Source organism: Amia ocellicauda, chromosome 8 (genome assembly GCF_036373705.1).
Source record: "Amia ocellicauda isolate fAmiCal2 chromosome 8, fAmiCal2.hap1, whole genome shotgun sequence".
NCBI lineage: Eukaryota > Metazoa > Chordata > Actinopteri > Amiiformes > Amiidae > Amia > Amia ocellicauda.
In genome coordinates, this window is record NC_089857.1 from 37242262 (window position 1) to 37314350 (window position 72089).

The window sequence follows — 72089 nt, forward strand, 5'->3', positions numbered from 1 at the left end:
GGAATCCATAGACATCACCAGCTGGGTTTCTTCCCTGGTGATGCTCTGCCAGGCCTGTACTGCAGCTGTCTTCAGTTCCTGGTTGTTCTGGGGGTGTTTTGCGTTTTTGTGTAAAGCACATCTTGATTCTTTCCTTTCAAATCCATTGTGGTGGTGTACAGAGCCAAAGTGATGACAATTGTGTCACTGTCCATATATTTATGGACCTAACTGTATATATAGCACCATCAACCTAAATCGATCCACTGCTTGCTTCGATCTACTATAACTGTCAGCTATACTATAACAGCTTCTCTTTTCCATGTCACGCCTGCAAAGTGTAGGATTTCATCTTCCCATCTACATGTTGTCATCTTCTAGGTCTATTTCCATCTCTTGATATCCATTCAATAACTTCCTTTGTCCATCATTAATCTGTTCTTCTTGCCATGTGTCCAGCCCATTGCCATCTTAACATTTTCACTCTTTCAATGGCCACATATTTCGGTTTGTTCTCAGATCCATTAATTAATTAATATTATTTTCTATCTCTTATTATTATTCCAAGCACACACATATATATTGATTGTAATGTGTACTTGAAGACATAAGAAGAAGGGCCCTCTACCTGGACTGATCACAGCATAAGTGAAACAATGAAGTATCACAAGAATTAAGAGGTCTTTAGGTTTAATTTAAGGGCTTTGAGAGTAATAGTGACCATATCTATCCCAGACAATAAAATCCTGCACGAGTTCTGCAAAAAGCTATTGCAGTTGAAGTAAAATAAATGAAGCATGTTATTTCTGAGCCAATGAAAATGACTAAAATAAGGGTTTGCATCATCAGGGCCTAGGGCAATAGAGTGTTCAGGGTTTCATTGTATCTGAGCTCCTAATTAGGTGGTTGAACTTGCAATCACTTAACTGAGCCACTTTAACCCTTTTACACAGTGCTAAGTAGGTCATGATTTAAGGAGACTTATGAAACTTGCTGAAGGGTGACGCTTGGGTTTGTGATGGGTCTGAATCTGCAGTTGCTTCAAACACAAATTAAGCTTTCAGTTATTTTGTGAATTCAAAATGTTCAGGTTACTCTACTCCAATAAGTTCACATATCTTTTGTTTGACTTTCACTATCTTGATTTTGAATGGGTGTTCTTATTTGTTTGTTTCTGTGTGACCGTTTTTATGGTGTTTGTGTTTTAAATTTCAGGACCACTGCATTATTAACTTAAATCCAGTGCCTGCCTAGTTTGTCTTACTGCCTTCTTGTAACTATTATATACATTACAGCATACATGTTTCACAGTGCAGCATGTGCACTATTTATAAAGTTTACTGGCGATTACAAAAGTGTGCTTTATATGGTAATATAAGAATGTGAAGGAAATACAAGATTGTATTTCTTAAAATGGCAGACCCCTTCATCATTTAAATTCAGAATATTGTCCTCACATTGTGGGAAAATAGTTCCTTTAACAATTATCTTGTTTGCTTTTCTGTTGCAAATGGACAAACTCCTACATTTCAGAATGAATACTAAATGAGCTTATTGTGTGTCAGCCTAATCTGTCTTCTAGAACAAATTAGACCAGTTTCTAATACACTAAGGCCTTTCTTGTTCTTGAGTTGGAGCCAGATGCTCACACCATGGTACATGCACCATTCAACATTACAATCCACCAAGAATTGTTACTATACCAATGAATTTTCCATTCATTACAAAAACACAATAAATAATCGTGAATAACATGTCAAGCAGTTGTTTTAGCAGTAGGTTATTTATTAGATGGATAAATAGATACCAATGGATACCAAGAGATAAAAAAATATCTAGAAGATTGGAAGATTAAATAATAATGCAGTTGTGACATGGGAAAAAAAAGTTGAAGGCCTCCCCAAGTGGAAACATCTTGGGATCCAGCAGTGGATTGATACAGTCTGATGGTGATGATTATATATATTATATATACACACACACCTGAATATTAGATCATGGTACTTGGATTCATTTGGACCTTACATACATTGGAAAGATACATTTAACAGCTGCAAGTGTATGCATCTGGAGCTGAATGAGTGAGACAGGCCACACATTTAGAGCCAGGGTTGGTAAATGCACTGCTGTGTGATATAGATTGTATAATCCATTACCACCTGATCACAGCTCGGGTGATTTACAGCCTCCATTGGGTCCTGTTTCTGCAGTATCGTGTGAAGGCACCTTGTTGCACAACATTAGCAATCTAGCGAGTCAGCAACAACAAAGACTATTCCTGTCAGACAAGAAACTACACCACTTGCCTCTGGTATGGATCCTCATCCAAATTAAACAATTACTTTACCTAGTGACCTGTCAAATCATGCCTGAAGCTGATCAAACAAATAACAGGCCTTCTCTTTATCTTAAGGAGCTGTGAAAATCATTACATTGATTGTATTGTAATCATTATTCAAACCTCTGCAGCATTTTCTTTCTGAGAAAAAGACAGCTTACATGACAAGCAGTCTGTGTTAGAGCTCCCATATGTACTCTTCATTAAATAGTGCCCATTCTGGTTAAGAAAAATTAACAGTACTGGTGAAACCGTACTATATGAAATGCAACACAAACAAAACAGTTGGAATGAAGCAAGCAAACCAAGCTCTAAAAAAAAGAAAATAACTAAGTTCAGCGTGTGTTAATTGTATATTTCAACTTTATGGAGCCATGTCTTTTTGTCATACTATACTATTACTGCCCTGTATTGCCACAAAGATTTTTTCCACACAGAAAATATTTTTGCTTAACTTTTTCAGGTAGAAAATGGAGATGAAATTACACTAACTTCTCAACATAAAAGGTTTGTAGTCAAGTGGCATTGCAGTTGTTATTTTTGTTACAATTAACAGAAGCACATTTTGGCAGCAACATAATAGCAAAGTAATACAGTAAATCACAGGATTCAAAATAAATAGAATAGTTTTAAATCAGATCTTTGATTGTGTGTATACATTTTAAAATTATGGTTTGTACTTGACCTAATTATATATTTAGTGATTTCTGGCAGCATGTGTTGGTATTTGCCCCAAAACAACAATTAAGGTTTATGCCTGTAGTAAATTGGTTTCATCTCTACATGTGCATACATACTGAATCTCCCATTTATCATTAACCCAGGATAAACATATCACACTAATTTGAGGCATGCAGTAACACTGGCACTTTCATTTCAATACACTGCACGTTTTGTTCCGAAATCAGCAGGGTCAGCAGAGTAATTCAAGTTCAAAGTTGTGCAGTAGGTCAAGATCTTGTACCCAATTACCCATGCCTGTCCAAGTTCATATTACTAAATACAAGTGTTAAAATCTAACTTAAAAGTTCAACACCATCCCTCTTAGCAAATACAGAATAGTTTAGCAACAAGTAAGCTGGAAGAAAAATGTCTGTACATGATCAGTTTCAGAATCCAGGAGGTTTTAAAAAGACATCCTGAAACCCCAAAACAGCACTCCTTCAGCCTTTTGACCACTGCCAATTTAGATTTGTATTTTTAGCAAGCGTTAAATTTGATATGATAAAAATGTGCTAATATGATAGAATTGAGCAGGAGAAACAAAAACACATACTTATACCAACAATGGGACCTATAAACTATGTTTTAGAAACTGATGGGTGTATTCTGACAAATGAGCCACACTCAAAAAGGTACTACTTATAGTTTTATTTTTATATATAAAACCCAAACCATAAATTAAAGTGAAAAATAATTAAGAAATACATACAGTCAGATTTACAGAAATGAGGCTCATTCCATTAAAGCATTTACACATTTTTGCAGAAAGTCTCTCCTCGTACCTTTTTCCAGATTAGAGTTCATAGAACAGTAGTTACTAACACATTAGTCTTCAGCCATATTGCACAATAATACATACGTGCCTGCACAGCGCTTAGCGAAGTACATGCTATAAAGTGCTAGCATTGCCAAGAGTAAATAGAAAAAAATAAAAGTACCTGAAATGTTGTGGTGTCTATTACCTGTAAGTGACTTTAACTAGTCTAAGTATTGTAGTGATGAAAAGCTACAAAATGGTTGTGAAGGTTTGAGTCTAAAACAAAACTAGTCTCAATTAACTGACCTACAGGAATGCCATGCAAAAAGCCCACTAAAGTTTTTAAGGCTGTCTAGAAGTTTTGTTTTTCTTTCCTCAGTGATCTCCACTCCCATCCGTCACCTTGATCTAATGTAGTGTGAAAATAAATTAACAAGAAAACAATCATTTGGTATAAAAGCACCTGTAATGGTACTGAGGCAACTAGTTACCTTGAACCAATGTAGAAAAGGGCACAAAAAATAAGCCAGATTCTACTTTGCCCAGTGACCATATATAATAATACCCCCCCACCCCCCGAAGTGTTCACAGCAAACAACAAAAACAAACTCAACACTCAAAAACAATTTGAGTAGGACACTCCAAACAGTGAATGAGAAATGGGGAGAGGGGCAGACGGTGTGTTTCAGGGTACAACATGAATTGCAGACTCATCAAGAAGTGTAAAATATTACATTGCGTAGTTCAGGACTGTTCAAAGCAGTGATATAAGCACGTGTAAATTTTATTACATTTTTAAAGTCATGCTTTTTTCTTTTAACGAAGCGTATTAACCCAAGCATATTGCTATTCATAATTGGCATAGTCATTATACACAATTAAAATAACCCCCCCCCCACCCACCCCTCTCAGATTTAATTCCAGTAACAAGCACACAGGTCAAGCCCACACAAGCTTGTCAAGATTCGATGCTTGCTTGAGCTCTCACTTTTCTTTTAATTAAGCTGCGGAGTAAGGATACATTTCTTCTTGATTTTCACGAAACCGTATATCCTCCTGACGGTCTAATATTTCCATTAGAAAAAAAATCAGACGGTATTACAACAAATTCACGGAAAACAAATGGATTAAATTAACATTTTACAACCGGTTTTGTGTTTAGTAAGGTTTGCTTAGTTTATAAACACATACAAATGAGAACAAACATTTTCCATAAGATAGATAACAGTATAAGTCAGGAGGGGCTAGCAGGTTACAGCGAGAGGAGGTAGGCAGTGACTGGCCCCCTTGGCCAAGATCTGAGCACCACTACTATTCCCTCAGGAAGAAAAAGGTAACTACAAACAAACTTAAAAGTCTCCCTATAAATTCATGAATATTAAAATATAAAATACAAATAAATACACCTTTCTTAAAAGAAATGTCTTGCTTGGTCTGTGAAAGAGCAGCGTCTGGAACCATGTTCTGGGGGACAGTCCAATGTTTGGTCCCTTATGCTTGTCCTCTCCAATAAACAAACGGATCTCCCCCAGAGAACATAGCACAGCAACTCCTGCGCTACATCTAAACAGCAGCAATGTCCCTCTGATATCAAAATATTTGATCTCAGTACAGTGAAATCCAGCCTTAAGATTGGCCTATTTTGTGGGCCTATGCTTTCAAACAGGCACTTCTTCAACAAGCAGTAAGTTGGAAGTCCAAAAGGTATACACCATCTTTGAACAAACTACAGTTCAGACCACTAGGCCTAACACTGGTGCTACACAGCATGAAAACACTGGTTAGATCTTGCACTTTCCTATATCACATTGCAATAAATCAAATTACACAATTAAGCATTATCCTGTGTGCCTCATTCTCGAGGCCTTTCTCTGATGTATCATACAAGTATACATCTGTTTTTGTTCCTAATCATAAAGTACTTCCCTGCTTTTGGAAGCAAAACTAGTGCCAAACCACATCATGTGTCTTGGGCTTGTCTAGTCCATGATTTTCACTTGATTTCATATTCGTTCTGTGGAACAGCCAGACTGGTAAAGATTCTCCAGGATATCTTTATTACACCTTCTGAAAGGAAATGTTTTTTTCTGCAGCCAATTCACATCAGGAAACGTCATGACATGCTGCATAAGGACATTACAACAAAATATACACAACTACTAGCTATTTTGCAAAGGAAATGGACCACTTATAACCTGAAGGGTAGATGATACCGGTGCTTGCAAACTACCAGCATTTTAAAAGTTGCATGTCAATTGCTTAAGAGTATCTTTTTTCTTTTTTTAAATGGGTTTTAAACCTTAAAGCTTTCCCAATCTCTGGCTGGTTTTCATTGATCAAACTGATTTAAAATATTACATTTTGTTATATATAAATGCTTTCAAGTCTAAGATGTTTAGATAATTTGTCCAGGGTCCCTAAGCAGAAATCAACTGAACATTGTGCAAAGTATATTTCAGCTGATTGTTGTAAATGATATAGATCTTTGTCAGAAACATTAGCAGCTGGACCCTGTATGGCATTTCTATTTTGGGAGAGTATAATGACTCTCCAGAGATTGAGGTCCTGGTGACCTTGATGCTTAAAGGCTCTGCTATACTGACTAATACTGCTCCCACATTCAGTCCACAACGCAAAGTTCATTTTTCACATTGAAAAATACTATTTTTACATTCCAATGACGAATGGGCAATATGTAGCTCAAAACTAGGCTGGTCTAATGATTTGAAAAACACCGACCATTCTTTAAAACTAAGACTAATGAGGTGAGTGAGGGAACCAACAATCCCTTGAAACAAAAACAGTGTAGATTTCAGTAGTCAAAAGGAACAATTACATGATCAGTTGAAAGTTTGAATTGTTTCAAAAGGTTTATAAAATAAAAGGTGTGGACAATCCACCAATTTACATTCCTCAGTAGCACTGCATTCATTTATTTAATTAGCGTGATAAGCAAGACTATGTTCATTAGAAAAGCACAGTCCTAGATTAGTGCCAAGATTGACGACAATCACCATTGTAAAGAATGTGTTTTCAATATTGCCAAAATCTATTTCTTTTTTACTAGTCTGGCACGACTCAGACTATTGTTCTTATCAGCAGATTTCAGTCTTTAAACAAACTGAAGAGACCCAGGTTAAAAAAGGTATTGATGGTAATACTATATTCCTCAAAGTTTAAAACGTTGAATTAGTTTGTTCTGATCTTTGTTTGAAAATGTAAATTGGTTGGAAAAAAGAAAAAGGCTAATTATAGATTTTCCAAAGGCACACCAGTGTTTAGATGCGAGGTTATCAAGTTTTCACTTGGCATATTCATAACTTGCCTTGAAGTGTTATGCCACAGAAATGCAAGTCTAACAGATGTTCCAAAAATAACTGGTTTCACATCAGAAATTAATAAGAACAAAAAATTATATATAATCTTTCAAACATCATTTTCTCTGCACTACATCTTTCACAGTGACCAACACCATCAGACCCGAGGTGAATGTCACTAAAGCTCTGCATTTCTCAAAGCTGCTTAACAAAGGGTTACCGCCAGTGTCACAGCAGGTGAAACGAGAAGAACGACATCACTTCAGCAACATCATTAAATCTATTGAACTTCTTCGGTATATGCCAAACGTTTGGCTGTGATACACTCTTCAAGATGAACAGCGCCGCTACCCATAAGGCCAAAGGATGGGTACATGGTACCGGTACAGTCTACTTGTCGCTCATAAAGGCACTTCATGTCGTCTGCATCATAGAAGTACACCATGCCTTTGTCATAGTCCAAACAGATGCCGATGCGAGGAGGCATAGGCAGGACACGGCTGGTGTAGTCACCGGCCGCTGTCGTCGATCCCTTAGGGATGACTAACTTGCCCATTCCGATAGTGACCAGTGTGAACGGTTGAGAGAGGTCATAGCAGGTGTCTTCACTCCCGCTGTCATGGCCACTGTCATGGTCATACCTGAAAGAAAGAGCCCTTTAAAATCAATAATGCATTTTAAAATTATTATTGTCATTGTTAAGATTGGACACAAAACCTGCCTGCAGAAATGAAAGCAATAAGCAGCAACACGTATTGTATTGTTCTGATAAATACTGTGTGTAATATTCATCTGTATACAGCAGATTTAATTGTATATAATGAAGTTATTTGAGAAGTTAGATTTAAAAAAAAAGCGAAACGTACACTTATAAAATATGGAAATGTATTTGAGCTTTAGATTTAAGATAAACTTATTAAATTATGAACATTTTGTTTTAAATCATTGTAGATGATTTTAAAGTTGTATTTGCATATGAAAACTATTCGTAGTTTAAAAAGATTTCTAATAAAATGGCAAATCAATAAAATAGTATTTACTTCTAGTGTTATCAGCTTCTGAAGACGGGATCACTGGCACACAGCACAGCACACGTTTCTGATGACATACGTCCTCCACCTCAGTACATAGCTTATCATAAAATAAATCTGTTTCCCAGATTCTTGAATGCTAACATACTTGCTTACACTTCAGGTGGTTATGCCAAAAGGATGAAATTAAAATGGTTCTTTCCAATTTGAATAATCTAAACATCTGCCTAATTAGTCACATTCTGCCAGAGAGAATTCACATCTCTGAATTAAACAGCGTGATTCAGTGAAGCAGCGTTGCACGCCAGGTCTTGGGGATGGCACTTGCCATCTTTTTGAAAAAACGCTCGCCTGCTCATTCCCCAGTCAATGGGCATCTTCATCAAATAATGACAAACACCTTGGAAGTTAAAGCATAGGCTGCACATAAAACCGCTAGTGGTGACTAACGAAGAAGAGGAATTTCAAACTGGGGCTTTCAAGCAACACTTTCCTGTGTTGAAGGCACCCATCTCCAGTGTGGGCCATCTTACCTGGGGCTGCTGGTGTCTCGGGGGTTGTGGAACCACTCTTGCAGTTTTGTGTCCGAAGCGACACCAACCTTCACCATGTAAGAGTATGGCTCCACGCGGAAAGCCCAGAAGTGCTTCCCCCTTGAGATGCCCGTGTCCCCAATGATGTAGTCCAAGTACACGAAGCTGCCAGTTTGCACGCGCTCGGAACCCAAGAGCAGGCCCAGGCCAGCCACACTTTCCACGCTCTCCCTCTTCTTGCCCAGGATCAGGCGATCTGGGTTGAAGCCACACTTGTCATCGAACAGGAAGCTGAACACTGTAGAAACAGAAAAGAATCTCTTCAGTACTTCTCAATGAAGTGTCAAAGTGCATCTTAAATTGGCCAATATTAAAGGTCGCTTGCAACTCTTGTAATATGTTCTCCGCTATACATGTCAATGTTGGGTACATATTGCAATTCCTGAAACTGGCAATTCTGGATATGACAAAGAAAATACAAATCAATATAGTGTTCTTGTCATCACTACTGCACTGTCGGTGTGACTGCCAATGTGGAAGTTACGGTAACAGCCCTATTGGTGCCACTGCGCAATGGAGATATTTTGAGACAGACATTTGCATAATTCTAATGTATTCAAATTATTCTCCTGGTCTTGGAATATAAATCATACATTACCATGCCAATGTTAGCAAAAACTTAAAAAATCCAAAATAGCAAAAGATACATTTCATGGTGTAACCAGCTGAAGGCAGTCTTGTCAATACTGAGCAGACTGAGCTCTGTGCCATTAAATCAGACACATTAAAATTAAAGTTACTGATCTACAACTTAAGATCTTATATATATACACACATACATGTATACATGTATATATGTATATATATATTTTTTGTGTGTGTATAAAGTATTATCCACCTGGAGTTTATTCTTCCACTTCATTCTGAACACTGAAATTAGTTAAATAATTAGAAGTAATCACCTCTGGAATTCAGAGACTGGAATTTACAAATACACAAATCCCAGTGCGACTTATAACAAAGCCCTACATTACATCATGGGGCTGACAGTCACTCTGACCCATTACATAATACTGAATTACAGGTCACATCTGACTTGCTTTAAAATCAACCCAGACTATTACAAATCGAGCTAAAGGGTAGGACAATAAGTAGATCTTATTCTGAAAATTACAAGGGGTTCAGGAAAGACATTTTGTAAGTGTACTAAATACACAAACAGAAGACTAATTACTGAAAACAACAAATGTAACCTGTACTGTCAGAAAATGTAATTTAATTAAACCATAAATAATGCAAAAATTAAGGAGCCATTTCATGAGGGATTTTTTCTGTAAATGGTTCAGGAATTGTAGGTGCTGCTGCTTATACATTATCAATTATACAGTGACCACTATAAAAATCTATTAAATTTGTGGGGTTCTCTTTTCATTGTAAACTGCAGACAGTCGAAAAGGCAAGGCAATGCTTCTCTAAACATGGAGGTCTTTTGTGTCAACCGCCCTGAGCGCCACAGCACAATGGATGATGGAGTCTTGCCGATACTCTAGCAGAAGTGCAACCATCACACTTGCATTGTCAATGGGAACTTGGGGTCAGCCCTCAAGCCTCTATGCATGATTGCCAAATTCACTGCCATGGTAACTTTAATGAACAGAGGAGGCCCTAACTGAAGCCCAGTTTCCCTTCACTTCACCCCAGATATACTTTCTCTCTCAAGGTGAACATCTCTGTAGTGAGTTTCATAATTTAATTAAAATGATCAGTGCAATACTAACAATGGGGATTTATTTACAATGCATAATACTGCACTTAAATAACAATTACACCAACAAAGTGTCACTTTTTCATGCGTTTGAGTGTGTGGAATAAGAAGTTTTCTTTCTCTGTATAAATGTAGAGCGTTTTTTTCAAATAAAGGGTACATGAACCCAGGTCATAAATAATCCAAAGTTAAAAGCAGAGAGTGTAGTTTAACAGTAGATAACTGTGGGGGATGCATTATACCAACTTGGAATTCCAGCTCATTAATAAACCCATTGCTCATTTGCTCTTACAAGTCCCAAGGAATGAAGGAATTTGGATGCTCTTCTAAATTAATGAAAACTGGGCCAGGCTCCAACCCAAGCTCACAGAAAACCTGCCAGGCATACAGATGAGGGGGGTAGGGGGTTCAAAAGAAACAACTCAACCTCTCCTCACTTTGGAGAGGAGTTATTGATTTCCCCCCAACCCCCTCCGTTTTCTTTATTTTTCTCCAAACAAGGTGTGGTTTCAAAATTCCTTTTGTGTCTGAAAGAAAAGACCTTGCGGCTTCACAGAACCCACACTCTGACGGCCTTCTGCAGGCATCAGCTGGCGCCTGCTGTTTTCAGCCTCTTAACTCCTGCGGTTTAAGTGAACATCCCTCCCCTGAGGCTGGAAGCTTTCAAGGTTGTGACCAAGCACATGCTTTTCCAGGCTTAACGATAGCAGCGTCAAGGCAAGCAACGGATGTCTGAACTGAGAAGTATAGGCTCGGTTTCGCCCGTGCGCCTCCCCTTCTGTAAACAATGGGAGGGAGGAGTAGCTGCTCCTCACTGCCCTCTACTGGTGGAAGAGTGACAGACCACTCCATTAGAGTAGTCTGCCATGACTCATCTCCCGGTTGTTATGGAGAAAAGGAGTGCAGGCATTTTAATAAGCATCTACAAGAGGTCCTCAAAGGCCTTGTCATGGTTTTTCATAAAAGGCTGCTGCAAACTGAATTCCCATTTAATCAAATCGCGAAAACCTTGCCTCAGCCATGCAAGTGTTTTGGGAACTATTTAGCAACAATATATTAGGGTTCCAAACAAGCAGAGGATTGTTCAGTTGTTTTGACCCTGAACAAATTCTGAACAGTTTCCAGGCCATTGTTACAATGGAGTCCGAGATCTGAATTATCCGATTATCCATCTACAATAATTCAATAACCCGAGAGGCAAAGCATAAAACAAATCGATGCGTTTGACGGTTAATGATGCATTTAACATCTTACTCTCCAATAACTTGCAATCTTTGTACATAATATGAAGTATGACCGAAAACAAAAAATCTGTTTAAAAACAGTAATCTGATTTTATTATAAAGCAATGAAAAAGTCTGAGAAACAGTTAAATTAAAATTGAAATTAAGACACCTCCTCCCATGGTAACTTGGTAATTGGAGAGGTACATACCTGATCCTGGTGGTGTATGAAAAGTCACCTCTGCACTAAAGGGACTAGAGACGGAGTTGCGGTAACCCTTGACCCTGAAGGAATACTCGCTGTTGGGGTCCAGATTGCAAACCACTTTGCTGCTGCCAAAGACTTTCTCACTGGCCTGCCAGGAGGTCTCCTCCTCATTATCCAGCTTCTTGTATTCCAGGATGTATTGGTCTGTCGGGGAGGAGTCCTCAGGTAGATCCCAGCAGATCAGCCCTTCATTGTAGACACGACTCAAAGACTGGTTGATAACTGGCTCATCAGGAACTGGGGCAAAAAAGGAACAAAACAAAACGTGAAGAGCCTTGACACTTAACACTGCTATTGTAGCTTTAGATCAGTGGTTCAACCTTTTTTGGCAAGGTGGGTCACAACTGTGCCTACGAACAAGTCAAGTGGGCCTCACATAAATAGCCTTATTAGTCTATGTTGTTATGAAAGATTATACATAGGTCTGGTAGTAATTAACACATATATGCCTATATATTGTCATACAACAGAGACATCCATTGTAATTTAGCCTAAAACAAATAATGACACGCTGCAAATCTACTCACATGGGGAACTTTGATGCTGTCTGCAAGCAACCAAGAGGTCATAGCCAGGAGAAAGGTGGGTGACGGCACAACAAAGCTGCGATTCAAAATTGCGGTCTGTGAGGCGTGCACAAAAGCGCAACTTGATTCAAAACATTGCAGAGAAGTTGTGCTTACATAGAAGTTGATCCAAAGATGGACAATATTTTTTTTCGCAGACAAGGTGTTGTCCAGGAATATCTTTCCATAATTAAAGGATGGAACTGAAGACTCGGGCGGCATAGGTCTTCCCCTGGCTTATAAGCGAATTAATCTACAAGTTCTTTGCAAAGCATGTTGAAAGTTTCAGCTAGGACCTTCATTTTCTCCACTGGGAAAGTGAATGGCTCTGATGAAATCTCCAACAGATGTCCAGCTGACGTCCACATAGCAATGAAGTGGCGACTTGTTTGAATAAAGTTAACCACTTTCACAACCGTATCCACTCGTTAGATATCCATCAGTTCTTTGCTGCATAGGGCTTGCTGGTGCACGATGCAATGAAACATTAACAAATTAGGGTAGTCGTAGAGCATTTCAGAGACATGTCTGAAGTCTGACAGTTCTTGCGTTTACCAGTCATCGCTGGGGCACCGTCGGTACTTTGAGGTCAGTACTTTCATGCAGGCTTCACCAATTGCTCTGTGAATGTCTTCGCCCCAAGTTTGATCATGAAGTGATTACAGGGATGGTAACTCCTCTGTAATTTCAAGTCTTAGAATTCATTGGACCCAAATGCACAGCTGAAATTGCCTGGGACACATGGAGATTAGCTTGCATGGCTTTATGCTCAGCAATCACCAAATTTCACAAAGTTACTTATCTTGAGAAATAGGTCCCTTGATTTTTTTGGGGGGTACTGCTTGTCAAATTACTAGTTTTTAAAATTGTTTATTTTGCAGATACGATTTTACTGCAGAGCAAACAGAAAGGCTGCCCATCATGCTTGATAACTGCAAACAGGCTCCTCCATTCCTCCTGTATATCCTACCTTTTCTTTTGTCTGCAGATTGTCCATTGTTTGCGTTTATTTAGTTATCCTGCTGGTTGTTTTTCTCCCCTGACCACAAACTTGTACATATTATCTGAAGCAATTCAATGGCAAGCAGCACAGGGCAGTACCTAATCTGTGAAAAAAATGTGTTGCCTAACAAACAGATGATTGGCGGGATCGCAGAGGGACTGATGGGACAGGGACACGAGGAGTTGGTTTTTGGAGATTATACCCCAACTGTTTAGAGGATATTGCAGATTTAGATTTCTGTTAGTGTCTTCAAAGGTTAGTTAGAACTGAAATGGTTTCTCCCGTTTTGTTTCTGGGAAGTCACACTTTGTGGTTAATAACTAGCCTCCAGGGAGAGGTGTAGGCAAAATTAAAATGGCAAGGAATCACTGATGCTTCACTGCCATTCACACACCAAGAGCACACTCTGATCATAAAACTGCACTGCCACGGCAAACGTGAGGAGTCAAGATTGACTAAATCAGAGAAAAGAGAATGAGGATTTCAAATTGAATGCATGTGAACATCACTATAAGGAGATTAAATGGGAAGTCACATTGTGGCAGTGTGGGTTGCGCTTTCAATTCCCCGATTACAAAAAAGTAGGCTGGGAGTGGCACCACCCACTTTTGCTTCATTTCACTTGTGTTAGCCTACAAGACAATATTCAAATACCAAAAAAAAGTCTGGTATTTACCAGGTGAGCTCATTTGAATTTGAATAGCCGAGTACTAAAGAAAATTGTTCAAAAAACACAATAAGCAAAATACCTTCCTTTTTAGTGTTATTAATTCATGAAATCCCAGTAAAACATGCCAGCCTCAAGTACAAGAACAAGATTAGAGTGCTGCATTACTTTGGCTATTAAGGCCAAAAATATACATTTGCCTGATTTAATCTAACAGAAATGGATTCCATCAAGTAAGCCAGTACCTAACTGATTAAGGCATGGTTTCAGTGTAGCAAACATGCGTCTGGTTTTCCTGTCAAGTTACTTTCAAGGCCATAAATTATGGAGCATCAATGAAAGTCATTAATAAATATAGATTTAGAATAGATAGTAGGATATTATATTCAATATGCAACCATTGTATCAATTTGCAACAAAGTTCTTCATTCCTTACTTAAGAAAATACTTTAGTCAGTTCACTCCACTATGTAATCGGGGGGAGGAATAAGTCAAACAATAGTTTCAATACAGGTTAAAGAACATCTAAATGTTAACCAGTAGAAATGGAAGAATATATTGGACATTGTCTACAATGAAACGAGAATAATTATATGGCAATTAGGTCAAATATGTTTAAAGCTTGGGGAATCAACCCAAGTCTAGGACATCCAGTCAGAAAAGCTAGTAACTGTGTACTTCTCAAATTCCCTTGAACTATAACAGGCATTTATAAGGGGTGATGCAGTAAGGTTTGGCAGCACTATAAATGCCAAAATGACTCTTAAGTCAGTCTATGGGCTTTTGTACATAATCTGACTTCAAACTGACTGCATGCATACACTTCATCTCCAGCTGTCGTGGTGTCCACTATTCTGTGATAGATGCCAAAAAATGTAAAGTATTCAAACAACACATCATTGTGCACTAAACTGCTGGTGTCTTTTGTTGACTTCAGAATTCCCATGCTGCTACAAAGACACTGATCTAATTTTCTCCTTTGTGCCGTTTTTCTTTGATCAGAGACAAAGAACAAAATGCTTTCAGGTAGAGAAGAATGTGTAGTTTCACTTGCCAGTTCTCACCACCAGTATAAAACTGTTCATTATGAATAAGAAAAGGAAAGGCTTGCTACAGGATGAAAGGATACCATTTGATCTCTTGCCTTCTCTTTCGTTATAAAGCTAATTTGCACAAACTTGGCAACAATGCCTTAGCATAGCCTTAATTCAGTTTCTAGAGCAGGAATCAGCTACAGGAGCTTTAGATAGCATCAGAGTAAGACTGGAGACAACAGAAACAAAACCAGGATGTATTTTCAGTAATCTTAATTTACATATCTTAGTATAGCTTTCTGGTATAGAACCAGTAATCATCTGCTGCACTAATTAAAAATTATATTCTGCATAGGATTTGAAATGCAAAGTAGTTGGTAATTATCCATGCAAGCGAATATATATTTTAAGACAGTCAGCGTAAATGGACAGCGCCATTTTCTTTTGGCCCCCCAACAGTTTAGACTGCTGCTCACTGTGCATTTTTACAGACCAAAAAAAAAAAACACGAAACCTTGCTTTCATATATGACCATACAGCTCCGATACCTGGGTGTGGGTGTTCATAAACAACTGCTGCTCAATCCCACAGCCCATCAGAGCGCAGTCCAAGAGGACTAATGAGCACAGACCAGGCTTTGTGCCCATCCAATTTGGCCTCTCTGTAAGACTCTCAACAAAGATGCACATTGGTGCCAGTAATGGTTCTCCTGCAGGGATGAGACAAGCTCATTTTGAATAAGTGGAATTTTGACTTCAGTGCGCAGTTGTGCTTCTTGCATCACGGAAATAAGGGAGAACAGATCTTCTGTTTTTCAGTTCTTCTTCAAAAAGGATGGGTTCACATTTTTTGGTTTAAATCTAATATTAGTTCATCTAGGCGTTAGATGTTAATCAAGCTTAAATAGTTCACAAATATGAAGATGCTTACTGTTGAACTGAAAATTACTTTAGAATACTACTAAGTAAAATAAAAATCCATGACATCACACAGACAGAAAATGGCAGACCGATGCAAGACTGGAAGATCACCCTACTACAGGGGTTTTCAAACCGGTCCTGGAGTACCCCCTGCCCTGCTGGTTTTTGTTCCAACCAAGGTCTTAATTGCTTAATTGTTGGGTCAATTAAGCAATTAAGACCTTGGTTGGAACAAAAACCAGCAGGGCAGGGGATATCCAGGACCGGTTTGAAAACCACTGCCCTACTGCAAAACAGCTGTTATAGCATGCAGGACATTGAAATTCTTGCATCACAAAGGTAAAGCTTTCAACCTGATTTCATTAAAGTGCTTCCAGCAGTGCAGACACAAACAGGCTGGAAAGGATTTGATGACTAAGTGTAAACGTCTAGCAGGAAAGTCATAGTAAAGCAGATTTCAGGCCACAAACAAAATCAACAGAGCTGACAAGTATTGCCGGGGTTACTCACTGCTTCCAAAACACATATCCTTCAACAGGCTCTCTTCCTTGGAGAAGTCCAGGTCAAATTCATCAAAGCTTGGGTCAGCGGCTGGGTGGAAGGTCTTCAGAGACTCTGTAGCTTTGTGGATTCTGAACAGCAGAAAACCAGTAGAAAGGTAAATGGAAAGAAAATCTGCTCCTCCGCCCCCAACATTTTACACCATAAAATAAAGTATTGCAATGAATGTGGATTGAGGGTGTAGTTCCATTATATGAAAGCAGAACGTATAAGGTTAAATCCAATCAAAATGTCATTTTGAATTTTAGTCAAATTCCATGCAACTAAAGTAGATGGAAAATTATAATCACCCAGCATCAATAATTTCTAATCAACTCACTTTACTTTTTTTAATGGATAATGCATTATATAACCAATCTAAGACTTTCTTGATTGAGTATGTTCCTGTGCTAATGGCAGGAAGCCTAAAATAAGGCATTAGCTTAATGCTTCAGAAAGGATCCATCAAGATCTTGTCTCTTGGAGATAAGTTAATGGATTAAAGCAAAGAACATCAGGGACATTGAATTGTCTTGCCAGCAAAAATCTGACCAAATGCACACGTGTGACTTCTTAGTGGTCAATGCTCAAAAGCACATGGTCTGACAAGTGCCAAGCGCAATTACACGAGAAACAGGGAGATGCTAAGACTAGCACAAAGACCTCACATGGACTTTCATAATGTCCTGCAATCCAAGCATGCAGGGCATCAAAAATGGGATTCAAAGAAGGACAATACATTGACTCTAAAGTAAATGGGTTGCAAACCCAATCACAAGCACTGTACATTTTCTAATATTGGTTCCCATTACTGACCTCTTAAAAGGTAAGAGTCTCCAACATAAAATGTTCTACTGTACATCTGTGGGATGAAGGTTTTGATGGTACCTAATAATTTCCAAGTCTATTATCAGTGGTTTTAAGACCATGTTTTTGTTTAGTTTTGCTTTTCTAGTGACCTACATTTTCCAACATCCCTTCCTTATGGACTGAGCAGTCCACGAAAGAAAAGGATAATGGCAGTCGCCGTGAACAGGTCAGGTTCATATTTACTTCCACCCAACATTACAACCATGGATCTGCTTGTGCTGGGTTTACACACTTGGGAGTTTCTCAGCCCTGACCTTGTGTGTAGCTGCTTGGCCGTCTGGACAAAGCAAGACTGGTCGGTTTCCTTCAGCACTTCCTGGGCGTAGCCCACCAGCCCACTGTTCTCCAGCATGCCCTGATACTCCTCTCTTTGAGTGCGCAATTTGTCCAGACGCGTGGTCTTCGATACCTCAATGGACTTCAGCATCTCCGTCTTCCTCTCTTGAAGGATTTCAAACAGACTCTCAAAATGCTGGTTGACTTGCCTTTCTGCATGTTCGCCATTTGCCTAACACCAAAAGAGCATGTACAATTATTATTAGGAATGGTATGTAGATTGTGTTGCATAAATATTAAAAGGATTACAATAAATGAACCTGGAATGCAGTGAAACAAAAAAGCAAACCACTATGCTATGCCACATTTATCCAGGTCATGTAAAAGTAGGTCACGGTCTTTGATTAATGATACCTTAGCTTGGGCAAGGAAATGCAATCAAGTATGGGTTCCAGCTAGGATTTAAAATTTAATTCAATCACAATCAAGATTGTTTAATAATTTAGGAGCCAGACAGTAAGACCTGGACTGGAAATTCATTCACAAAACATATCTTGATACTACCCAGATACAATCTACACAAACAATGACTAAATGTAATACTCAGAATTAGGGCTGTGCGATATGACGATATATATCGTATGACGATAGAAAAACGTCTATAGTTTCATATTATGCTCTATCGTTTATATCGTGGTGTCGCAAATCGCACTCTTTACAGCAGTATTTTTCGTCATTAGGACGGTTTGTGTTCTCCACAGTTCCGCATCCGACACGTGTGGAAGCTGAAATGAGCATCAGAAACACAAACAGAGGTGCAGGAGAGTGAACTGACACAATAACCAACACGACCAAGTGATGCTTTAATGCGCAGGCGCACACGGTCCGCCCCGCTCTCGTCGCCGGGCTGAACTCGATCTGCAAGCACCCCCACCCCCGCTAATTTAGACTGATATCATTTGTATAAAATTAATAATAACGTTTGCATTTAAATAAATGGAAAGCAATGCAAACACATGCAGAAAGTATCATTTTATTTTTATTAAGATGGTGAAGTGGTTCAACAGTTGTATTATAATAATAATAATACCTATTTTGTATTAACATCGTGCTGTACCGGTCAGCAGAATCGAGACGCGACAGTCACAGGAGAAACGTCTGTCCAGCAGATGTTAATGCGCCGCTATAGACCCGGCTGTGCTCAATCTGCCTGAATCTGGACCTTTACTGCGCATGTGCTGCGTGATCACTATTACTGGTGCGACAGTAAATCATGCTGTGTGTCCATGTGCTCTGAGGAAGAGAAGTCGAAACGCGTAGGCATTGTGATGTTCACTTTCTCTAATAAATCATTTGAGACATCGGTGAATATGGACTGTTTTTAGACGGGAGCTGCTGTCCGTCCTTCCTTGACCGGATAATTGTTCTATATAAAATCCCTGGGATAAGGCACCCCGCATTTAAGATTTATTAAAACTATTGTAACGCCAGCTATTTTTAAACTTGTGCGTATATTATATATATATATATATCCCATAACATAACACACGTAATAGTAATCACACAACACTTGCCCTGTAATGTGTTGCATTCTGCATATATTTACCATGACAGCCTGCATGTATTTGTTAGTTTTGCTTATTGAAGGATTAACGAAATACTTGTAGTTTGAATGTCTTTGGTCTTATTTTGTGGCTTGATTGGATAAAAACAAGAAACATCAAGATATATATCGTATAATCGCCCAAACTTCAAAAAAAGAGATATTATTTTTAAGTCATAATCGCCCAGCCCTACTCAGAATGTCTCATGTTGACCCAAGCATTTCAAAATTTACTCCTGCCATTCATTACATTTCCTCACTCTTCCAAGTGTTCTGCAATGGACTCACATCAGAAGTTACCATAAAAATGTTGTTCTATGAATTCTTAAGCTGCTTGCACTCTAATGTGTGATGTCGGATTTCTAGAGTTGTATTCAGAAATGATTAAAGAATACACTACTCTCTCACTTTCAGGGGACCATTAATAACTTCACAATCAAATGGCTCTTGAGATAGACGCTAATGTTTCCCATTGAAGAATATCCATACATACAAGATCTCCATTTAGGTAAAAATGTTACCTGAACAAATTAAGCACTCCTGTTACAGTGTACAATGGCTTCTTATTGGTTTACTTTTTCTCATCTCCTGCTGTTATATTGCAGCAACACCATGTATGCTACATAATGTATGAGCTTCCGCAACAGACATGCAATAAAGACAGACTTGGGGATTGACTGTGCAGTCTTCCGAGGTAACAAGTTCTTTAGAACGGTTATCTTGCATTTCTTTGGGAAGGTCACATTACAATTCGGAAAAAAAAAATGCATTTTGTAACATACTTTAAGCATCAGAAGACATACCATAATTTTCTGGTTTGCTTTTGCGATTTTTTTTTTTTTTTTTTTAATAACGTTCAAACACCGATGCATATATTTTATTTGGAAATCACCGAATTCATGATATCCGAAACCTTCCACACATCTCTGGCTAGCCCAGTTAAGCATGCACAACACCTAGAGGGGCTCACTGGCTCACACAGTACTATCACTGCAGCTTACAAGGTCATAGATAGCTGGGAGCAGAACGATTAAATGGTTTTATCGTCTCATTTTAAAAGAGGTATAAAAGGCAATCTTAAAAATTGGATTCTCAAACAATGCGAGAGACCAATCTTGGTGTATGCCTGTGAAAGACAACACTTAAATATAATTATTCTATTGTAATTTCTACCTGCAGCATTGGGAAAAGGGATCACCCAACTATGAAACAGATTTAGATCAACTCACAGAATGCTCAGTAAAAGGATGGCTTTTAACAATTCCATAGGATTCATTTCAGATAAAGAAAAATACAAAAATACTATTAAAAAAAAGCCAGCATATTTACCAAGCTAAATTACAGTTGCAGTTAAGATCTATGGCACTTCAACATGAAAGCAAATCCTGAGGCAACAATATTTATTGGGTAGTGGAAACTTTCAGTTTAACACTACTCTTAAATAAACCATTTCATAATACACACAAGACTTTTACAGTACACAGTTTCATACCACACTTGTGTCCCATTATATTCTTGGTCAATACTCCAAACAATTAAGTTCAAATCTGTCCTGTGTGTCTGACTTATAGTCTTCTGTGGAATTGTCGAATGTTCAATTGGTGCATTTTCTGGATTTACAGTGAAATAATACAGGGTATTCACTCTGGCTGCTTTTCCCCCTATATAGGTCTAATTAAATTTTGAGCAAACATTGATCTAGCAAAGAAAAAGTTAGCCATACAAGGTTTTCATGGAGGGCACATTGACCACCAGTGCACAACTAGGCACAATGCATATTAAAATCAAAAAGCCCTTAACCTTTCTTGTGCTTCGAGGATGCAAAATAGTCTTACTGAACCTGCTACAAAAGCAAACAAACCAGTATGTCAGTCAAATTATTCAAATGGTATAACCCTACTGCTAGTTCACTCAAGAACAGAAACAATATTTAATCTTTGATTTACATCTATTTGGTTAAACATACTTCCTCTTTTCTATTCATTGGGTTGAAAACAAACATATAGAGCTTGTTTGGAGATTTTTCAGTGTAAAGTAAAATTAAACAAAACCACAAACATGCATGATCTTTTTGCATGATAACTACTTAAAATCTAGATGTGATACCCAAAACAGTCTATTTAACATAAAACTGCACATTTTCACCTACTTTGAAATCCCATTCATATACGAGAGTTACAAACATTGCATCATTTCAACAACTAAGCAACTCTCTCCCATTTCATTTTCAGCAGCCATGGAAAACTGTAAAATTGACTGAGGAAGCAACTGTGCTGGGGAAAATGTCCAATTTGCCTTTCCCAGCTAATAAAGAGCACAATGAAAGTAAGATTAAATCAATAAATCTGTTTTTCATAGCTTCTATGCATTGATTAGCAAAATAAATTATGATCTTGCATATTAGGAACAATCTGCATTGCCAGAGGTCAAATGGTTGCATGAAATAGAATCCCAGTTACAAAATGTCACAAATATTCCATTAAAACAAAGGTCGATGATCTGCAAGGAAAACCATACAGAATTATTCAGGATCATGTAGTCCTCTTCTCTTACAGCTGCACAGATGTCACAATCTACATATCATTCAATACAATCATGTGATGAAATCTGCCTGCACATTATGTCACGTTCAAGTTTAAAAACAGGACTATTAAATAGTTTCCTGAACCCTCTTGACAACAGAACTGGAAGAAGAGTAATTGCCATTGAAATGTATTTTTTACAAAAAGCCACTTAGAATATTAATATAGTGTAGTCAGAAATGTTAAGCTTGAAACTAATACTGGAGGCATCCATAGACTATGCAATCTTTCTTTAATTAAATCTCTCCACACCTTAGTATTCACAATGCATACTACACAAATCAATTTATAATGGGGAGTTACCAAACCACTGAGAAAATTAAGGGCAATTACCCAAATCCACAGATTAGGCCAATACCTTTATTTTTCCTATGCAGAAGGTAAACATATTTGAAGTACTAATATACAAAATAAAAATCTTAAAAGTAATCCAGTAATCCCAGGTGGAGAATATCAATTAAATTACAAATTATGTGACTGGTTCAAAAACAGTAACAGAGAAATTCCAGGAATACGGTACTGCTATCAGATGAGATACCTACCTCAGTTTGAGTAATCAAAACTTCCAGCTCACAGATCTGGGTTTTCACTTGGTCCTCTTTGCTGATTAGGTAATGGATACTCTTGGACAGTTTCTCCTGTTGGCATAACAACAAAGTACATCAGAATATGTGACACTCTTTGGAGGAAACCTGATCACTTCATTAGAACTGCACACTATACAGACAGATCCATAATGCTGGGAATACCCAGCATCCTAGATTTCTCTATAGCCGATACATATGGAATACGAGAACCTCAAGAAAAAAAAAAAACGGGGTAATTTAAGAACCAAAGTGAATGGCAATACTAAAATACATATTTAAATGTGTGATGTATATGGATGGCTTAACTGTCCTTAGTAAGTGCAATCTAAAATTGTGGAACAAGAGCAAAGAACTTTGAAATCCAACCACCCACTTGGGGTTAAAGTCTTCCAACAGCTGTGAATACATAAACAGTCGTCAACACATGGTTAGTTGGCACTAACACAAACAATGCAGTTCTGAAACCTGACTATCATACAACCACGCAAGTTACTGTGAAGACAAGTGAAATTGTGTGTTTTTATGCAAAGGGACTCATTTTCCCAGGGACAGTTTAAACTTACAAAGTCACAATTTGTATATTAAAGCCAATAAGTGATAAGGAGTAAAGAAACTAGAGTCAAAGGAGCCTATTCTTCAGGAGCATTAAGAATATTTGGCTCATAGTGTGATCTGAAAAAATCTTTTAGGGTCTTCCACTCACTATGCTAATGTAACAATAGTTCAGAAAACATACCTTTAGTATCTTGTAGGCACTGGTCATAGAGGTTACTTTATGGTTGGCATGTGATCCTCCCAGTTTACAAAGATGGCAAACAGGCCGCCTGCAGACTTCACAGTACATATTTACTTTCTCCATTTCATGTTCTGGACACATCAACACCTAAAAGAAGTTGTTTTTATTAAAGCAAATGACCATAAGCCAGGAAGACCTAGAAGTTGATCAATATTACAAATGAGGATTATTTTGGAGGTAAATAAAACTAGATGAGAGTGTGATACAATCCAAACAATTAGAAAACTGTTGCCAAATTCTCTGGCACAGCACTGAGTCATGCAGTTTATTTTTACATTTTTAGACAATATTCCACCTCCTTTGAACAGATTTCATACATGTCAATAATGCCACCCACAAGGCATGCATCCATCAATCAGTAAGGTGCAAGTATACACTGAAGAGCCCATGTCTTGGAGCTTAAAATTACAGGCATGTACAGGAAACAAATCTGCACTGCCTTCAAATCACTAATATTTCACAGCTTTATGTATTGGAATAACATGGGGTTTCCAGCTAGTATCTGCAATTCTCATTTACAAGGTTTAAATTTGAGCTACTGGAGACAAATGGAATACCTTACATGTTAAACCATTAAAACCAAGTTATTAGCATACAAATAGAAGAAAATCCTCTACTCATGTGCTGTAGATTTGTCCTCATTGTAATAAAATAGAAGCAATAATGTGATCACTTTAGAATTACAAATGCTTTGTGTTTAAGCATAATAAATTAACTATACTTGGTACCGTTCAAGTTTTTAAATCTGGAAGGAAAAAAAAAAAAAAAATGGGGGGGGGGGGGCTCTAACATGTCTATACTGGAGACAACATAAATAAATTATCTTAATGTGTGGCATTAATTGCTCTTTGTGTATCCAAACTGAGCAAAATCGGTTGCCAAACTAATAAATACAAATAAAAGAGACTGGTTTAGAATGAGAATGGGGTTTTAATTGGCAAGATAGACTGGCAATCAGCTTTGTGGGTTAATTGCTCTTAATTATACAACATTTGTACATTGGCATACTGCTATACTCTCAATGGCCAAATTCCATGCTCCACAGACATCGCAATTTGTCTTGCATTTACAAAGCAAGATATTGGTATGCATGTTGAGACCAGATAAAGCTTCACTTAAATGATGATTTTTGTGCATGGGTATTGTGGGTGTTATCCATCAACTATGGAGAATGCTATTCCACAGAAGTCAAACTGAATCCTGTGGAGCAGAGATTTGATTTAACATGCCATAAAACGGTTATCTGAACCTCACAGCGAAAAAGGACTATGGCTTTGGCTCAACAGTTTAGCACAATAATTTGTTAGAGACAGTTATATCTCCACTGATGCCACAAGTGCTTTTTACAAAGACAGCACTATCACAAAGTCACATAGAAAACCTGGATTCCATAGATCACCTATTGAAGAACACGGTTACATATGGAGACATCAGTATATTGTGAAAGGCAGTAAATGCCCGACAAGACATCATTCAAGCTGGGGGGTGTGCTTGGGGTCACTGCCCTGCTGGAAGGGCAATCTGTCCCACTCGGAAGTCTTTTGCAGACTGATGCAGGTTTTCTTCAAAGACTTGCCTGCATTTAGAACCAACGATTTTGCTCTCTACCCTGACAAGCTTCCCAATCCCTGCCAAAGCAAAGCATCCCCATATCATGATGCTGCCACCACCATGCTTCCCAGTAGCGATGGTGTTATCTAGGTGATGTGTGGCACCTTACATAAGACTTTGCATTTAGGCCAAATAGTTTAATTTTATCCTGGAGTGGTTTTGAAAGCTTCTTGGTTTTGAATCCACAACCCAAATGTGGGACCTTACAGAGACGGGTGTATTTAATCTGTAATTATGTGACCCACTTTTATTACATGCAATTTATTGTGTGAATTCTGAAGGCAATTGGTTGCACCCCAGCTTATTTAGGAGTGTCATACTTATCTAAAGACTACTACTTTTTTTTGTTTAATGGATTTGTTTTTTCACCCTACAATGAAAGTGTGGAGTAGGTTGTGTAACAATTAAACAATTAAAATGTTACATATTCAGATTCACACCATTCTACAAGGATTACACTTTTCACGATCAATTTATTAATGTTTTATTTACTTTAAGAGTTCTTAGGCTGATCTGGAGGCCGTTTGAGATATTAAAGCAGGTGAAGCTTATAGGAGAAGATAAAGCAGTGACCTAGAGGTTTTTTTTTGTTTTTTTTTAAATAACCTGTGGAAAAGCAAGATAAAATAAAACTAGTAAAGCCCACAGGGGGAAATCTAAAAAATATGGTTCTAGTATATACATCTCAGTTGCTCTTGAAGAGAAGCCTCTGGTATTGTAGTTTGATTATCTTATTCTGGGATTACAGTCACTGTCTAGGAAGAGAAATCATTACACTGGAGAACCACTGCAGAATGTGATGATAAATAAATCAATCATTTACAGTCTGGCTATGGATGGGTGCTGCAGGGCATAGCCAGATGGTATCTGCTATCGAGACTGAAATCCCATAGCTGTATAATGGAAGGAGATATTATTACAGTGATTCACTAATGACAGCCTAAACTTGTTCGAAGCAATCTGATTATGGCTGCATTTCACATGTTGTCACAAGTGTCGTAATAGTTCTAATAATGCTAAAGCAATGCCTTTTGTGATTGTGAAAGCAGCTGGGCTGCAGAAATTCTCACTATTGCTTAAGACAGGAACTTATTCTGTAGATTTATAATAATTCTGGACACTGCGTCTGCTCAGTTTAGAGATGAACTAGAAATAAAAGGAAGTGATCTTTTTTCCCCAAAAGCAAGAGTTTGTTATCTGGGCATAGCTTTCTTCACCCTCCATGTTTGACTTTTAAAAAGAATAACTTTATACAGAGTTAATACAAGGAATTAAATATAAAAATAACCATGTAAGCATTAACTTTTCCAAACACGATACACCCTTGTTATTCAGCAGTAGACAAATACATATAGAACACCCGGTCACCCTCAACTCATGAGGATACTGACATAGGGAGCCATCTGCACAGACAGAGCCTGGGTTACCTTCGGTCTGAAGTTGGTGGTTGGGCCCACATACTCGTGCTGGGCCTTGGGGGTCCCCCAGGGGTGGTGCACCTTGAAGCACTCATTGCAGTAGCTGGCCTTGCAGTCCATGCAGCTCTTGGTTGCCTCCTGGGGCGGGGGCTTGCAGAGGTTACACATGATGGCCACAGCAGCTCGAGCGGCCTGCCGGTACCTCTCCACAATGGTCTCCAGGGTGAAGTTGCGGAACAGCATGCTGATGCCCCGCTCGCCGAGGTCGATATCGTGCTGGCATCCTGGGCAGGGAAAGGTGGTAATCCGAGGAGTCAAGGAGTTGCGTTTCCATCCCGACGTGGTATTTGACCCTGGTTTAGCAGAATAACAAAAGATAAATCGAGGGGAGGGGATTTTTGTACAGAAACTGGTGGCAGACAACTCATTCCCAGGCACCTCAGCTTACAAGCTCTTTCACACAGGGCTTCATCGAGAGAAGAGGAGTGTTTCAAGGAGTCACAATGACTTGGACCTGGGAAACGTTTTTCTCTCCCTCTCTATTTCTATCTCTATATATCCATCTCTCTCTCTCATATATACACACACACACACATATATATACAAACAAAAAAAAGATGCGTGTCACCTTTCAGCTTTGTTTCAAGTATGCATGTCAGCCAAGCCAACTAGGCTGAAACCTATGCTTATATTTTGAAAGGGTATGGTTTCTAAAGGGTGTTAAATAAATCACACACACTCCGGCAGAACCTCCACTCCTCCCCCTTCACTTACACAGTTTAAGTGGGGTCTCTTTATTTTTTGCTAAAGGAGCCAGTCTTAATGCCTCCATTACTGAAAGTCTTTTCAGCCTATATTTAATTATATTTAATTACTTTCTTAAGTCTACTCAAAAGGAGAGATTTGGAAAAACTCATTAGTTTAAATGTTCATCTCCTCTTTTTAGTTTTGAGTTTCATCCTAATGCAGTGCATTATTTGTTCTTAATTATTTCTTAGCAAGACACCCTTGTCCAGGCAACTTAATTCCATGCCATGGCCATTAAATGTAGTGCTTTAAACACTGCATCTTGCCTATGATGTACGTGTCTACTCTTGACTATTGTTGTTCTGTAAATATTCAGCCCCCAAACCTCCAAGTCAAGAGTAGCACACGTACATCATAGGCAAGATGCAAGATGTTTAAAAGCACTACATTTAATGGCCATGGCATGGATTAAGTTGCCCTGGACAAGGGTGTCTGCTAAGAAATAATTAAGACAAATTAAAAAAATCTGACATTTAGAGCATGGATGAAATCTCAAAACTAAAAAGAGGAGATGAACATTTAAACTAATGAGTTTCCCCTATTCCAATTAAATGTACTCTATTTGGATTTAGATTTAAGAAAAAAAAAAAAAAAAAAAAAAATTAACTTATCTCTGGCTTCTCTTTTTTTTAAAGTTGTCCAGTTCACTGTAACACACTCAGCTTTCAGTTACATGGAAATATAACGGTCATACGTGAAAGTTCAACCTCCCGACACAGACACACTGTTTCAAGTATTCCAAGAGGACAGACAAAACGGGTCATTGATTCGGTAAAGACATGAAAACAAAAAGCATGTTGCAACACTCAATGGCATGGCGATTGCAAGCATTAAGCACACAACACCAAGCAAAATGGGAAACCCAAAACCAAAACAAATTAAATCAAACGACGATTTGCAAGCAACAAAACAGAACAAGCAGTGTGCATGTTATCACAATGCCAGTTTTACGGAACATCAATAGCAAAAACGCAAGCAGGTGATGGGCATGCCGTGAACACGAACACAGTTATTCAAGCAAATGATGTGAACGTGTGCTATGGAGCATGATTCTGTTGTGGTCAAGTTGAAGTAATGTCATGTGCAATTAAAAGAACAAAATAATAGTGTACTTAGGCTCTTGGGTGTGCAGCTCAGGGAGGAAAATGGCTGACACTGCCTGCATCACAGTGAGCTATGGATTTCTGGTGCATCTAGATTCAGAGGTGCTTTGTAGTGCAGAGAAAGAGTTTAAAATCAGATAAACACAGGCTATTGCATGACACTAGTCATTAGGTATTATAGATGTGCACTGTCCATGAAATGTGCTCAAAAGGAACCAATTAAAATGAAGACAAGACAATGATTACAGCTTTTCTTTTTGCAAGACTATTTAAAAACAATAGGTTAAAATCATACTACCAACAGTGACTATAGGCCCAATCCGATGTTCAATCTCTAAAACAATGCTCTTTGTAAAGCTTATAAACCCAAACCAGAATAAAAGTCCTACATTTAATTACAATATTTATACGTTTTAAATTATAATGTCTTCCCTTAAAAGAAGGTTACTATTTTTATGGACATTACAGAATACTTTGAAACAGGAGTTCATTTATATTTTTAGGAAGATGATGAAAGTCCAGCTAAAGAACTGCAAGAACAAATCCGGCTATGGTAAATTAAAGTCCTTGGTAGACTGGGATTAGACGGGCAGCTGACATGAAGCAGTCTATAACCTGGGCTGCAGAAGACGTGCCAAAATAATGTTTTTTTTGGGCTGTATTGCTTGACCACTGTGCGTTTCACAAGGTATACGACCAAATTGTGAAGAGATAGGTCTATATTATGTGGGTGTTCACAGAAATCTAAAAACACTATACTCACTACAGCTATGTAAAAAACAGAACCCATTTCTACCTCTCCTTCCAAATGACCTTCGCAGAGAGGCTGCAATCAATGGACAGAAAGCTGGAGTAAGACACACAATAGCACAATACACACCGATACACCAGCAGGCCTCCCCTGCAACACTTTAGCAGAGTAAAGTGAAGCACAGTTCCTACAGGGATCAGATACTTTCAAATACATTGGCACTCCTTAAAGGTTTCCAACTCGGTCGGTTATAAAAGGGTCTGCGCAGCTAACAGCATGCCTCTTGGAAGTTCACTACATGTTCTGTAATCTGTAATTTGTTAATCTTATAAACAGTTCATTATTGTAATGTTTTTATAACAATTTTTAAATTACACATGTAAGAGAATGTATACACTGGAAATTGTCATTTAAAGTTTAGAATTATGACCGATGAAGGCAGAATGCAAGATAATAAACAGGTGGTAGATAGAAACTGATTCCATTATTGTAGTCTCTAAAGCGGTGTTTTTTTCCCCCCTTTTGCTTACTCTAGGTAAATTAGCTGGCAGACAATATTTAGACAATTACAGCCTTTACAGCAACTTGCAGTGTAAAGGTAAACAAGATATGAATCACACACACACACAAAAAAAAGTCAACATAAATGGTGGCAGACAAGAATAGTGACAACAGCATATGGAAAGACAGCTTTGGACAAAAAGTTTAACCATTTAAGACATAAGGCAATTCTAACATTTTCATAGCAAGACCCCTCTGCTTTGAAGTGACAGAGGTTGTTGTAGACCTACGCATTCCTTTAAACCTGTGCATGGCAATTAACTTTTAAAGACATTTAGGATTTCCAAAAGCAGGTTGTCCTTTATAGCAAAAGAAACTCTGAACTAAAATTGAAAAACAAAATCCAGTCCCAGCCACTAATAACCATTTTGCTCCCCTCAGTGTCCCAGTGAACAAGTGCTCATCTTATTAACAGTGCAAACATGAAGAATGGGTGCATTCAGGTTTGCAAGTGTGGATTGCTTTCCCTATGTACTCTGCAGCTGTGCTTTAGATGGGTGATGGCAGACCCTTAGCACAGAGAAAGACCGCCTTGTTTCACCAATACTGTTTTTAGCTCCTCCACTCCGAGAGAAAAATCAACATGCTTGTTAAGTTTGCTCAGGATTTCATTTCCAACAGAATATGATTATAAAAAAAAAAAAAAAAAAATCGCAGCGAAAGATTATCTTAATCAAATTCAAACATGTGCTGGTTTCACACTCATACAATTATTCACATTGCCAACACCCTCTCTGGCAGCATTACCAAGCAGGAGGAGAGCGATTTTCTCTTATTAAAAAGGGTGGCACATTTGATGTCTGTTCAAATTAGCAAGTACTTTGAATGATTGTTGTCCACATCCTGTTAAATGGCTTTAGTGGTATGAAGGAAATAAACACAGAAACATTATCCATTACGTCATAGGGCTACTACTTTGAGTAAACATTAAGTGTATAGAGAACGGTCTGGATTGAACGTATTATATGAAGGGGAGTCAACAAGTCATTTAAGAAATGCCAGACAAGTACAGTACTTCAGTATTCAGGGCAGCAACACCAGCAATCATAATTGATTAACCAGCATTTAAATGTATCGTGTAGGTGGAGCAGCGATCATCACGCACCTGATCTGACCAGCCGGTCCAGTCTCTCGATGCTCGGAGAGGGGATGCGGGACCGCGGGCTGCCCGGCGTGGACGACTCGGAGCCCACGTCCGTCCACGAGTCCTCATGCGTGAGCAGCAGCAGCTCTTTCACGCACTTGTGACACACGCTGTGCTGGCAGGGCAGGATGAGCGGGTGCGTGAACAGCTCCTTGCACACCGGGCAGATCAGCTCCCGCTCGATGCTCTTCATGGGAACCTGGGGACAGATGCCACGACACCGCAAACACGTTACGTTTTGTCAACAGATCACACTTCGCCGCAGCTGGGGGCTGGGAAATCCTAACCATTGTCATTGGGCACAGCTGCTGCGGCTCGTTATTACAGGGATCTTTCCAGATCGCCTGGCACAAGACATGCAACTTTACAATTATAAAATAAACCTTAGAATTTACGTATAGTATTATAGTGTATTCTTCGCGAAATAGGCGCTCACGAAGGAATTAGTGGTTTTTTTTTAATATTATAAAATATCCTACGTTGTTGATGCTGGAAAGTGAAACAATACAGAGGCAGCTTAAAAAGGGAAGTATAGACAATACTTGTTTCACGTAACGCATGCATACATCTGCATCTCCAGAATAACCCGATTTTAGTCAAATCTAAGTCATAACTGTACGCCGCACCACAGACAGCCTGCCTAAACAGAAATATATAAACCCCGCACATTGCCGACGACGTGTCGCTTCACAGAACACACATTTAAAAAAAGATCAAGCCTTTCAAATTGTACCAGGATCTTATACACAACTACTGCTCGCTAAACTTCATATAAAGGGACACAGCTGCATGCAACCTGCACTTACCGATGCCGCGGCCAATGAGCTACGTCTTGACGAAACCGCCGTCATGATCAACCCCCCCCAAAAAAGGACCTTGTTGTAAAGTTTACAGTGTGAGAGACGCGTGATGAACGGAGGGCTGCGGTGCGGTGCGGTGCGGTGCTGCGCGCGGGTTAAATAGAGGCGCCCGCAGTGCGCGAGACGGGGCGGGGGCAGACGGGTCTCCATGGAAACGCTGCGCAGGAGAGGAGCGGCCCGTGCAGTAGGTCGTCATTTCACCGCTTATTTATTAATTATAACGATTTTTATAACGATTTTCTCATCAACACGAAAGGTAGACGTTTGCCCCAGAACCGAGTCACACAGAGGTGCTGTCTTGGACTGTGAACTGCATTATAAAAGGCGTGCTGTAAATCAGGCTGCGAGTGAGTGCGATGAGAGATACTAGTTCAAAGCCACACATGGTTCAAGTTATCGCCAGGAGTGTGAAAATGTGCTACTTGTGAATAAAACGCGTCTGCCTGAAGTCGTGGCCTTTGGTAGCTGGTGCCGGATGACGTAAGGAGACGATATGATGAATCCAGACAAGCTGAGGTTGCGTTCGCGTTTGCGCAGGTCTTCGAGGGTCTGCGCAGCTCCGCCAATGGGCTCGGCCGGTCTGCGCAACCTGAACGCAACGGATGACTCGTCAAAGCCGGCTGAGGTGTAACCTGAGCGGAAGGGTCTGTGTCCGGGTCTACCCCCCACCTGGCTGGCCACAGGCTCGGGCGGGTTGATTGAGTGCTAATTGTTTGGAAAACTCATACTTTTGCAGATGGGTCTCCTTTGTTTGCGTTGCAAAGAGGTGTCATCCAGAACCATTATAGAGTGTGGAGATGGGCGTCGTCCTAGAGATTGATTATTTCGAATCTGATTACTTGAATTATATTGTGTTATCTCAAGTTATAATTTCAATTAATTTCGGTACCATACCATAGAACGACCATTTCCCCATAGTTTCCTTTCACAAAGAAGTGTATTATGTGGCCTTCCATTTGAGTCAATCTACGTAGGTCCTAAAAACATTTTTAAAAGAGCCTATAGCAAGTAATGTTAACATGATACCATGCAGGAAAATATTTTGATGCAAAAGAGCATTGCTTCCATGGAAAGAGCTGAAAGACTACAGTAACTCTTAGACCTCAAAGGACTATCATACTCCAAATTTCAGTTACTTAAAAAAACATTTCAAAGTGCACTGGAATGATGGGGGCCAGGTAACAAGACTGAATGGTTATGTGGTACAGAGGGGGTTAACAGATTAGGCTACATAGTTTGCATCTGTGTAGAGGTTTAGTTTAGTAATTGTCCCAATGCTGTTGGTGATTTGTTTAAAGTTTTTGCATTTTTCAAGTAAGGGAATAATTGTTGTAGATGGCGAGCATCTCCCCTTTCCTTTGTATAAGATTACTAGTGATGAGTTTATAAGAAAGTGCAAATGTATATAGACCTATTTGCCTTATTTTAATTAAGTCAGTTAAAGTCCTTCACAGGCCTAACTGGCTTTAAAGGTTTGGGGGGCTTATCCTGGTTTCTATAGCTTTAAGTGAACTAAGAGAATTAGACACCACTGAATGTAAATTGTTTTAGGTCTCAAGACAGATGACCCTTTAAATGCGCATTCTGTAAACAGACAAAGAGTACAGCTGTGTCAACTTTTATGTGATGTGGTCAAATGTAAAGGTACTACTCAGTTGTATTTTATAATAAATAGTAATCCTTTAAATGTGGACAAAACATTTGGTTCATAGATATAGGGTTGGTTTCACAGACACAAATTAGCACTAGTCATAGTCTGCTCAATATTAGTTTAGATTTTAGATTAGTATTCCCAGACTAGTGTTAATCAAGGTCTGTGAAAGCAGACAATAGTGTTATTTGGTAAAGCTGGTTTCTATAGTTGACTAAACCCCTAGAGGCATGTGTTATACAGTACATATGTTCTGTGTGTTGCACCCTCCTGATTCACCTAGTTTTGTTGCAATAAGCTATGCCTTAAGCCTTAGGCATATGCATTGTAATATGGGGTCAAATAAGTTTAGCTGCTATTCAGATAAAAGTAAAAAGGAAAAGTGTATCGACCACATCACCCACACTTAGTGAAATCCTGTTTTGTGAAGAAATGATCATAGAGCTCTTATTTACATGTCTGTGGGGATTGAAATCAGAGCTTCAATTAGAGTCGGAACAGGAAACGAAAATAGAAAATTAATTAATTGTAAAGCTCTCAATTTCCTTTTATTATAGAAAAAATAGGTCTGACTTTACAGTGATTTATTATGATATTCTATGGCTTAAAAATGCGTTACAAATGTATCTATTTCTTCTATATTCTCACTGAATGTACCTTTCATTACACATTCATTATGCAGGGAAAGCTTGCAATTCAGAAGTATAGTACACAGTACTTGGGTTATCAGATGGGATTATATCTTGATATATGTAGCCTAACTATACAGAGTGATAAGTAACAAAACTATTGCAGATAAAAGCAGCTCTTAAATGACCTGGGCCTAATAGTATCTCTGCAGGTGTTCATTAAGACATGAGGGACAATGGTTGAAACCACTGGCTAAGATGTTTTTAACATATCTTTAAAAAATGGTTTATTTCAGCCTTTTATGTTAGGAGAATGGGGGTTACCAACTTCACAAAGTAGGTATAACACAAGAAAGCTTAATTCTTTAACTCAAGTTTGTAGTAAAGTAAAGAGTAGTTCAATTGAAACGCCCCCTTGGGATGATACAATTAGTTGAGTATGACAGAAATTTGTATTATGACTGCTTTTATTTCATTGAATCCAAACTGCTAAACATGTCACAAACCAATAAACCTTTATTGAACCACTCATGTGTTTGGCTAATTTTGTTTCAATTCGTTAATAAGACGCACAAAGATGGAATGAAATGTGTGTAGACAGCAATGATCTGTCAGAATACTCTAGGCCAAGGTTACTTTACAGACAAGTCAGTCATGCATTTTTTTTTTCTTCAAGGGCATTTCTTATGACTGATAAAACGCCCCCATTTTCTCAGTTCTCGTCCTGTTATGTTTTTTCTTCAAGCCTCTTGACTGACCTGTAGTCTCTTTTAATTGACTTATGCCTGCAGTCAGTTCAGAAGCCGTCAGATTGTCTGTGCTGCTCTCACTATCAGAATGAATCTAGCGCTCTTATTCCTTCCGAACAATAGTAATCACATACAAATGCAGCATCCTTCACATGCTAAAATAACAATTCCTGCATCCGAGTCTGGCTGCTCCAGAAATCGGCTGTTATCAGACCGTAGAGGAAGAGCACCTGTGGTAAATGGACAGCCCTAACAAACAATTAGGCCTAATGAAGGTAGAGTGGGTTCTAGAAAAAAGTTTATTACTAACTAGTATAAATACGTTTATTTATTAAGACTGTGTTTTTATTGCACAAATATTTGAATGCAGAACTGATCAACCCAACCTCTCTCCCCAAAGAGCAGTGAAGTCAATAGTTCTATGTCTTAAATTAGCATCTTTAATTGTAGTTTACCATAAGATCATTCAACATAGGGCAGGGTAAACATTACAAATGTTAATTCATAGCTTTAAAACACCCCAATTGTTTTTATGGGGCAAAAAGCTTGTTGGTGCAAGCAATGTTCCTCTGGTCAGTTAACAGGATAAAATGCAACTCCTGTTTGGGTTAATGTACTCAAACCCTTGTTCTAAAGGGCACCTCTCAGATCTTGAACCTGGCCACGGTGCACGAGGCAGAGACATGGTCGGTGTCATGCCTGATTATAGCTTTCCCTGAAACATATCCGCGTGGCCTGATGCATCAGTAATAGGATCTGAAACCACCTCCTCTAATCACTTATTCAAATCTATCCCAGCACATAACTAATCAATTTGTCACCTTTGTACAATGTTAGGTGTAAGGGATATTCCTATAGATTATAATATTTCACTTTCAAGGAACCACAATATGAAAAACAATGTAAAATATGTTCTGGTCTGATACTGCAGCAAGAAAAATCCTTTAATTCCATGACTTAGCAGATTTGGCTCTGTGGGGCTGGGAGATTTTTCAAGGATACTGAATCAGTGCAGTTCAGAAAACAGAAGACAATTTGGAATTTCTTCTGCAAGGGAAAGTTCAATTAAAACCATGCATATGCCTGATGTTTAATTATATATGAAGTCTGATTACTTCAGATTTGGAAATCACCAAGATGTGTCTTTACATTTGCTTAAGCAATGATATATGCTTTTGATAAACACAAAAGGGATCTTGCATCACAAGCTTCATCTGTATGCTTTTACACAGTGGCAGTACACTTCAATTTTGCATCCCATTCAATGAGCAAATAGTTTGTCTTTGAAGCTTTTGTTATCCTGCAAGACATTGTGTAATTTAGATACACGTTTTTACTGAACTCCTTTTTGAACCGGGTACTGATTTCTTAAGTTCCAGGTCCACTATAATTGATTTATTCTTTCAAAATCGTAAAAGAATCTGTTACACAAAGCATTCCATTCATTTGTCTATTTCTCTATTGTGTTTTGTTGTCGATGTCGGGAAGGATTTGATCCACTGTGTGGATCGAGCTGCACTCCTTGTGTAAAGAAAATCATTGTTACTATAGATAGGTCCCATGCAAAGCAAGCACAGCTCCGTCCTTAACCCTATCTGTTCACTCATGCTCAGCTTTACGTGACGTCACATTCAGTCCTGCAGAGCCTGTCAATTTCAATTGCTACATTGTTGCATTATTTAGCACTGAGAAACAACAGTTTTGTAAAAGTGCTACAGATCTCTAGCAACACAACCATTGTACAATATATATGTGTGCATGCGTGTGTTTTAGTAACAATTATAAATGTATTAGTAAATAAATAATCAGCCGTGAAATATTGTATATAATTAATTCTCTGTCTATATATCTGTTTATCATATGCAGATACGATTTATTTTGATTTTATTGAAAGATATAGTTCCTGGCGGGTCCAAATGTACCCCTTTTTCTTAGACCCTGCCAGCATACTGTGAAGTATTTTCCCTACAAATAAGCTGTGGGATATTATATTCATTGCTGTAGTATTAATCCATTCATTCGTCCATTGATTGCATGATGCACTATTCTGTGATTTAGTACTCTTTTCTATTTTATTTTTGGTGCAGTGATATTCTGTCTTCTGTGGGACAGATCGGTTTTAAATCGCAGTTATGAAGCCGACGCCACCCACGTTACTGACAACGTTTAATAACGGATCAAATCTAAATCTGCAATAAATCCAAGGCTTCATAAATTACAAAGTAAAGATTTTAAAGCCGGAGGTGCTGGGTTAATAATGTTAACAATATAATCGACAAATAGCATCGCATACAACAGTCATATCCGACGATGCGCTGTGATGGGAGTGTATCTGGATATATGTAGCCTAACTATACAGAACTAAATTGTACCAAATTATAATGTGTTTCACTTACCTCATCCATAGTAATCCTCTCTACTATAGAGCCAAACTCGGACATTTCATCAGAATCGGACATGTTTAAAAGGTGAAATGACACAAAACGGTGCGAGTTCAAATATAATAATGCACAATGTAGCACCACTGTAGCTCTTCCCACAAAAGATGCGCCTTTTCTGAGCCAATGCGTCTTGTGCGCGCTAAAGATGATCAATGGCCACTAGCCTAAGTGCCCACTACACACGGAGCAGATAAAAGATGCAATAACTGAAACTGTGCCAGGCTGCCTTGGGGTGGACATTTGGTCAGCGAGGGAATCATCTTTCTCAAGACGAAAGCCCGCCTCCCCTGCTCGTCCCGGGGCGTGAACTCAGCCATTGGATGTCTTCTGCGGGAGAGAGGACCTGTTGTGGGTGCCGTCTTGCTTTCAGTGATATTCCTGGCTAGATTGAATGGGATTCATAACACAGCGCTTGGATTCATTCTTCACTTCACTTCTTCATTATGGGGCAATACAATTCAATAGGTTGTGTTTTATTTTTCAAATGATCGTTCTTCTTTTCCAATTTAAACTGACAAGCACATTGTGTTATGGGAGAATTAGTGTAATAGACGTTTGTGTGTACAAACAAATTACAAAATCATCTTCAAAGCAGTTTACAGTGGGTATATTGATTTATAAACTTCTTCACAAATCAGCCGCTTGTTACAGGCTAATCGTGAGAACGCAGCAATCAGCTTAAAGGGGATGTTTTCATAGCTGTAAAATATTTTATGCAGAACCGAATTTATTATAACACGTTACCTTTAAATTATTGCATGGCCTTAATAGTAGGAAACTCGTAAGTGTGTGTGTATATATGTATATATATATATATATATATATATAAAAAATCTCCCTTCGTCATCATGACATCTGCGAGAGTGACAGACGGTGACACGCTGTATTTATTTGAAAACAGACAGCTGGCGAATATGGTTGCTTACCCTAAGTAGCGAAAAATGCGTCATTATAAGCACGGCAGCCCGTTTTGCTATTTGAATCCAATTGCAAATACCATGTTTATGATGTGCAGGGATCTAACAACCCGGGATTAGGGCTAGGATCTCTGGATGGCTCTAGCGTTTACATCAAACCGGCAGATGGGAACTGTGTACAGGGGGCAGTTCTCCTACAGGTTGCTTTTCCTGCACTGGCATGTTATCATGCAGAGTTATATTGCCTAATTATTCAGCAATTAGGTGAGTCAGTTGTCACCATTATGTTGGGAGTTGAAGTCCCAATTAACTTTTATTACTTAAAGTTATATCAGTAAAGTAATACCCTTTTATATTTATAGCATGAATAATTATGAATAATTATATATATATATATATATATATATATATATATATATATATATATACACACACACACACATTAATCTGAGCAAAAATCAACATTCATATGCACACTGCATGCCATAAATTAACAATAAACCATGTTGTTTACAGCTAGAGTTTTTATTCTATAAACAGAATATTGAAAAACTCATTTAGAAAATTAGTATAAAGTACTTTACATTGAAGTATTGACATTGAGTAGGTGTCATTCAGTCAAACAGTGCTTGTTATACATACCACTAGTTAGAGCAAACATTCATGTGTCTCATGAAACATCAGCAATACAGACTAATCTTGGCGGTGTACTTTGGGTAGCATGCACTTAGATTCTGCTGTCCGAGGCACACAGTGCAGTATGGCTGGTCAGAAAACTAGCTTTTATATTTGTATTTTAGAAGGGCTGTGATAACATAAGAACTACTATAGGTGCAGCTACATCTAAAGAAAGTCTCTGTGAAGGAGTGTATGCTACCAGGGCAAGTGGTGGCTGGTCCGATACCAATTCAAGAGCCTTGTGGCAACAGCAGTTTCCTCTATAAACAATACTGACAAACTTTAAAAGGTTAATACTTTAGAGAGGAATAACACCATCAGGTTTTCTCCTCTCTTGCCCATTGTGAAGAAGGTAAAATGGTCAAGCAAAACATTTTTTAACAGCAACATTTGTAACAAAAGAAAAAAAAAATGAATGAAGGCAGAAAGTCTGAAAATTGACTCAAATAAAACGGTCAGCATTACTGAGATTCGAGGTGCCAGAAACCCCGATTAGCATTCATTTATGGATCAGAATTTGATAAATTAAAAAATTTAAAGAATAAGCCTCCCGAGAAACCTTAAAAAACAAAAACTGCTCATTTGCCAAGTCAATGAAATCCCATTCATTCAATTTGCCCTCAATAATTGAAGACCGACTCGATTACTTATTTATCCCTCCCTGACGTTCAGTCACAAGAAACCCTTTGACATGCTACCCACTAACACTCCAGATACTGCTAACGTTATTCACAGTAGTCGATTTGGTACATGAGAATCCAGCACTGGTGAACGGCACATGGCTTTTTAAATTCTTGCTCGTTTTCTATGCGAGTATGGAGTAGTTTGTGAAAGGGCTGTCATGTGCAGACAGGCAGAGACTCCGCACAGGGGCTGCTGCTGCTACTGCTGCTCTGTTCTCTCCATGTCTGATGCAGGTGCTGCAGATACTCGAAAGCCCGGACGCTCACATTCAGAGCGGGATGCACTTTGCGAAGGTTGGATTCACCTATCAGAGACAGACCACAGATCCCGAAGTAGGCATGCAGCGCATCTGAAATAGACAAGTGGAAAACACTGAAGGGCAGGTCAGACTTCAGCAGGCAGGAACCAACAGACATGAAAAACTAGGTCAGCTAAGAAATGCACATTGGGGTTTACTGTGTGGTTAAATGTACACACTCCACTGATTTATTTATTATTCTTTTACCATGGATGGCATTTCACTGAGAATTATGCCCTTCTTTTAGTTTCAAACCCATAACATACTTCATATAATAAAATACATTTTTTCCCTACGTGATCATATCATTTATAATTTAAAATGAGCACTTTTTCTGAATCACATACCTAATAAAATGACTCCCAGGACCACATGACCACAATATTACATTGCGAGTAACATGTACTTGGTTTTGAAATCATAACCAATGACAGATATCAAACATTTGCACAACGATAAGGTATTCGCTTTTAAGAACTTTATTTAGTCTACAAGTTGAAATACAATTAGAGCTTGCCTTATAATAAATAACCGAGAAAATGCCTGTAACACTTATCACGATTCTGGTGTTTTGAGTTGATCTTTGCTGAAAAGAAAAAAAAGGCTATGCACTACCATCTCTTTCAAAATTCTATGGGGGAGCCATTGAAAGTGTAGTAGACACATGGGCAGTACAGTGCTCAACAATGTACAAAATATAGTTATAACAATTAACATAAAATCAATACTTCTCAGACGAGAGGTCAGAAAGGTCTTGTTATTCCTCTTATTAGTATCAGCGGGGTTTTTAATGAATACAACCTAGAACTCTTAACATAATGACAAAAGGGTCGAGACGGGCACGGCTGGAAAAGACCATCCATCTGGGTCTTTAATTATTTAATTGAATCTGCTGATCTAATTGAATAATTCAGGGGATGTTTCGAGAAAACTCCTGAAAATTAATGAATGCTCAAGACTGCAGATTAGTACCATTTGGTAAGACCAGTTTATTTCTTTGTTTTTTGTTTTAAGTTCCCAATGCCTGGGCTCCAGTTCATGTAACGTGAACCAGTTCCTCTCAAATGTCCTTAGCCCATCTCAAACAATGAACCCCGTGAATAAAAGATACGTCGTCTCTTTTAAAGTCGGATTTACTTTATGGTTATAGTTGACAGACACAACCATACACAAAATTACACTATTCACCATAATGTGCACACCATGTAATCTTACCTGGGTGGCTGTCGGGCCATTTAGCAAAACCCCCAACTAGACGATCCTGAGTTGACAAGATGTAGTTGCGGTTCTTTTCAAAGTTTGTATACTGGAAAACCTCTAGGAGCTAAGAGAGAGAGAGTTGGGATTTACCAAGTATATAAATCACAGAATCAGTGGTCATGAAAACCTGAAACAGGCAATACATTTCACTGTGTTGGATGTTAGCAGCATCCTAGTTGATTACAATACTAGGCAGACCATCATTACTTAGTAGGGGTGTAGGAGACATGACAATAGTTAATTGTGTGGCTGAATCTATCCTTTAACTGCTGGTATGACTAAGTGTTTTCTTTATTTTTTTCACAGGAATCTCCAAAACAAAATAAACACTTATAAAATAATTCCACTCTCATTGTGTCTTATCAAAACATACAATTACACGAGGGGAAATATTGAAATACATTTACAGCCACAAGGAACTATTGTGATCATGACCCCAACCAGTTTGCTGAGTGGTTTGATTTCAATTGTGAATCTCAACATTGTGACAATGTGCTTCATATAAGGTTCAGACTAATTAATCTAGGATCACTAAGTAAAGAGTCCCTTAATTATTAACCTTTAGATAGTGATTTATTATGAAGGGAAGCATTGTAGACAAAATTATGCAATCGATAAAGAGATAACAAATGTTTGTGTTCTTGTTTTCTAAATAAAGTTTCATTTTTTCACTACAACAACCATTGTGTAATAGGCTATTAAAGTACTGGACTGACAAGAGCTACTGACAGTTGCCAATAAACTTTTACATTAAAATGAACCACCTTAATATATTTTACCTCAAGGGTAGCTCCAACCCAGAAGGAGTAACATGTATCTACAGGTTTATTAGGTCGTCCATGAAAACCATTTTGCTGTCTCATGATGCACCATCTCCTTATCCTGTTCAGCTCTTTTTCGGTGAAGATCTCCTCTAGTTTACCCATGAGACAGAGGGTGGCGATGGCACAGAATGTAGATCCACCTGAACAAATCAATGACACTATTGTTAGTTTTAATTATAATGCGTGTCTCTGCAAGTATCCGGCTTCTCCAATCAACCACTTCACTGCATTACTGCACACGCATCTGTCACAGGTTACACAAAAGTAATAAAACAATATATTATTCAAATGATTAATTTTTCTTCCCATCATGACTGATTAAGCAACACAGACGCGACTCCCACCTTACAGTAATAAAGCGGTCATTGCGATTACGACACTTTTAGCATTCCGTAAACCACAGTGTACGTCTGTTTTTATATTAATTACATTTTGTTGTGTGCGTGCGTTGTGTGCTATCCTTTTTGTTTTAGAGATAATCAGTTATGCCCTTGTCCATGGAATAATCAGAATAACCTTCCTTAGCATATAACTATGCAAAATCTAGCGCTGTAATGTCTAGTGAAAAAACATCTGCATGGGTTCCAAAACAAAAGAGTAAAAACATTTGCATTAACTGACTGTAAACAATATTTTCGGTTTAAAGGTCAGCTGAGGAGTATTTCTTTAAAATCTATTTCCTTATAGTAGTATTGGCCTGCTTTATTGTATTATGGGGCTCAGCTTTTAATTATTAACAAATAGAAAAATTACACCCTGCTGAAGTGTTACTGAAGACACATATACATCGCTGCTTCTAGGCCACTTTGGAGCATAATTTTGTGTTTTTCTCCAGGTATAAAACCTTCCATAATTACCAAATAAACTCAAAACTCACTGTTGTCCATTTTATTGGGATGAGAAGCCCAATCATGGGTCCCTTATAAAAAGCTTACCCTCCTTAAAAAAACAACATGCAACTAATTACTTCTGAGAAGAAAATCCCCAGAAGACACATGTCCAGACAGATGTACTAGAGCTATGATTTACTCATCTACTGGGGTATAATCTAGTCTGTCTTCAAATCTTAGAAGCTAGCATGAACGGTCAACAATTTTTTTTTTATCTACAAACATACATATATAAATGCCTTGCCCAAATACATATGTATTGTCTATTAATAATATATGAATATTTAATGAAGGAATAAAACACCAAATTATGCAGCTGTACTTACCATGCGATTCCAGTCCAGCTCCCTGGGCAACACCATTATCATATGACTATATATAAAGGAAAAGCAACACATTAGAATATTGTGGGTATAACAGAATTAGAAAATCAGCATAGCTGGTATGAGCATTGTCTGCTTCAAATTGTACCCCTATTGTCACAAAAGTAGAACAAATATAAGGATATGCCAGTTACTATTTGTCATGTGATCAGGGTTAGGATCGTTTCCAATTCCCTTTTTCAGACCCACTGCAAATTCCAATTCCAATTATTTTTGCCACTGACATAATTGGCTCAACTGGAATTGGAATTTAATTGAGGAAGAAATTACAATTAGAATTGGAATGGAAAACCTGGAATTGACCCCAACCCTGCCTGGGATACATTATTGTTTCTATTCTCCATTTTCATTAGTGTTAACTGAGAAGTTACTTAATACTTTCCAAATATTATATTGTTAGTGCAATTAAGCATGCAAAAACAAAAAAATGTTTTTACTGTGGAACCATTACTTCAGTCACTGCTACAGAAACACTTCTCAAGGGCCACACAAGTGCAGAGATAGTTTGCTAGGAAACTGGCATCTCTATCACTATTTTATGAATATTTGGAATCCAACAATGCCTCCATTCTAAATTACAGCATTTATTTCTGACTTTTACAGAGTATGAATAAAATATTAACCTAAAGGGGAAATTTTATAAATAAACCAATAAAATTAATCTTCTATGATAAAGGAAATATTGGAAACTGCATATTATAAAAACTTACGAAGAATTTGACTGGTACCATTTATCACACAATTAATAAAATCCAATATTACAGAACCTTGATTACTACAGGTTGCTTCTATTGCTTTGTATTATTCTAACGATGTTAAATAATGTAAAGGTTGAGCTCTGGTCCTGAAAGAGACATTTTTGTTTTAGCCGATAATCTTTGTCTAGAAATGCTCTACAGGAACAGCTGTGAATCCTAGATCTCACATAAAACCCAGATGGGAGATCTTGTCACAGTGCCATTTGCCACTAAGCCACACTAAATTACCACTCTTAATACCTCCACTATCAAAGACTGCTAAAAAATGTTCTTGCTTCATAAATTTGGAACACTCTAATTACCAAGATGATCCACTGTGTTATTTTCTAATTCCATTTTAAATGACTCGATTTATATAAAGAACACATCTTCAAATGTTAGTTTCAAGTCATCAACAAATAATCTATCCATTAAGTAAATAAAGGGAAAATAAACTAGGTACTTAATTTATCCACATTAAAACATGGAAGATGGGCTCCTCTTATATTACCATCTTTCAGATGCAACTGGTGAATATGTAAACATTTCAGATTGACAATAAATAGCAAAACCAGCTTAGGGTCAAGATGGGACCAAAAATGAATCAGTAAGAGGATTATCACCCTATGGGGCCTTCTGTTCCCTAATGTTTGTCCAGACTATTTATAGATCTCTCAGAATAACCAAGAGATTATTACTTTGGGAATAGTCAAATTACTAACCCAGGCTTTCCACTCAATTCAGGGTTCCATTTTCCATGATTTACCAGGATAATTTCCATTATTTACCTTGAAAAAAACATTTAGTTTGAACTTTACATTTTCTATATCGCAAGATATTTTCCCATTTGACATACTCAGTCAATGCTTAAAAATAACATTAACAATGTGCATAATAACAGTCAGTGTGCATAATCATCATATTTGTATGCAGATTAACTGCTGCCATTACTAAAGGTCTCAGTAAATAGTACTATGTAAGGTGCATGTTACTGAACTGATGCCAATACTAAATCTCTCCACCCTACCTAACTACTTCAAAAGTACAGTAAGTGAGTCATTCCATGTCAAATGAACACAGAAAAGTGGATTTCAACCCTCATTATCTCAGATTTATTAAATTGATTTTATAGTTAGATGCAACTATGGAAGCACTCCTGCAATATTTTGTAGAAAATAATTAATCTCCAAGAATTAAACTAATTGATGACACATATTTAATGCTTTAATTTCCTAGAATTCATACAGTTTTCACTAAATATAGCCCCCAACATCCGATCTAAACCCAACATCAAATCTGGTGGGTGAGGGTAACCGGGGAACTCTTAATGTTGAGCCCTGTCCTGATAAGGTGAGGAACCAAAATAACTGGTTTAAGTCTACCACCCTTAAAGTCCACAACCAATCTCACTTTTATGGACAGTAGAAACAATACAAGTATGAACTGATGCAATCATTAGTTGGTTAGTCAATGTTGGTTTATCTTAGACATTCTACATACATTTGAGCCATGTCCTTTTAACTAATAAAGGAAGGAACTTCAGTCCTGTAGCATTTTGTGTGCAAAGTTTAATAAACAAAAAACAATCAAAGAGTTTCACCAAGTGTTTTAAAAGATTTTTAAAAGAAAATAAAGCTAAACATAAGGTTACAAACACTACGCAATCAGTGGCAAAATCCACTTCCACTTTAGTGTAGCCCACCTGAATGAGGCAACGTTAGCTAGACACATTATTTTACTCGATTTGTTTTTGGAAATATGTAATTTTTTCCCTCTGTCTTTTCCAGGTTCAAAACATTTTTGACCATTTTCCCTGACTTTTCCATGACTTTCCAGGTCAATGTTCTTTTCCCTGACTTTCCAGGTTTTTCCATGACCGTGGGCACCCTGTAACCACACTGGACAAGCTCAGAATTCCTAGAATACAGTACTTTTCAGTTTTCATTAACACACAGGTTAATAATGGAGAATCGAACACTACATACAAAATAACTTAAAATCATTTCTGGATGTATAACACATTAAAATGAAAGCTTAAGGAGGGGACATTCTGGTCCCAACAATAAAATGATCACATGATATTTAAAAAATATTTGAATATACTTAGCTTATTCCTGCAGTGATATAGCAGATAAGCACTGTGACACATAACATGCTATTAAAATACTGATTTTGCTCTTGACCATGTTGCTTATATTGTGGTTATGTTTCTCACATTTAAATACAACAGTCAATGAATTAAAATTAAAATTAAAATATTCAGCCATTTATTAAATCATAATAGGCACAGCCAGCGAGAATGATGAAAACTTGGTGGTGGGTTCAGGGGCATGCTTCCCCCGAACAATTACAATCCAAAAGCCGAGAGAAATTGTTCTGCACTTGGAAAACTCCATTCAAACTATTGAACAAGTACAACATATACATTAATAGTATAATTAATAATTAATAGTCAAACAATAATCCAGCTGGAACATAGGGTCTTACACCCTTTGACGGATGAAGAATATTTCTATTACATAATTTTCAAGTGTGACTGAATGAGCAGTTTATATATAAACTTCTTCACTCCAGTTTGCCTTTTTTCTCTCCTTCCCTGTCTAGCATCTAAGCCTTCGAATACCCACCTCACCCTCCAAATCTGCTCAAAAGTAGTACTTCCTGTTTTGGAATGATACATCTCAGATACAATGTAACACAAACAGCATGTGATTAGCCTGTCATTTAAACCAGACACTGTGGAAAAGCAGAAGTGAAATAAAAGAAAAAAAGAGTAAGGCCTGCTAGAGGTAATTGCATTTTCCTAGTCTAGAATATCACCTGCTCTTAGGTTACCTGTATTCTCTTATTACTATTGTGAGTCTAGAAATGTTGCCTGGCTATTGTGAGTTGCCGAGTGATTAGAACTTATTATCCAATATGAGAGCAGTGTTCAATGCTCTGAATAAAATGTATCTATTCATATGCTCCGGGATTCACTAGCTGTACTACGGCCATTTGATGGCAGCCTGCAGTAAAAGTATTACCTGCAGACTCTGCCAAAGTGAAATGGATTCCTCCAACTTACCATACTTCTTCTGATGTAATCTATGGCTTTCTTGATGTCCATGCCAGACCAGTCATTAAGCATGTAGCAAATACAAGCAGCGCAGTACACAAACCTCATGTCATTTTCACTTCCTTCAGGAACAGCATAGAAGCTGAAAAGAAAAGCAGTGCATAAAACAAAGCTCCAAACACGATACTTTAACGCTCTACAAATCTACTTAATCTATGATTCTAATACATTAGGAATATATTGTGAAAATCTACTGCCTCCAGCATGTACATTGTTGTCCAGAACCTATGTATACAAAAATGCATGTCATTTAGCAGCCATGTTGGATCTGAAAATAAGTGAAAAATATACGCATCAGCAGTTTGTAAGGATGTGATTTAGTCATCATCAGGGCAGTCCTCAAAGATAACCGGATATGAATTCGCAGCTGTAAATTCATTAATCCTGGGACAATCAATTTAGATGTACTTAGTTCACAGATGTAGAAATAGAATTATGGAGGAGGCAGAGGATAAATTAAGTCCAGACCGGCTTATATAAAAAATAAAAAAATAAAAACACCTGCCACGTACTGCATACAACTTCTACTCTCAAACTGTTGCAATTATATGAATTCAATCACTGACAAATATACAATGAGTATTTAAGAGAATGTGGGTGAGACCAGGCACTTGTCTGAATGTACTTACAGATAAAACAGAGATTTTAGTAAACAGAACAATAAAAACTACACAGCAAAGTCTGCTGTTGCTTCTGCCGATGGAACCATCACAGACAACAAATATTCACAAGATGTTCTCTTTGTGCCTTTCAATTGATAATCCATATTTAATCTGTATTTTAGCTTCAGCTATTTTGTTAATAGTTGTTACTAACATTCAGAAAATATCTCTTTGAACCTTGAATTTCTGACTATAAAATGGATGTATAGACTAACTATTGTATCACATACCAAGTATCTACAAAAAGGAGAACAAGACCTGGACAAGCTTATATTTGTAACCGATTACTGTGTATTATCAGAGGCTGAGGCTCCCTACCTGCCATCCTTCAACTGCAACGCTTTCAGGCCCACCAGACAGGCCTCCTTATTCACTCTGCTCAGATCATCTCCCAGGATGATCAGGCAGGCAAGTCCTGTGTAGGTCATCGCAACATGGCCACTGTCAAATGGATGATCTGTGCCAGGGCCCTGTGACAGAGACACAATTTACACAATTTAACACAACATATATTTGTATAAGGTCTTCTGTCTTACGTTTGTTGTTCCAGCAAATTACGGCATTAGAAATGCTTTCATATCCATTCCAAAACTTTCACTTTCCATGAGTTTCAACTATGGGGAGATATCTAGGGCTATTTCCCTGTGTGACCAAGCATTGCTGCAAAATGTTACATTCAACAAAAGGGAAAGGCTTCATGCAGGCTGACAATATTTTAATTTCTAACCTTGGATGGATTGTACGGAACCCCCAGATGTGAAGACCCTCGAAATCCACAACGTCCCAGATTTGATTCTGAAATCAGACAGACAAGAATGTTAACACCCTTAGTGAATTGTATCTCTTAAAATGTAAGAGAAAAATTACAGCCATTAGTACCCTGACAATAAACCTGCAATAAACACTTGTTGATACTTTAGCAAAGGACAGTTCAAGACCAGATATTGATCTAACGATAAGAAGATTATAAGTGTGTAGTTCACAATTAATGTGTTGTGTAATGCAAATAAAACAAAACAGTGTCTGTGGCATGCACGCAAACACACAATTCACCATTCCTCAAATCACAAATTTCTGAAACGCTCCTGTCAAGAAACAGAACTATAAAGGTCTATGCTGCCATCAAGTGGTTAGAATTTGTAGAAGATGTAGGCTACATACATTTTTCCAGTGTTTTGACACATTCGGAGTATGTATATTCATTTTACAAGGAGTTTGTTAATGAAATCAGTGAATTGTGTGTATTTGGAAAGAAAATGGTATGCTTTTTTTCACAACACAAAGTCAAAGGGCAATGAAACAAAATTGTTCAATGTTTCATGGATATTGATCTCATGATTCACCCCTGAACGTTCCTCATTAAACTTTCACTCCCTCCACAGGAATGACAGCCTGGGACCACTTCATTAATAATGAAAAAGTGTAAATTGCATAAAAAGTAATGGCCTACTGAAGATGATTTTGAGTATACGACTAGTCGCTGCGGTAATTGATGGTCTTCGCATCATTAAAAGCCACTAGATCTTAAAGAAAGTGCAATCATCTCCATTTCCAGTGCTTTATGATACCACAATACAAACCTCCCAACGGGAAGACAACAACTGATAATAGTGAGGTTTTAAAAGGCACTTATGAAAAAATGTAATAAAAGTAAAACTCACTGTCTTCAGTGGGAAGGACTTGTAATGAATAGACCCATTCTATTAAGCTAGCCTTATCCACAACATCCAAGGAATCGAGTACATCCAGGCCAGAAAGTGCAAAAAACACAATAGTCAACCTGCACAAAAACAATTTAGGAATATTACAGCAGCTTTAAATTGAAAATGCAAACCCTTTTACATGTTACAAAGTACTAGCTGTATTTTCTACCTTACAAATCGTATATATGCATTTACAATACGGCTCAATTAGCAGTCGAATAGCGGTTTAAACATATGGGGGCATGCAAGGCTAATTGCAAGTATGTGATAAAATAAAATAAATAAATAATCCAGTATATTTTTTGTTTGTTTACTTTTCTTTGCCCGTATAAACATATCCTACTACAGATTACATCTCTACAAGGCTTTTTAATTGCAAATTTTAACATGATAACTAACTGGGTTGCAGTATAATTTAAGCGAGAGGAAGCCAACAGAAATGACAAGTTTTCTTCACAAAAATTGACATTTCATTCGAATACATGATTGATTTAACGAATTAACACGTTATATCACTTTTTCTAGTCGTATAATATGCTAAAGCAGCTATATCTATTTTCGTATCGTTTCTAGAGTTTGTTTTTTAAATCAATAAAGCTGCCAGGCATATGACAGCATAGCACAATGTTGGCAGTGTTATAACTGTATCACAAACATCTTCGTAAGGGACTGAATCAACTTCCCGTAATGATCATCACATGTAAAGATATACAAACACACATATTTGACTATTTAGTCTTTCGTATTATTTTTGCAATTATTAAAATAATCATAAATCTGAAGGGGGGGGGGCAGGAACGGGCATACTAGGCTACATGCAGCAGGAAGCTTGAATGAGAGCCGTACATGATACACAATCGATGAGTTTGTGATGGAGTAATGAATATATATATATATATATATATATATATATATATATATACGTATTTATTTGTAGGATTTACCTGCTGGTTTCCAGTGAGGAGTATCTCTCCGGTAAGACCTGTAAGCATCTCTGAAAAAATTTAACATGCCGGTCTTTGAGAAAGTCGATTTGCTCAAATTCTTCCAGCGGATTCTCGTCTTCCGCCATCTTTGTGCCTCTAACACTTCCGTGAACGTCACTTCCGCGTAAATAAATGCCAGCTGCCCACCCCCCGCAGATACACTGAGGACCTGCTGCAGGGGGCTGTGTGAAGTTAAATAAAAACTATATAAAACATACATTTATACCATCTTGTTGCATGAACTGAAAACGAAGTTCTACAATCTATGGGTTACCTTTGCATATTGATAGAGAGATGGTGGGTTTTGAAAAGCCTATTGTCCACATGTGCACTGGTTAATTTTCATTTTTTATTTCCTGAAAAGTTTTGAAATTGAAGTTTGATATATATATATATATATATATATATATATATATATATATAAAAGCTATATGGATTATTATACCAAATACTACTAATATGTTATGGAAAAATGTATTTATTAATTACTACCAACATTTAAGTGCCAAATTATGTGTTTATGATAAATATTATATAGTGTGATTGTTCACATTGAGTAAAATTAGCTGTGATTCTTCCTGGTAGTTTCAAGTACTGTACAGTGATTAGTAAACATCTGAAAAACACTGGCACAAGAATAAACATAACAGATACAATTAAATCATTGTAATATTTTTAATTACATGTTTCTTATTTTCAGAGCTGATCTTATAGCTTTAAGTTTGGTATTTCCAGGTGAGTAATCAATTTCAAGACATCAACTTTCCTTCTTTTCAGCATACCAAAATAAACTAATTTGATCTCATAAAAGTAAAAAAAAAGAGGCAATTGGTTCTGAAGCAGGGACTCCTCACGGTAAGCAATTCAAAGGTCTGGGAGGAAGTTCATGCATCTTATATGTTGGATTTAGCTGATTGATAGGTGGGCTGAATGTTTAACAGAATCATATGGGTACGACAAGAATAGTCTCTGCTCCTTGTCTTTCACACCACACTGTCCAAGGAGTAACATTATATACAGAATAAAGGAGCTGTGATCTCTCTCTCCCCTGCTCCCCTTCTTTTATGCTGTCTTTGTAGGATTGATCTATTTGACATATGGGTTGGACATCAAATAGAATAGTGAATACCAAAAAGTGCAAAGGAAACTGGTGCAACCTTTCAGCGGTTTTATTTTTTCCAATTGGACATAACTACTTATTGTGACATTGAACTTGACCTCTAGTAAGTAAATAAGTAATAATAAACAACAAAATAATCACACATATTATATTTTATTAGAGAAAAACAATACAGTAAAAAAAAATGTTCATGGTCTATGATTTACAAAAAACGTATGTAAAAATAAATAACATAACGGGATCTTGGATGTATGCTGTGCCTTGAGATAAGGCTGGTTATAACCCTTGTCTCCAGCTTGGTACAGCCCTGTGAAAGAAATCATGACTTAATTAAGCAAGAAAGCATATATTTGTAGATTGGACAATTGTTATAGAGGTTATGTAAGCAAATGTACCTATGAGGCATATTTAACAAGGGTCCTCCTCCTGTTGGGCCGATCTCTTTGGTGCGCTCTTCCCACCCTTTAGTGGGATTCCAAAGCCTTGAAGGATCTCTGCTGATGTGCACTTCAACCTGCAGATACAGGATTCATCAGAGATGTACAAACCCTTGACCTCTGTGGGGATACGTTTGTAAAAACACTGAAAACCATGGAAAGGTATGCCATCTTCCAATTGTCACCTTCTCCTTCAGCTTGGCAAGCCGCTTCTCGCGCTCAGCTTCCTCCTGTTCCTTTGCTTGTTTTTCCTGTAGCTTGCTCTCTAATTTGGAGAAATCCTGAGGAAGAAACACATTGGTGGGAAATTTCCCTTTTTCATAGTTCAAAATGAAAATACACTACATCTGTGAACAGATACACAGTAATTAAAACAATCAGACCAACAAATCATTAGTTTCAGTTGGTGGCGGTTTGCATTCCATAAAGTGAGCCCCTTCGCTGTAATTCAGAACAACAGGGGATTCTGTTTTGCATGAATTGAACCCCCTCTAATTATTTTCCCAGTTGGAAAGAAAAGTCACTTATCATGTTAGGGGGTTGATGAAACCTGTATTAACACCAGGATTTAATTTGCCAGTCCCTACATTGATTGAGTAACAACACAAGACCGCTGGTTGAGTTGGCTTTATATGGTTTTCTTTATGGAAATTCAAAGAGCATCATTAACACTTACTCGCTTCTGAAACTTCACAATCTCCCTGGCAGCCTGTCTCCTCTTCTCCTCCAGCTCCGCCTGTTCCCTCATCAACTTCTCAAGCTGGAGGAGCTCTTCCCGCTCCGTCTTCTGCCGAGTGTATGCTTCCACAGCCAGCTTGACCTCCAGTTGCCTCCTCTGCTCCTCCTTGGCCCTCCTCCTGTTGTAGACCTCCTCCCTGAGCTGCTGCTCCTTCTCCTGGGCCATCTGCAGCTCCTTCTCTCTCTTCCAGGCCTCCAGCCGGGCCTCCTTCTCCCTCTTCTCCTGCTCTTCCTTGCGTCTCCGAGCCTCTGCGCGGGCCAGGCGCTCCCTCTCCAGCTCGCCGGCAGACTTCTCTTTCTGCTTAAGTAGCTCTTCCTTTTCAAGTTGCTTCTTAGCTTTCCACTTGAGTATTGCCTTGATGATGTATAAAAATAAAATAAAAACATTAAACAGAAGTGACCGATATGTTTAGTATGGAAATTTCACTAACTGCTTACTAAAGGGGTATTATAAAAGTCCTACACTTGCGTTTAGATACATGGGACCAAAACACAAGCCCTACCTCTTTTTTCCTTTCTTCAAGGAACAGAAACTCTTGATACCAGTTTTCATGGAGTCTGGTCTCTTCCTCAGTTCTGCCTGGGAGATACATGAGCGCTTCCTTCATGTACACTGGCTTCCCACTGTGCTTTGTCCAGATTTTTAAGAAGTTCTGATGATCATAATCATCCCAGCCGCCCTGGCGCCCTCCTGTCTGCTGCAGGAACTTCTCAAACTCCACCACCTCCACAGGCAGATCCTCCTCCAGAGTTTTGGTAAGTCGAACCTTAGCCACAGCTTTGGGACAGGCCTTTGGAGCAGTAGCCACAGCTAAAGCCCAGGTCACAATCTTCTTTTCAAAAGCAAGGATTTCCTGAGAGCAAATCTTCTCTTCCTTCAAGAGTTCATCGTAACTGGAAAGAAAAATATGAATTTCCAGGTGCAGCTCTGCAATTACAATAGCATTATGCATAATCACCGGCCTAAACTTAGAATACAACTTTTTTTAAGTCCTGGTAAATATCCACTATTATTGTCATGTTGTGAATATAATGACTTGAGTGATTTCATAGATGATTAAGTTAGTGTTGAATAAATACCAGCTGATTCGCCATCGTCAACCCCACTAGTTCTGAATACTGCGTGACTTACATTTGCCGCTGTTCTTCTTTGAAGACATTGATAGAATTTTCAACTTCCTCCATTATTTCCTTTAGTTTCTCAATATCTAAATTAAAATGAATAAGTAAATATTAAATTTGCCGCCACACAACAAAGAAATACATGTTGTCTACATAAAACAATATAGAATTATTTTTAAATAATTTCTCAGTGCCCTCTACTGGAGCACCAACAACAACCCAATACACTTTATGTATCTTAACTTCTGAAGTCAAGCAGGTCAGGCTTGTTTTGCTTCTGGCTGCATATATTGGTAAAGCTCGGAACTTGAATGAAATGCATCACAGTGGTCCATAATAATGCAAACATACAAAAAACGAGCAAGCATGCCATCAAGTACAAATGGACTATAAAATTAATTCAACTGACATACATTCTGGTGTGGGCTTCACGTCCTGCAGCTGTCTTTGGAATCTGTTCACGCTGTTGTGGATTTTGAGAAGCTGCTGCTGCAGTTTAATCTCTGTTAGTGAAGAAATCACATGAGAACAATCATGAAGGACTAGCATCTCAGTTTACAGTTCAAAAGCAGGGCTGGAAATGATTTTCTCGGGATATACAATAAATCCATGTATTAAACAAGCAAAAACAGATTAAAGATGATTTAAAAGCAATTCTAAGGTCAAACATGATTAGGAATCAAATTAAGGAGGTTGATCCAGTTCTGCATCAATATTAGATAAATAATATAGTCACTAAAATGAATTGTTATAATACAGACAGAAATAACAAATAAATAAATAATGTTTGACATGTGAAAGTTTCATAAAGAGCACTATATTTACTAAACCTACGTTCACGTTTCTTGTTATTCACCAGTTTAAGGTCTAGCTCTTCCAGATTTCCGAAGTCTTTTCTGAAATCGTTCTTCTTGTTATAAAGATGCATGTTCTTGTCTTTTTCGAGATTAGCAATCCTGAAAAAAAAAGTTAAACACAAGACTGCATTCATGATGTAGAACCTCATACGTTTGCAACTTAAATCTGTGTAATTAATACAATCTCAATGATGAAGAAAGCTTTTTTGTCTTGTTTAGTAGTCCCTCTCTGCGATCTAGATCATTATGTTCTGCAGTATTGGAAACCAAATACAAGTACATTGAAACACAAGCATTCCCATACACACATTGGTAAAACGAAGATGGATGAAATGAGTTAGTCTGGTTGTGAAAATAATAATATACATATTGCACACTGAACGGATACGCACTGGTTTTTAAGTTTTTCTGCTTCACGCAAGAATTGGCATTTCTTTGCCTGGGCTGCTTTCTCTTTCCAGCTGTGGATATAGAACTCCTGATCAGGACGCCCAGATGTTTGGAACTCTTCATCATTCTGAAAAAACTAAATAAATTGCACATGGCAGGGTTATCTCCAGATTAACGTCATTGGATTTGGCAGAGATCCTTCAAGGATATACTTCGTCATATGCAAATGTTAAACCGTTTTGAATGGCGCTGTATGCTTTATTTTTAGTGTCTGAATGTTGTTTCTCAGACGGGTTTTCCAGTTTCGTTTCATTAACTTTTGCAGCAATCCGTTAAAACATACAGTGATTTCATTAATAGTGAAGTTATTCAATAAGCAATATAAGTTTCTTACCTGATCAACAGTCTCCGCAGACAACGTTGCTAGGGCTGCCATTTGTAATTGAAGTGTGAAACTTTATTCGTCTTCAGGCAAACCTGCTGCGGACAAAACCAGAGCAAGAGGTGTGGGGAGTTGTATTGAAACCACAGATACACAATTAACCTAAAATACCGTTAACACAAAGTTATCGGGATTTGATTTCAAGCATTCCATATTTACTATTAGTTCTTCTTTAACCCTTAATTTATTTTTAGCTGCAAATAGCAAGACAAACTGATCAACTTATATCTCTCTGAAATGACAGGAGAGTGGTCAGCAGATTGTTCTTTACAGTAGATTGTTTTTTTGGCACATGCAGATATATAATAATAATAATAATAATAATAATAATAATAATAATAATAATAATAATAATACATTGTATGGATTAAGACTGATTAATAAACAACATGCAGAATTGAGTTCGAGCTAAAACATTTTTTTAAGTGGGGTAACTATTGTGGACCAGCAGGTGGTGCTATGAAATCAGTTTTTACTACCTGACACTCAAGTAAGACACAAATAAATGTAGTTTTATTGTAATTAACAGATTGCACTCAGTTTAGTTTGCTTGAACTCAGAATCAGAATGTTGTATTACACTTGAGCAACAGAATGTGTTTACATGCTGCTGGTTGTTGCAGATTGAGTTACATTACTTTTCTTACTGTATAGGGAAACGTGTCATATATTAATAATCAGATGGTGATTCATTACATTAAAGGGACATTCATTGATATTAATGGTGGGATTAAGAGGTTTTCTCAGTTTTATTTCAGTAATTTTCTGCAGGATATAATCTGTATTAAAGCAGCATCCCATGTTAAATGGGTGAAGAGGCCCCTTTGTAAATGAGTGCTGGAGCAAGTTTAATTTAATTGGTTACTGTGAGGACAGTTTGTGTTTCCATCCTAATTGCATCTGAAGCCAAATCTCCAAATAACAGTGCACAATCCAATATCTAGTGAAAGACATTTTCTGTCTGTGGTTGTTAAGTCGGCTTTACCCTCACAACATAAACAGCAACGGGTCCCCATGGATTTTAGAGGCTGACAGTAGTAGCGGTTTCCTATTTTCATCTGTACCTCAGCAATCAGGAATGAGAAGGGATTATAGCTGCAGACTGAGGCTCCAGCCCTTGTCTGTCAAACAACAGTTGGACAGCAGTCCTCTCAGACAACAACAGCAACAACACACATTATGCTAAATTTGTAGCTGCTGTGATGCCGGAGAGAGACGGTATTGAACTATTGTGTTTCAGCACCTCTTTAAAAGAGTACCATCTCACACTAACTAATTGCACTCCTTGATTGGCTGTCTGGTGGACTAAAAATAGAAATGAGGACAGAGTGGGCCTGGTGCAGCGTCTGGTCTGATAATTTTGCCAAAATGAGTAGTAGGAGTCTCTGGTCTTCAGAATCTGATTGATTGAATGAAAGGTTTGCAATTCATTCACATGTTGACATATCTGAACACTCACTCAAATACATAAGAATAATTTAGGACATTATTTATGTTTTATAATAAATATGGACAGCATAAGAACATAATGGTACAAAAAGAATAGCAAATGAAGCATAATTTGACAGTTCAAAAATAATTATGCTGCAATGAATCATTGCTTTCAAGAATATATTTTTGAATCATTACTTATCAAAAACAGTTCTCTTCAGCTGCATTCATAACTATATTAATATTTTTTAAATTTAAAATGGAGAATAATAATGACAAATTATAATTTTGTTTTTCTTCCACAAACAACTAAAAACAACTCTTTAATTGTGTTAGAAACCTTATAAATATACATAAAAACAAGGGTGGTTAGTCTGTATAGTTGCTGAAAGGTTAGTCATGTCTCACTGTGAAGCCTCCTGACTTCTGGCACTTGCTTGCTTGATTTCTGAACAGAATGTGACCTGAAACATTGGTATTTTTGTATGTGGATTATCTAATACATTTGGGGTAGTTCAATCTTTAGATACCATATATTCATTTGCTTTTCAGATTATAATCAGGATAGTCTGTTGAAATGTGTAAATGATCCTGTATATTGCCTCAAACCAGCTTGTCAATCAAAAATAACTTAGGTAATAAGTTTGGGCTTTTCCTAGTGAAAGGAATGCATAACTCCCACGTATTGCAACTCCTTCAGTGACAGAAGTGGTTATTATCCCTGTATTAATGTCTATTGATATAATAATCATTGCCTTAAAGCATTACCTTAAAGATCATAAGGAGGCAACATTAATTATAATGTAATGTTTGAAAAATACGTTATTTTCTTTCATTTAAAATTTGAAGACAGCTCAGGTTTGATCATTTTTATGTTTAAATAATGTTTAATCACCTTTTATAAATCAAAAGGCATGTACAATCACAACTATCCCCTTCTGATAAACCAATAATAAACCAAAAAATACTACATAAATATTGCCCTTCCAACCAGAGCAGAACAGCTTATAAATGTGATTTGAAATGAAAATAACATGAATTCCCATTAGGATCAGTCTTGGATTTTTTAAATTATAATAGAATAGAAAATAACTAGGTCATTCCAAAAAGAAAAACCTCAGTAGGGTTTTCTGAATTTCTCAAAGTCAGAGACGTTCTTTAACTTTTAAAGGCTTGTATGTTTTAATGGGGAATGACATCTGGAATAAAAGAGCTTTATAGCGACTATAATGCCATCCATTTTCAGAAAGAAATTCCAAACATTAACAAACAGTAATTCATTGTGTCAGATGAAAAGCAGTGATTTTGCACAGAGACGAACACTATGGGCTGTCTAATGATATATTTTCAGGTGACGTATCTGACACAATAACAGCACTGTAAGTAGGCTAAAACCAGTAGAAGCTGCTTTTTCCTTGGGAAGGTGTCTCTATTAGTGCGTAGTCATATATTAATTATGAGGACAACCTCGAGTCCTAAATGAACATGGAAACAATGTGTAATGCACTATAGTTTACAATATATTGTTTGTCAGCTTAATCAAGAAGAGGAATTTCATCATGTGTCCTTGTATTCTTTCTCTTAGAGGAGAACCTGTGTACCTGAGTCTATATTAATAAGTAAAAAGCAGTTTTACATAAACATGCTGTACACAAAGTTGCCATTCATGGACATTTAACATGCATGATTCATTGGTACTTAAAACAACTGGGTCAGTGAAGTAGGTTGCAGCAAAGAAAAAAACAAACACATTAACACATTTTATATTTTGATAGCGACCTGGAAACCCAAAACAAGCAATTTAGAATTTATATTTATCTGATATGTAAATTAGTGGTCACAATTATGGAACCAGGAAGAATCAACATTAAATCTGAATTGTTATTAACCTACTGAAAAGAAAATGTAACAAAAAGCACATTATATGGGTTCATTGGCAATTTGTGTCTTACATTTTTGGATACTTTACGAAAATGTACTAGAGGTCTGAATCACTAAAATTAATGTATTTTGATGGAACATTAATTGTGCCTAACACTTCCATTGGCCGGAAAACTGCAAATATGTGCAATGTGATATGTAGCTGTGTTACTTTAATGAATGAAAATTGTGTGTAATTCTGCATTCTTTTTGAACTGAATAGAATATAAATATATACCTTTCTACCTTCCTGTGATGCAGTGAACCCTGCTGGTCTGGTGAGTCAGTGGAAGATAACCTTAGCTAAGTCCTACACTTGTCTTTGTTGCTCAGCAACATCTGCTGAATGGGATTGTTTGATAGAAATAGACCATTAACAAGACGCCTACTCGTTCTTTTTCTTCATGCTACTCGTTTGAACTGAATGGGGATTAAAAAGTTGAAGCAAAATACTTATTTAAGTGAAGTCCATGCCAGTCTTGCACATCTCAGAAGTCATTTTTTGTTTGTTTTGTTTTTGCTGAAGGCTTCTGAAGTACATGATGGACTGGTATATGTCCCCTGTCATAAATCAGCATGATGCTTTTAGCAGCAGTTAGAAACTACATATGTGATCTATTTTGAAATCATGAGGACTGCATTTCTACGAAAGATATTTGTGTCATAGAAAGGTGAACAGACATACCTCATGTATGTGATAACCTTGTATGTCTGTTTTATCTCAATATGTACTTCATCTACTTGGAGGTATATGGGTTCTTCGGTAACAGCATGGCATGTCTCTGCAAGAGGATATGTATCATTTCCACTACAGCAAGAGCTGCGGAGTAAAAGTCTGAACTATAAACCCATAGCATGCAGGCAAAGGGGCTGTGGATATTATTGGGGCATTAGAAACCACTGGGCTGAATCGGGGACATCAATTGATTACCCTATTTGTGTGATCTTGGACATAGCCTGCTGCAAAGGGGGATTCCCTTACTGAAAATATTTTTTTTTAATAAAGTAAACCCCCTCCCCCCAAAAATAAAACATGGTAAATGATCTATGCCTATGCTGCCATAAATTAATATGGACATAATCGGATATGATGTGTTTGGATTGCTGAAGTATATTTAAAGTTTTAATAATTGTATTTGTGAATTTACCCTAATTGTTAGAATAATACAAATAAAAATAATAATGTAGAAAAACTTGTGATTTTACCTGAGGGAACCCAACACTGCTGTATATACACTTCATGCTTTCCAGAAAAAAATGCCATTGTGTATTGATACAGAACTATCAGGCAACATGTATCTATAGTGGTTGTCAATTTGAAGTGCAGAGGCCAGTCAAGAGACTACACAGTCCCTTGGGAAGTATGGGATGTGAACAACCATTACATTTCTGTACTAAAGTAATATTCTATAAAAAAAAAAAATGTATATGGGGGCTCCAGAGTGTCATAGAGGTTAAAAACACCATCCAGAGTGCAAGCTACACCGCTGCAGATGACAGTGAGCTGGTCTAGATCCCAGCTGTGTCTGTGATAGGTTTGGCCAAGAGTTCCCAGAGGACAGGCCACGATTGGCTCTGTGCCACAGAGGCAGCGTGGGTGGAAGATAATTGGGGATAACCCCATTCTCTGACTTCAGGTGAATGGTGGTTTCTCAGGTACCTCCAGATGAGGGGTGTGTACAGATGGGTGGTAGGTATTCTGGGCTTGCAGTGTGAAAAATAACTTAGTAACCCATTTTAAATGAGTAAACACAAGGCAAACCACTGCAGCACTGTTTTCATGATGAAAGCAGGGCCTCCAAAAGGCTGAAATGTGTTCCTTGCATTCTCCTGTAACATAATAACCTAAAAAGGCACTGCAGTGTTTAATCTCTTGTCATATGAAATATGTTAATAATTGTGTTAATATCTATGTCAGTCTGAGAAGTGGCCTGTGCTCAAAGGGATCATGCTGGCATCAGCTCAAGGATTTCTTCCAATTTTGTCAATCACTAGCTTCAGAACTGCCCTCTACTCGGTCACTTTCATGTGTTATTGGGAGTTTGTGCTCTCATCAAACCTCTGAATATGATCTTCACAAATATTGAATTAATGTTTCACAGTTAATGTTTCAGAATAATTAAGTTATGCTACTATGCTTGTACTAACTGTTTCTAATATAAATACTTCTCCATTTGTAGCCTACATGTGTATCCTCCCAACACGTTTTAAGTCTGAATCTGTAAACTGTTATCACCAGAATTGCACTATTTTACTGTTGCCAGTAGAGAAGATCACATGCATCTTTAGTTTCTAAATCTTTAATTTAATTCTGATTTTGATTTCTTCCTCTTTTTGATGGTTCTTGTCTATATACAAATGTTGTTTATATTCCTACAAATGTACTAGAAAGGTAGAAGTTCTGTTTCATATTCATAAAAGACTGAATTGGTCTTGTATTCTAAGTATCTTCTTACATATATCAATGCTAACTAAACATGTTTGGAGCAATTGTAAGGAGACACAAATAAACATGTTCCTGATTGTGAAACGAAGAAACAGTTTTTCCATTTGCCTGAAACAATACGTGACAGTGGCAGATCATGATTGTGAAAAAGAAATAACTTTAGCTTCAGATTACATGACAGCAACAGTCAGAGCCTTACAGTAGAAAAATCTGATCTACAGAGTCTGTAAAACAGAATGCGCCATTATTCATGCATGTGAACTGTTTCTTTGTCCCCACTGGCATAAAGAAGAGCTTGTCTGGCTCTTGTAGCTGAAGTTGAGAGGCACACCTTTATAGTCTGACTGTGACTCAGTTTCTGAACTTTCCCCAGCTGCTTTATTGACATGCAAGGTGTTTCCCAGGAAACAAGGATTTGAACAGCAAATGATTTCTGCCACTTTATTGTGAAACTCCCACACTGCTTATGACAGTGTCAGCATGCTACATTCAAATTCAACTCTGTGACTCATTTACAGCTAAACACTTTGGTAAATACATTTAAAGCATTAATTAAATGTGTTAAACAAATTGACAGCTTAATATGGCTGGATATCAGATCATGTTGTCTTATAAAAATATTTTTTTTCTTAAAAAAACATTGGCTAAATAACAGAAAATCGTGAGCAACTTGAAAAAGATGAGTTGTAAAGGCATTAAGGATGTTTTTTCATTTTACCTTAACTTTTTGAAAGCAAAGAGAAACTGCAATTAGGGAATATGCCCCCTGTTCTTTGCCTTTAAATGTTATTTAGATGCTGGTCTTTATTTGTTCCCTGTAAACTCTAAAGTGTCAGGTCAGTTGGCATATAGCATTTCCATGGATGATGCCAAGAAGGAGTCAGGTTCTTGTGCTGACACAGTTAATGTGACCTCACATATCTTTCACTTGGTGTGTGGGACTGCCAAACAAATTGCAGAGAATAAAGAATCAAGGCTACTTTACACAAACATTGTACAAATGTAAATGTCGTGGGATTTCTCTTACTGTAGCACCCGTCTGCTATGGAGAAGGAATGAGTGGGGCGGCACTGTGGGAGAGAACAGTGAGACAGATTTCATTTAAATTGGCTTCTTAGTGTTATTACAAAACAGTTAAAATATAAGGAATTAAAATTGTTAAAATACATAAAATCCAAGAGACACAGACACAAACAAACAACCAGTGAGCAGAGCAGGTGAGAGGAGGCAGTGGGGATTTTCTTTAGTTTATTCCATTATCCCCCACTGCCTCGGATACATCCTCTCACCTGCACTTTTCCGGTTGTGTCAACTCTATCACTGGAGACACTGGGGCTTTAAATAGTCAAAATTTTACTTATCCAATTAATTGAACTGCTTTGCACAGGGACTGGAAATGGAGAACCAAATTAAACGGTGCCAAGTGAAAAACATTCAAATAAATAAAGTAATCAAAAGTGAAACATGCAATGGGCTGAGATCGCTACATTATACTCCATTGGGTCATTTTAGAGGTAGTTAAGTGCTTTGAGATACATCGTCATGATTTGAAGCTAGACCGACTTTAAGTCTTTCTATTGATGAGGTACTCTTAAATTGAAGGAGGAAGGACTGAAAAAAATGTTTAGGCCATTTGAATACGAAATAAATCTTTCCTATATGGAGGTGTATTTGGCGTTGTATTGTATTTCTCATAAATGAAGAGAAAGTAGAAATGTTTTTGTTCTTTTTTCTATTAATTGCTTTTCTGTATCAGTTTAAACAATCTTAGAACCACACAGAACATTATGAATGATGGTTAAAATGCCTTTTCATACTAGTTAAAAAAATGTAAATTCGGCAGCAGAAACAATAAGAGACTTCCAAGTGTTCAGCTTGAAACTAGTGGAAGTCATTTCATTTTAAAGATAAACATCATCCATTTATACAGAGAAAAGTGCCTTAAAATCATGGGAAGTGCTGATATAAGCATATCATACAACTTTACAGTTATCTTTTTAGCAGAAGCTGACAGCACCAGATTAGGGCTGAGAATGCCTGATACAAGTGCAGATTGGCTGGTTGCATATTTAAGATTTTGTGGCTGGATGACCGACTTAGTATTCAATTCACAATATATCAAGATAAAAGACCATTTTACTTGTGCCTCAGAATTGTTACATAAAGTGGGGACTATGGGTGTGTGAGGTTGTTCAAGGATAACTATATCAAATCAAAGTAGGATTCACAATTAAAAAAAAAAAAAAGTTTTGCTTGGTCTTCCTCCCAGGAAAAGCATATAGATCTTAGGGACTTTTTCTATAATATAAAATACATTAAATTCATTATGGTAGGTGAAATGTCCTGCTATACTCCATGCAATTTGAACTTGTGAAAAGTGCCAAGAGTAGAGAAAGTAAACCCATCCGTTTTGTCACCGCAGTATGTGTATAAACAGCAGAATCATTTTACTTTCCAAGAGCAAAGCAATTTCTAGAAAGGCTGACAGATTTTTCTGTTTTCAATGTTCCATGATTCATTTTATAATGAATGACACATCAATTAAAGTGTGCCAGTTTCAATAGTAGTCCCTAATAGATACATTATTTTTAACTCTCTTGGAAAGTCAAATGAAGACATGTATTTTGATATAGAATAATGAGGCAAACACATGACCTGATTAAAAGAAAAAAGAAAAAAAAAGAAACAGGGGATCAGGCTTGCATGGGGGCTGATGGGATCAAACCAAAGTGAAGTCTGAAAAGGAGACTAACTCCAGTTCTGCTAACACTGTTGCATAGTAATGGCTCACATCAAAGGTTTACAGTTGACTCTCTGGAATATTCTGCACTTGCAGCTCAAAACAGATATGATTCAGAAATGCAGCCGCATACAGATATGATGGGTATGGTGAGGAGGCTGATTAGAGCTTATTAGACAGTATTCCTGTTCCCACCACAGTATTTAACTGTGTGATGTATGAAGTAATACTACTGTTACCATTGATATTGAAATCATGGAAATACATTTCATAATGAAAGGCTAGAAGTTTACAACATCACCTCTTTTTTCCACTGATCTTCTGTTTTACACTGTGTAAGATTAAAAAGTCAAAAAGTTTTTATAAGAAGCACATGATTTACGTGTGTATATAAACAAAAAGCTATCTCAGGATTCTCATATGTTATTAGGAGCAGAAACATCAGCGTCATAATATTGTTTTAAAAATAATAATGCAAGACTCAACTGTACATGTCACTTACTTCAACTTCTTCAAGCGGACAACCATTTTAATATCTTTCCCTTCAGCCTAACAGTTAATTTTTTGATTTGTTTGGGATTTTTTCACTGGGCCTGCAAAATCATGTACATGCTTGCCCTTACTGGTAAGATATTCAGTGGAATGACACTCTCCAGGCCAAAGAAACCTATAGCAAATATCAAGATACAAAACTGTAGTTCATGCATAAATCTGTTTAAAAAGAACAATGAAATACAGGAACTCAATCTCCCTCGATATACAGTCTAATCAAGATTAATTGACATTACCTGCAGCCTGGAGGCAATGCCGGGACGGGGATTGGCACAGCCAAATAAACAAAGAGTTTCCTTACCACCTGCTGAAGCCAGCTGGTCTCCGGTAAACACTACCTGCTTCCTTCTGTCTGCTAGTGTGCATGCTTCTGAGACATGTGAATGATAGAATGTGCAGATACTCTGTATTCGGCAACAGTGAAAGGGTATTGTGCGTACTTTTGGATGAATGCCTGGAATGAGTTTCTGGAAATGTACAGGGCTTGCCTAATTTAGGAAATTAAGTTGTGTGAAAAGAGGAACACCCAGTTAGTTATCATTAACGCATTATAGGTAACACTGCCGTTTCTTCCTTCAGTCCATATTAGTAGCATATCACATTCGAATAGTGCCTGTGTTTTGGGATCACTGCTCTGAACTGCTCTTTAAACTCCACAGCATTGTTTGGGAAGATTTGTTCTGTGTAATAGATACCCCTGCAGTCTGATATGGAGGCGTCAGTCTGTCTGTATGCTGATACAGTATGCTTATGCATTTGCATGTACATCATAGTTGCATTCAAGTTTGTATTTGGAGATTCATTATCCTGTTGTGATTAAACTATGCTGACAGTTTTGAAGCACACATTAGTGAGAGAACAATGAAAAGAGTCGAGATTATGTATTATGGTTTAGGAATGCTTCTTAATGGATGGATCTAAGAGAGACTAAGGGAGAAACAATACTAGAATAGCTTTAAGTTTAGAATTCCTTCTTTATTAATAGAAACAACATTCATATTTAATTATGGACATTTATGTTGTTATACTTTTAGACATTCACTTTTTATTATTGTAACAGTAGTCCAAAAATGCCATCTTGGGGAAGAATGTGTTATTTTGTGTGTGTGTATTTTGCCAAAGAAGAATAGAATCAAAATAGTAATTGCCTATTTAAGAAGATATCAACAGGCATAATCATTCTCTAAACATTCCTTTATTTATCTATGATAATTATACTAAATTCAATAACTTCTCAACAAGTTACATATTAGTTAATACACAAACTGGATAAAAAAAATAGTTTCAGGCCTTTAAACCTTTGCTATTTTTTAAATTGTAATAATTTAATTATGCTGTTCATTTTGCTGTGGTGAAAGAAACAACCAACAAGTATCTTATTATTTTTAATTGGTGGCCTGTCTAATTAAGCTACACACTTGTCCACAAGTAATTAGAATGATTGGTCCTTGTAATCTAGATCAAACCATCATTCCTCACATGCTTGAGTTCAGCAGATGCCAAGATCCTACTTCACACAGAAGGAAAATGCTTTTAATGTTTTCATAACTCAAATCTGGGGAATGTATTGCCCATCTGGTTAGAAATAGTGTTTTCTCAGCCAGACGTTAAGAAATAATTTGTATCACACAAACTGTTCTGATTCATGAAGTTCCAAACATGGCATGCAAAATGTATAAATGTTTGAAAGGAAATGAAAGAAAATTGAAAAATAACTTTCTCAGGAGAGAAACCATGGAGATATTAAACGATATGAAGTGGTAAATCTTTGAATACAGTCAATGTCAATAGTATTGGAATCTTCATCCAAAAAAGAATGTGCAAAGTAATACAATTCTAAATCACTTTCTTGATTCTTGTGCTACACTGAACGAAAAATGCAATAATTAAACAATATAAAATTCAATAGAACAATATTATTATTAAACTTTATAATCAATTTATTTAGTAGACAATATTATCCGAGGGCAATAAAAATGTTCGTAAACTAAAATTCAATAGGTTACAAACAAAGATACTGTACTTTAAAAGAAACATTCACATTTCTGTATATAATACTAACATCATACACTGATCAGCCATAACATTATGACCACCTGCCTAATATTGTGTAGGTCCCAAAACAGCCCTGACCTGTCGAGGCATGGACTCCACTAGACCTCTGAAGGTGTGCTGTGGTATCTGGCACCAAGACGTTAGCAGCAGATCCTTTAAGTCCTGTAAGTTGTGAGGTGGGTCCTCCATGGATCGGACTTGTTTGTCCAGCACATCCAACAGATGCTCGATTAGATTGAGATCTGGGGAATTTGGAGGCCAAGTCAACACCTTGAACTCGTGATTCATCAGACCAGGCCACCTTCTTCCATTGCTCTGTGGTCCAGTTCTGATGCTCACGTGCCCATTGTAGGCGCTTTTCGGCAGTGGACAGGGGTCAGCATGGGCACCCTGACTTGTCTGTGGCTACGCAGCCCCATACGCAACAAACTGTGATGCACTGTGTGTTCTGACACCTTTCTATCAGAACCAGCATTCACTTTTCACTTTTCACTTTTCCTTCCTTGGACCACTTTTGATAGGTACTGACCACTGCAGACCGGGAACACCCCACAAGAGCTGCAGTTTTGGAGATGCTCTGATTCTGAAAGCAGAACACCCCAAGAACAAGCAGGAACTAAAGACAGCTGCAGTGCAGGCCTGGCAGAGCATCACCAGGGAAGAAACCCAGCATCTGGTGATGTCTATGGGTTCCAGACTTCAGGCAGTCATTGACTGCAAAGGATTTACTACCAAGTATTGACTCACAATTTAATTCATAATTATGTTACGTTGTCCAATTGCTTTTGAGCCCCTAAAATTGGGGGGACCACATATACAAATGTGTGTAATTCCTACACCGTTCACCCAATTTAGATGTAACTACCCTCAAATTAAAGATGAAAGTCTACACTTAAAGCACATCTTGATTGTTTCCTTTCACATCCATTGTGGTGTACAGAGCCAAAATGATGACAATTGTGTCACTGTTCAAATATGTATGGACCTAACTGTACAACCCCATTACCAACCCTATTGCTAACCCAACCTGTTACCCTAACCTTAACCCTAAAACCCTACAATAGTAAACACACAATGCCCAAAATCCAGTTTTAAAAGTATACAAACATGGCCAGTTTAGAAAGAACTGTGACAAGATTTATTATTTTGGTTTTTATGTGAACAGGCACAAGTTGGAGGTCTGAGAAACAATGTAAATGATCTATAAAGGCAGGAAGATGAATTGTTTGAGAGATCCATAAAATCATAGAACAGCGTACCATTGTACCACTTTGTAATAAATACATCATTTTCAGGAGCCACAATATGAGAGAAAAAACACATAGTTTCTTGTCTACCCTACAATTTTTTTTTTCCCTACTACTCATAAGAACATGAGAAACATAAGAAAGTTTACAAATGAGAGGAGGCCATTCGACCCATCATGCTTGTTTGGTGTCCATTAATAACTAAGTGATCCAAGGATCCTATCTAGTCTATTTTTAAATGTTCACAAATTTTCAGCTTCTACCACATCGCTGGGGAGTTTGTTCCAGATTGTGACGACTCTCTGTGTAAAGAAGTATCTCCTGTTTTCTGTCTTGAATGCCTTGAAGCCCAATTTCCATTTGTGTCCCCAGGTGCGTGTGTCCCTGCTGATCTGGAAAAGCTCCTCTGGTTTGATGTGGTCGATGCCTTTCATGATTTTGAAGACTTGAATCAAGTCCCCACGTAGTCTCCTCTGTTCCAGGGTGAAAAGGTTCAGTTCCCTCAGTCTCTCAGTAGGACATTCCCTTCAGACCTGAAATAAGTCTGGTTGCTCTTCTCTGAACTGCCTCTAGAGCAGCGATGTCTTTCTTGAAGTGTGGAGCCCAGAACTGTCCACAGTATCCAGATGAGCTCTAACTAGTGCATTGTACAGTCTGAACATCACTGCCCTTGTTCTCAATTCTACACTTTTGACAATATACCCTAACATTCTGTTTGCCTTTTTTATTGCTTCCCCACATTGTTTGGATGGAGAAAGTGAGGAGTCCACATAGACTCCTAGATCGTTCTCATGCGTTACTTCATCTAGTTCTATTCCTCCCATAGTGTAATTATAGTGGACATTTTTGTTACCTGCATGTATTACCTTGCACTTGTCCACATTGAATTTCATCTGCCAGGTGTCGGCCCACAACTGAATGTTTTCTAAGTCCCTTTGAATAGCCTGTGCTGCCGAGATTGTATCTGCTTAGGCACCTATTGTAGTATCATCTGCAAATTTGACAAGTTTGCTAACTATCCCAGAGTCCAGATCATTAATATAGATTAGAAAAAGCAAAGGCCCTAGTACTGATCCCTGTGGAACTCCACTAACAACCTCACTCCAGTTAGAAGCAACTCCTCTAATCGACACCCTCTGCTTCCTATACATCAACCAGTTCATAATCCATCTACTTACATTACCCTGAATGCCTACAGCTTCCAATTTGAGGATCAGTCTTTGGTGTGGAACCTTATCAAAAGCTTTTTAAAAATTTAAGTATATCATATCATATGCTTTCATGTGATCTACAGCTGCAGCTGCATGTTCAATGCTCCTTGATTTTCTGTCTAATCATTTTTTCCAACATATTACAAGTGATGCAGGTGAGACTGATTGGTCTGTAATTTCCTGGCTCAGTTTTGTCCTCTTTCTTGTGGATTGGTATGACATTTGCTGTCTTCCAGTCAGTTGGCACATCCCCTGTTCTAAATATCTTTTGGAATATTTGAGTTAGTGGCCTATAAATAAGTTCCCTCATTTCTTTAAGTACTGTTGGAAATATCCCATCTGGCCCAGGTGATTTGTTTGATTTTAATTCTGCTAGTCCCTTTAGTACCTCCTCCTCATTTACCCTTTGACTGGACTGGTTGTTGTTATCTGTTTTTTCTTTTGTAAAAACCTCATTTAGAACATTTGCCACATCTTGTTCGCTTTTCACTTCCAACTTTATTGTCCTCTTGCTGTTGTAGTATTGAAAAAAGCTCTTTGCATTAGTTTTAGCTCCAAGAGCTATGTTTCTTTCTATTTCCCTCTTTGCTTTCCTGATCCCTTTCTTAACATCTCTTTGTAGTTCAACATATTCTTTGTATTTTGTTTAATCTCTATCCCTTTTGTAGGCACTATACAACATTTTCTTTCTCTTGATATTTTTTTGCATACCTCTATTAGACCATTTTGGCCAATGTTTTTGGGTCCTTAATTTGTTACGTTTTGGTACAAAAGCCTCAAGTAGTATATTCTTAAAATATAAATATATATCATATAATATATATAATTTTCAACTGAATCTGTATCCAGTGTGCTCCAGTTTAACTCTCCAGGCTAAGTGCCGCCTCATACTTTCAAGGTTTGCTTTTCAAAAAATGGAAGACCATTGATTTAGACTTGGGCCTTGTTTTTTGAAAGAATGCCTCAAAGCTAAGCATATTGTGATCACAGTTTGCCATTGGTTCTCTAACTAGTGTCCCTCTGACTCTATTTTGGTCATTTGAAAATATCAAGTCAATGCATGCACTCTCTCTAGTTGGTTCCCTGAAAAATTGAGTTACTAAGCAGTCATTTACCATCTCAACCATTTCTATTTCTGCTTCTGTAGTCCCCACTGGGCTTTCCCAGTCTATGTTTGGGAAATTGAAATCCCCCATTATAACAGCCACATCCTTGATACATGCAGTCCTGATTACATTGTACAATGCAACATCTTCCTGAATATCTGAGTTGGGTGGTCTGTAACACACTCCTAATCCTCTGCATATTTTATTCAAAAGTTTAACCCACAAAGATTCTGTTTTGTTACTAGGATCTAATTTGAGTTATTCTACCTCAATGTTATTTCTGACATATAATGCTACCCACCACCTCTTCAATTTTGCCTGTCTCTCCTAAACTGTGTGTATCCTTTCAACTTGTATTCATCCCCATCATTTTCTGTAAGCCATGTTTCCATCACTCCTTTACTGCAGCTGACAAATCGTAAACAGTGAGGTGCTCAGACTTCTGTTTGCATGTTGATCCTAACAACATCAATAGGATACAGGATAGCTGTTCACATGAAGGGAATGTGTGAAGCTGCAGTGAGCCTCCAGCTGTCAGAGCCCTGTCTGTGTGCCCTGTCAGTTACATAGTGATGAGACTGCTGGCACTGCTTTCTCTGTGACACAAGCTCAGCCTATTTATTAGGCGGTAGGTCATCCAGACAGTCAAGAAAGAGAAGTACAGTAAAGTACTTCCATTACGATAAAACAACACCACAAAAGTCCTTTTGCCAGCGGTGTGCGATCACATCTCGTCTTTTAAATGTGTTTAAGCCCTTCATATGGCACAGTGGGAGGCAAACAGCAGGATACTGAATTCATACATTCTGAGTGAAAAGGTGATATTTGCCAAAACACATGAAGTTCAGAGGCGCTACAAAACTTGTCTTAATTTGTGTACAGCTAATGGAATAGGAAATCCTGCTTTAAAACTTTAACACCCTTGGAGACTGGCTTCATGAGACAATCAGAATTGCTCTGTGCTAGTTAGGTAATGACATCAAAACAGCCAAACAATGTTACATAACAACCACAGCACGGCAAGTGACCACACAGAGCTGCTGAAAGGCAGTCTTCGTGCAGTCACTTAGCACTTAAAAGAAGATGTTACTTGTGACATAAACCTGGCAGAATATACTTTTATCCAAAGTCACTTACAGAGCTAAGGGGGTGAGTAGCAGTAAGTCATACTGTCATCTGTAAGTAATTCTCTTTATCAAAGAGCTATATTTTACTTTCAATATGAATGGCAGAGCACATGAAAATAAATGAACTTACTCAGTATAATAGATGGTTCAGGGGCTTCTCTCAAGAACCTCCTAATAACAAGTCCTTAACCTCAACCATACCTAGGCTAGGGCCCTATTGTTTAATCTATACAGAAAGAAGGCAATCAAGCCAATATATGTTTCTTCTCTCATATAGCAGCCACCCATGACTGCTGTTGCCCTGATGTACTCTCTGCTGTCACATACTTTGCACTAAGCACCTCCTGGCCAAACTATTCACCCGTTTCAGCAGCCAGCTTAGCACCAACTGATTATAGCCTACTAGAGTCATGCACTTGTCCTGTGTGATATTAAAATAACCCAATAAAGCCAGCAGCAGGGATTCTTTTACAAGGAGATCCCCTTCCATGACGAACTAATGTGCAACCAGTGAACAAAGGGCTCTGGTACAGGACCCCTCTGAAAATCAGGCTCAGTCTCTTTCGTGGATGGAAAACTTATACCCAGATTTTACAACTCTTTTCAAATATTTTAAATATTGTCGTTTCCCTTTGGCTTCATGACGAACAGTAAATAATTACATTATACATAATAATAGCACAGTAATTGCTTAAGTAGTCTGCACTTTTCTTCGGCTTGCTACTTTGTAATGTAATTTGCATTAAACACTTTGCGAGTGTGTGTTCTCGCTGCATTATCAAACACTCCCACTGAACATAAATCATTGCGCTGCCCAGGGGACTCGGATTCCAGAGAACAGTGGAATCCCCATGTTGGCAATAGACATGTTTCCAGCCATGATTAATCTCACATTATAACTTCTCA

The 72089-nt window shown here is 37.7% G+C and overlaps 3 protein-coding genes across 5 annotated transcripts; all 3 read right to left on the minus strand.

Moving 5' to 3' along the window:
• Nucleotides 1–3673: 3673 nt before the first annotated feature.
• Nucleotides 3674–37326, minus strand: trim36 (tripartite motif containing 36). Of its 2 annotated transcripts, none has more exons than XM_066711289.1 (10): nucleotides 37059–37326; nucleotides 30735–30972; nucleotides 26417–26760; nucleotides 23319–23465; nucleotides 22538–22633; nucleotides 17789–18042; nucleotides 16635–16756; nucleotides 11878–12171; nucleotides 8679–8976; nucleotides 3674–7755 (listed from the first exon to the last, which is right to left on the minus strand). In XM_066711289.1, the coding sequence occupies exons 1-10, from the start codon at nucleotides 37119–37121 to the stop codon at nucleotides 7395–7397; spliced, it is 2217 nt and encodes a 738-aa protein (XP_066567386.1). In that variant the 5' UTR covers nucleotides 37122–37326; the 3' UTR covers nucleotides 3674–7394. The 2 variants fall into 2 exon arrangements, with proteins under 2 accessions (XP_066567386.1, XP_066567385.1); XM_066711288.1 differs by lacking the exon at nucleotides 37059–37326 and adding an exon at nucleotides 31580–31744.
• Nucleotides 37327–38526: 1200 nt separating this feature from the next.
• Nucleotides 38527–50364, minus strand: pggt1b (protein geranylgeranyltransferase type I, beta subunit). The gene is made up of 9 exons (XM_066711290.1): nucleotides 50202–50364; nucleotides 49216–49334; nucleotides 48282–48349; nucleotides 47873–48024; nucleotides 46842–46974; nucleotides 42981–43026; nucleotides 41720–41904; nucleotides 40896–41004; nucleotides 38527–39731 (listed from the first exon to the last, which is right to left on the minus strand). Exons 1-9 carry the CDS (start codon nucleotides 50327–50329, stop codon nucleotides 39538–39540), a joined length of 1134 nt encoding a protein of 377 aa, XP_066567387.1. The 5' UTR covers nucleotides 50330–50364; the 3' UTR covers nucleotides 38527–39537.
• A 1133-nt stretch (nucleotides 50365–51497) lies between these two features.
• On the minus strand, nucleotides 51498–55649 carry ccdc112 (coiled-coil domain containing 112). 2 transcript variants are annotated; one of them, XM_066711291.1, is made up of 10 exons: nucleotides 55302–55649; nucleotides 54910–55043; nucleotides 54495–54616; nucleotides 54074–54163; nucleotides 53671–53746; nucleotides 53042–53432; nucleotides 52477–52893; nucleotides 51986–52081; nucleotides 51759–51877; nucleotides 51498–51670 (listed from the first exon to the last, which is right to left on the minus strand). In XM_066711291.1, the coding sequence occupies exons 1-10, from the start codon at nucleotides 55341–55343 to the stop codon at nucleotides 51640–51642; spliced, it is 1518 nt and encodes a 505-aa protein (XP_066567388.1). In that variant the 5' UTR covers nucleotides 55344–55649; the 3' UTR covers nucleotides 51498–51639. The 2 variants fall into 2 exon arrangements, with proteins under 2 accessions (XP_066567388.1, XP_066567389.1); XM_066711292.1 differs by lacking the exon at nucleotides 54910–55043 and having other exon boundaries at nucleotides 55302–55340.
• Between the last annotated feature and the right edge of the window lie 16440 nt (nucleotides 55650–72089).

Bases quoted from the DNA above. Each gene is read 5' to 3' on its own strand.
- pggt1b (XM_066711290.1), bottom strand. From the start codon at position 50,329: ATGGCGGAAGACGAGAATCCGCTGGAAGAATTTGAGCAAATCGACTTT. The intron at 48,350-49,215 runs GTGAGTTTTACT...GTCTGATTTCAG, and splicing joins AGTCCTTCCCACTGAAGACA to AATCAAATCTGGGACGTTGT. The intron at 39,732-40,895 runs GTAAGATTACAT...TGTCTATTTCAG, and splicing joins ATGGCCCGACAGCCACCCAG to ATGCGCTGCATGCCTACTTC.
- ccdc112 (XM_066711291.1), bottom strand. From the start codon at position 55,343: ATGGCAGCCCTAGCAACGTTGTCTGCGGAGACTGTTGATCAG. The intron at 53,747-54,073 runs GTATGTCAGTTG...ATTTTAATTTAG, and splicing joins CGTGAAGCCCACACCAGAAT to ATATTGAGAAACTAAAGGAA. The intron at 52,894-53,041 runs GTAGGGCTTGTG...TACATCATCAAG, and splicing joins TTGAAGAAAGGAAAAAAGAG to GCAATACTCAAGTGGAAAGC.
- trim36 (XM_066711289.1), bottom strand. From the start codon at position 37,121: ATGTCCGATTCTGATGAAATGTCCGAGTTTGGCTCTATAGTAGAGAGG. The intron at 23,466-26,416 runs GTAACCCAGGCT...AACTTCTTTTAG, and splicing joins CCACCAACTTCAGACCGAAG to GTGTTGATGTGTCCAGAACA. The intron at 22,634-23,318 runs GTATGTTTTCTG...TTATGCCAACAG, and splicing joins GTGCCTACAAGATACTAAAG to GAGAAACTGTCCAAGAGTAT.